A 72,089-nucleotide genomic window follows, 5' to 3' on the forward strand; every position below is an offset into this window, starting at 1 on the left:
ATTGCTCTGTCATTTCAGCTTCTCATTCGGTAACAGCTTTGATGAATTAACATTTTCTTAAGTGCTCCGTTAACTCAGCTGTTTTCAGCATTACCGAATGCGGTAATGCTTGATGAATTGAGGCCAATGACCCTAAACATAAAGCCAGGGCAACAATGGAATGGTTCAAAACAAAACATATCTATGTGTTAGAATGGCCCAGTCAAAGTCCAGATCTAAATCTAATCGAGAATCTGTGGCAAGATCTGAAAACTGCTGTTCACAAACTCTGTCCATCTAATCTGACTGAGCTGGAGCTGTTTTGCAAAGAAGTATTGACTCAGGGGGCCGAATAATTACGCACACCCCACTTAGCAGTTATTTATTCGTAAAAAATGTTTGGAATGATGTATGATTTTCGATCCACTTCTCACATGTACACCACTTTGTATTGGTCTTTCACGTGGAATTCCAATAAAATTGATGCATGTTTGTGGCAGTAATGTGACAAAATGTGGAAAACTTCAAGGGGGCCGAATACCCAGTGTATGTCCAGTTGTCATTAAGGGCCCTTTTCCACTAGCAATCGCTAGCGTTCACGCTGAACGCTAGCGATTGCTGAATCGAAAAAGCTAAAAATTTACCGGCGATTTCCCGACGTTTGCGGCCGCGATTTTGCTATGCTATGCACTGCATAGAAAAATCGCGGCAAAAGTCGCTCCGCGGCGCGATCGCGATCAAGTAAAAAACGAATCGTGGTAGTGGAAATTACCTACCGTGATTCCTATGTTAAAAAGCAAACCGTAGCAATTTTAAAATCACTAGCGGTTTGCGGTTTTGCGATTAAGCAGTCGCAAACGCCCTAGTGGAAAAGGGCCCTAAGTGGTGAATCACAGCCACTTCTTAGGATTCATGATCCTAAGGTAAATGTTTGAAAGAAATAAAAGGTTTGAGGCTGCATTCACAGTAGGACGTTGCTTTGTAATGTGGCGTTAAAGTTGCAACACAGCACAACAACACAATGCAAAAAAAAGGTGGTAACGCACATTAATGCTGTGTTACCATCGCATACAGTAGGTAAAGGAAAGCATACAGGCAATGAAAAGTATGCTTTCCAGTACCTGGCAACGTGTGCATTTAGAGGTAATGCACTGCAAGCACTGCGTTACCATAACGCTACACGTTACAATGTGATGTTAACGTCACATTGTGTACGTTCCATAGGATTACAATTGCAGTGCGGTAAGCTGCAATGTAAGAGTTTATCACAGCTCCCCAATGTCCCACGGTGAATGAGGCCTCAAATACATTAAAAAAATGGAACTAATTAAACTTATGCGACAGTTAGATTACACAACTAGGTTGGCTGCTTAAGCACCGAGCCCAAAATTGTGCTCAATGACAGTACTTAAAGTGTACCCAAGGTGCCAAAAAGTTAAAAAAGTAAATACTTTCTGAAGAAGAGGGAAGCCTCTGGTTCCTATAGAGCAGTGATGGCTAACCTTGGAACTCCAGCTGTGACAACACTACAAATCCCATCATGCCTCTGCTTCACCGAGTTATGCTTAGAGCTGTCAGAGTATTGCAATGCCTCATGGGACTTGTAGTTCCACCACAGCTGGAGTGCCAAGGTTAGCCATCACTGCGATAGAGACTTCCCATGCTGTCTTTCAGTCCCTCGTTATCGAGGGAACCCCCCAAAGATTACTGACAAGGGCTTGTTGGTAGTTGCACCAGGGCCACACTCCTCTCTGCAGGTATGAGCATGGCCGTACAGCACCTGCGCAGGCATGGCCGTACATACGTGGGTGCAGTGCAGCTGAGCTCATGCTGTAAGAGAAGTGCGGCATCAATTTTAACCACTTGAGTGATTCCTACCTCCTGTTCTCCCCGCCAACAGAGCTCTCTGTTGGTGGGGTCAGATGGCCCTGAGCGCATGTTTATTTATTTGTTTATTTTTAAATAAAAATAAATAATTTGCTATTTATTAAAATTTTTATATATAGTCCCCTTCCTCCCCCCGCCAGCCAATCCATGTGATCAGCTGTCATAGGCTTCAGCCTATGACAGCCAATCACCGCCGATAGTCAGGAGGGGACAGCCGTGTCACACGGCTGTCCCCAGTACAGCGCTGCTGCTGATCGCATAGCTGTACTGTGTAAATAGATGGCGATCACGCCGTCTAACAGTCTCCCGAGCAGGAATAGCCACTCTGAGACTGGTGACGGGGCAGAGCTCCGCCGCCCGAGAAGGAGATGGGCGCACAGCCTGCGCGCGATCTCCTTCAGTAGCCGGCTCCAGGACCTGACACCAGTTGGCATTAGGTGGTCCTGGGGCTGCTGCCGCAGCCACGCCCATTGACGTGGAGCGGTCCTGAGGAAGTTAAGGAGGGTTCCGGTGAGTATTTAAAGTGGCACTTAAGTAAAATTTAAAAAAAATGAGTTTTACTCACCTGGGGCTTCCCTCAGCCCCCTGCAGCTGATCGGTGCCCACATAGAGTCGCTCCGATCCTCCTGGACTCGCCGGCGGCCACTTCCGGTTTCACCGTCAGCCGCCGAAAGGCTGGGAACGCGAGTGATTCTTCGCATTCCCAGCAACAATAGCACCCCCTATACTGCTATTGCGGCAAGGAAGGCTGCAATAGCAGTATAGGGGGTGCTATTGTGGCTGGGAACGCGAAGAATCACTCACGCTCCCAGCCTGTCGGCGGCTGACGGTGAAACCGGAAGTGGCCGGCAGCGGGTCCAGGAGGATCGGAGCAACTCTACGTGGGCACCGATCAGCTGCAGGGGGCTGAGGGAAGCCCCAGGTGAGTAAAACTCTTTTTTTTAATTTGACTTAAGGTTCATTTTAAATTTTTAACTATGTGAGTCCTTCTCTTCAAATAGGGTCTCGATCTCATAGATAAATACATGCACCAACAGAAAACAAAAATGCAAATTTATTATCAGAATTATTTATAATCACAGGATATACGGTAGTTAACAGACAATGGAACAACTATTACATTTTTTTTTAATTTAAAAAAAAAATACCCCTTTCTCTTCTGTATTCTGAGGGGATTATAAACAATGCCTTGTTAGTAAGTGTGGGTGGATGATAAGCTAACGAAATATATAAATCACATGCTTACTATAAAAAGTGCATTATAAGCTGGAAGTATTGAGGGCTGGCACCATAGATAGCGGGTTATACACCTTCACCTTGATGTTAGCAAGGTTCATAATAAAGCAGTGGGCTAATTTGCAAAACATCATATAGCCATATTGTTTTACCTGTTTTCTGCTATTATATTTATAATCCAGCCCATGTAGTGTGCTGATCTCTTGCGCATTAGCTTGCTATGTAATTCTTAGTGCCTCTGCCTTATATTACAATGAATTGTTTTATTAATATAATTTTTATTTACATTGCATTATGCTTGCAATAGTCAAAATACTGCCAGCAGTACTACTATTACTACTAATTCTAACACTACAATGACCCCTAATACTATAAATACTAATACTAATAATGCTCTTATAGCCATCAGTTGATGTATACAGCTTCCTTTATGTTCCTGAGATCTTGTTCCTACTTTGTTGCTGATAATAGTCACAGTAAGTTTGTTTTATATCTCTGCTTTTTAGGAAGAAATTAAGCATTTTATTTAATCAATATTACCTTGTACCTTGCAGCTACAATAAATGACAAAACGAGCGTGGGTTAATTTCCTTTTCTTCGGGATGTCACTTTCATTTCTCCACAGTAGCAGTTTCTTAGTGAACCATTGAGTGCAGTGATTCCCTAGAGGGACAGCCATACATTAATGTGTACATCCTTATGTTGGCCATTCTAAATTCAGTAGCATTGCACAGAATTATCTGCTTAACTATTTTCAGCTCAAGCAGTGCTTTAAAATGTATCTTCCACATCTTAAGGGGACCATTGTTTGGAATAATTCTAGAGACTAACCCTCTTTTTAACCACTTAAGGACCGTAGGCTTACACCTCCTCTAGTGAACCTATTTTTTTACCTATTGGTGCTCTTCAACTTTAAGAGCTCGCTGCAGAGCACTACATCTTAGCACACAAATGACTCCCCCCCCCCCTTTTCTGCCCACCAACAGAGCTTTCTGTTGGTGTGCTCTGATTGCTGTTGCAGGCAGTGGTTTTTTTTTATTAATTTTTTTCCTATTTATTTTTGAATAAAAATGTCATTTTTTTTATTTACCAAACGCTCCAGACCATAAAATCTGAAAGATGACATGTTTCCCCCATGAACCTCCAAAAAATGCATGGAAACACTTGACAAACCAGCTATCCGTGTATTGTTCTTGATGCATCTACCTGGACCATTAAAATGTTCTGCAATTCGTTTATGCAAAGAACGGGTGGTAAATCCCGCATACTGGAGGTTGCAAGCTTCACACATGACTGATTAAACGACATTCTTAGATTGACAGTTAATATACAGTTGTATAGGAAAGGATTTATTATAGAATGCCAACGATGCCTTGTATGCACACAACAGTATTTACATGTTCTATATCCACATTTAAAGGAACCCTTTATGGTAAGCCAGGTAGGAACATGTCCAGTGACAGACTGATATAAAGTCAGTGATAATCTAATACCATATGATACCAGTTTCCTGGCAGCCCTGCTGATCTTTTTGGCTGCAGTAATGTCTAAATAACACCAGAACAAGCATGCAGCTAATCTTGTCAGATTTGACATAAATGTTAGAAACTCTTGATCTGCATGCTTGTTTAGAGTATATGGCTTAAAGTATTAGAGGTGAGGATCTGCAGGATAGCCAGGCAACTGGTATTGCTGAAAAGGAAATAAATATGGCAGCCTCCATATACCTCTCACTTCAGTTGTCCTTTAACATCCCCATTGGGGTGGAAACATGTGATGCTATTACCTATTGCTGAAATATATATGGAGAAAGTATTTTTTGGATTTGGCTAGTAGCCATTGATTCACACTTGTCTGTAGGAAAACTTAGAACCAATGGTAATCATGTTAATCAAGGGCTAGTTCACCCTCGAATGCATTTTTCACATGCAGAAAAACAATTGACAGGAATTCAGCACTGTCAGAAAACTCATGCAGATAACTCCCGCAGAAAACTGATAGACCAGTGTGAATCCAGCCTAAGCCTAGTCACTAAAATATAGGCAGAAATAGATAACCTTTGTGTTTCTTAGCTCTGAAGTATCTGAAATACATTGTGGCATTAAAAGAAGAGTGGAACACTCTGTGTAGCCATGTACATTTGGAGGACATCCATGCCTGTTAAGATTTCTGGAATCTAGCTAGCTTTTCTAAAGAAAAACAACAGTTGGAATGGAGTCAACTACTTATTCTGTTGGTATTCTTTTCCTGCTTCACTGTTTGTCTCTGAGCAATCTCTTTGCCAAGCACAGATCTGTAAAAGAGGCTCTGATCCCATCTGAAAGGTGCATTCTCTTCTTGGCTGCTCTTTGATAGACCTAGTCTGAAACCTTTGTCTTCTACAAAAAGGCTTATCAGCAGACAAAGTTACTCTTTAAAAGGGATTTTTTTTATAATAATAGATGATGTGAATAATGGAATAAGACCCATCACTATTGCTCTTTAAAAATAAAAGGTGTGGGGGAAAGAGGGCATACATGGAATTTTAGTCAAAATGTTTTCTTACTTTCTTACTGTCGCATAAAATGAGGAAGACCACCAATCAGATTTTTATTTTTTGTTTCCTTTGAGGACATTCCCCTTCACTTCCTATGTTTTGATCACTAGGAGAGAAAATGAAAAATACCGTAATCGTTTCAATGGCAGTGCAATGTCTTGCATGTCAAAATATTAATAACTCTGTTAAGCTATTCAGTTTATCTGTATACGCTATTATTCATTGTTTGAGCAGTTGAGCAGAATAAGCAGTAGAATATTGTACCGTGTTAGCCATCAGTAGAATAAAGAAGTTTTGAATCAGTTAGCCTATAAATTGTATCATCCTGATTCAAAACTTCTTGCAGTTGAGCGGTACAACTGGCCACAATCCTTTTTTCTAGCTGATTGGACAACAAAGAACTCGGGCACAGTAATGACATGACATTCTGATCTGCACTCCAATAATCAAGCCCCCACTGTTAAAAGCTTCATACATAACAGATCTTGGCAGTTTTCAACCAAGACCACCGTCGGGGCTGTCTTAGCCAAGAATCTAGCGTGTGGAACAGGTGTCCCCTCAGCTCGTTTAAACATATGGCTGTAATGATCCGCTCAGCTGTCTTAAGTCTGAAGGATGCAGGTCTCTGGATAAGAGACCAGTCTTTACTTTGCAAGCTTCAGACCTGCTCTGCTGCTGAGGAATTTGCATATACTAGTTATGCAAATTGCCTAGTTGCCTCCTCTGAAGGCTTGCAGTATAAATACCATGTTCTCCCAGAGTCCTTTGCTGGTCATGAAGGTTTATTCCTGCAAACACTCCCAGAGTGTCAGCCTTGCTGTCATTTGCTAAGATTATCTTAGAGTATTCCTTGGGACTGCACTAGGCATTCTCATTAGTGCAGTCAGGTTGTATTATCTGTATTGCCTGTTCTGTCTTGTCTTGCGATTGCACAGTCGCCAGCGGTCGGCGATGGTGAATGGTTTGGTCCAGAACCTGGATCGCCCTAGCGTTAGTGGCAGTGGATCTCTCTAGTCTATGTCCTGGAGTTTTAGTGTAGCGGCGGTTGCAACTGGTTACTCCTTCTGTCTGTCTTGCCGTATGGATCGCACTCGCTCTGGCGGAAAGAGCATTGGATCCTGCTAGGCCTATTCCTGTACTTGGATCACACTTGCTCTGGTGGAAAAGAGCAGTGGATCCTGCTAGCTCTGTTTCTGTACTTGGATCACACTTGCTCTGGTGGAAAAGAGCAGTGGATCCTACTAGCTCTGTTTCTGTACTTGGATCACACTTGCTCTGGTGGAAAAGAGCAGTGGATCCTGCTAGCTCTGTTTCTGTACTTGGTTCACACTTGCTCTGGCGGAAAGAGCAGTAGATCCTTCCTGTCCTGTCCCTGAACTCAGATCGCACTCGCTCTGGCGGAAGAGCGGTGGATCTTATCTGACCTATTCCTGTTTTCCGTTCGTCTGTCTGGCTGGAGCAAACGCTTGCGGTTGCCTGAGGTAAGGCAGCCGTGTAGCAAGCGTTCCTGTTATTTGTTCATTTGTGTTCATTCGTTAGTCAGGGTTGCGTGCTTGTCTCTGTTGCGCTTATCGTGCGGAGACCGCGCCGTAAACGTGCTTGTCGCTGTTGCGCCTAACGCGTAGTGACCGCGTTTAGGTATTGCGTTTGTTATTTTCGTTGACATTCTCATTGTATGATATGCTGTGCCTTTCTCTCTGCTCCTGTGTTTAACCTTTACTCTGTCACTATTGGCAATTGCCACTCTTGCGATTGGGTTCCTACTTTGTTTCTGCTGTTGTGTGTTCACCGTCACTGGTTGGTGACTAGATTGGTGCTCACACATACATTCTGTCCCTGTGCTCATTCTCATTGGCAATTGCATCTCTTGCGATTGCGTTCTCACTTGGTTTCCACTGTTGTGTGTTCACCGTCGCTGGTTAGCGACTAGATTGGTGGACATACATACATTCCTTCTCTGTGCTTATTCAGTCTCGTGTCGCTGTTAGCAATCGCCATCTCTTGCGATTGCTTTCCCACCTGGTCTTCACGGTTGTGTGTTCATCGTCGCTAGGTGGCGACTAGATTGGTGGACACACATACACCCTGTCTCTGTGCTCTCTCTCTTTAAGGGCTATCTTGCCCTGCATTGCTTCCCCTCGTACAATTCCTATCTGGCATCTGTGGCTGTGCAGAGGATCTGTTCCTCTGCACTCCACAGCTCCATCTGCCGGCCTGAATACCCCTCTACAGGTGCATAGCACCATTGCTGGGTTCTCTCAGATTATACGCTTGTGGAGGATTTCTGCAGTGTCAGCGCGCATCCTGTGCGCCGACCACGGAAAGAATTACACAATCGTTACACTGGCACACAGGGTCTTAAATGACAATGACCACCACAGCACATTGTTTCCTTTTTTTCCTGCCCACTGCAGGCCACTCTAAGTCTTCCCCATAGCAACACAACATGCCGAATGGCTGTAGCTGTGGGACGTCTGTATGTGCTCGTTCCCCCCTACGGTGTCACCTGCAGGACTGAGCTTAATCCTGACAAAGAACATATATTTATAGAGAGTCTGAAGCCTTCTAAAAATGCTCTTTTTATTTGACATTTATGTTGAGCAATATCAGCATAGCTAAAACGCTGCATTCCCGTGGCAGAACGAAGTAACTAAACCCCCACAAGTACCGGGGCAAAATTCCACGACTTTCCAGGTCGTGGATTTTGCTGCCCGGGGAGGCAGAGCTTAGCACTGTAGCTCTGCCTCCATTACCATCAATCTCCGAGCGGATCTCCGCCTCTCCCCGCCCCTCTCAGTGAAAGAAGACTGAAAGGGGCGGGGAGAGGCGGCGATCAGTGGTGATTGACGCGAGTAGAGGCAGAGCTACTGCACAAATCTCTGACTCTACCGGAACCGATCCTTGCATTTTACCCCGGGGATTTGGGGGTTTTAATTACATCGTTGTGCCGCGGGAATGCGGCGTTTTAGCACTGCTGTTATTGCTCAAGATAACGGTCAAATAAAAAGAGCACTTTTAGATGGCTTTAGACCAGGGGTCTCAAACTCAATTTACCTGGGGGCCGCAGGAGGCAAAGTCAGGATGAGGCTGGGCCGCATAAGGAATTACACAATCGCGGCGCATCGCCACCTCTGCCCGCCCCTCTCACTCTACCTTCACAGAGAGGGACGGGGAGAGGCGGCGATCCGATTGACATCAGGAGGGGCAGAGCTGAAACTGAAAGCTCTGCCCCTTCCAGGAAATGCCGGCAGATTGCCACCCGGGCGATTTGGGGGCTCTGCAGCCCTCGTTTAGCGGCGGGGATGCGGAGGATTACTTGGGAGCACTGAAGCAAACTATAAGGAAGCTTTTGCTGGCGAGGGCCACAAAATATTGTATCGAGGGCCGCAAATGGGCCGCGGGCCGCGAGTTTGAGACCCCTGCTTTAGACTCTCTTTAAGGAACAGCACAGAGCAGGGCAGTGAAGCCTGACTGACATACAATTGTGCCTCTTCTTGTTTCAACCTCAGTCCTGTGTGCAAGGGATTACAATATGAAGACAAAATCAGATATTAGTATTACCTGTATCTATATATGCATTTTACTGCTAAAGTGCCTGTAAATACATACCGTATATTCCGGCGTATAAGACGACTGGGTGTATAAGACGACCCCTCAACTTTTTCAGTTGAAATATAGAGTTTGTGATATACTCACCGTATAAGACTACCCCTCTTCCAATGCACACCAAATAAAAAAAAAATCATATACTGGTGCTGTACTGTATGTGGTACCCAGTATATAACAGTATATAGTCAATTGACTGGTTGGATTGGTGAACTCTCCCTCTACCCAAGTGGATTAGTCAGCTCTCCCTGTCTCCCTGTTTATCAGAGCAGTATGGAAGAATAGATCGCACTGTGCCCCTAAAATACGCCTCTTTCACCCCTCTGGCCCACCCTTGTATCCTATTTACCTCCCTCTCTGCCTCTCAGAACTCACACATATGCGCCTGCGCCACTTCACTACAGTCCTCAGCAGCAAGATCTGAGAGACGGTAACAGGATAGGGTGTATCACCCGGCATCAATGATACCTGGCGTATAAGACGACCCCCAACTTTTCAGAAGATTTTCAAGGGTTAAAAAGTAGTCTTATACGCAGGAATATACAGTATCTAAAAACTGGTCCCTACTTATAATGCATTACAATTATATGATGGATTTTGGACCCATTTTAAGATTTCATCATTTCAGCACTACAGTTCAGTTTCTAGCTCACAGCCTGGTGTACCCCATATACACTGATGTCTAGGCTGCTACTTGCGTGTGAAGCTGTATATAAACCACATTAGCCTGATTCAGTTATTTACCAGTAACATGTTCTCAGCTACATATACAGATGTTGATGCAGAAAATATGTTTGGTGACTTCTGTTTTATCTATCTTTTAAGGATTTTGCTGATTTACTTTACCTCAAGGTTCAATAAAGAAAAATATCAACCATAAGAAAAGTATTGTGCTAACTAAGCCCTCAGCTATGGACATGCAAGCATATGTGTAAACTGTACATGTAAATTCGGTTTCGATTCATGAAAGCTATAATGCTGTCTAACATGCAAGTATAAGGATCCCTCCTGTCGGTTGCAGTGGAGCTGCAACCGAGCAGTTTTGATTTCTCTGCCTGCATCTGGTTGCTTAGTTTTGATTGCTCTGCAGTTCAGAGTAGCTCAGGATGTTGTCATGAAACCACCTATGGCTTGCTGCAGTTGAACTGCAGCCAGACAGCTTTGGATTTCTTACATGCATGTAGTTGCATAATCTGGCATGCATTTGTAATGAGAATTCTTTCCATTCACAGGCAGCTTGCAGCTTTCAATCAGTCTAACACAGGATTGCGTGATTACCATTCAGCTGTGTGTGAATTTGCATGTCTGCTCTCATTGGCTGATGTCCATAGAAAAGCCTGCTTCCCCTCTTACACCCCACCCGTTATAGCGTTCAGCTTAGCCAAAGTTGATTGCTGGGTTCCTTGTGTAAAGTTTGAATTGTATATTATTGCATTACCTTGTCTTGCTTGCTTGGACATTCACTGCACCCATGGGGGTACAGTGAAGTCTTTTCCTATCCTGATAGTTTGGAGACTGCCTTCACCACATTGGTGACTTGTAGTATTCCTGCTAGTTCTGTTCCTGTGGACGTGACTGTAGCAGCAGTTGCTATTAGTTATGCTCCTACTTGTTTGTCTTGTCCGTGCCAGTGTGGATGTTTGCTATTGCCGGGGCAGCAATTAGATTGGCAAACAATCCTTCTGTCTGTCTGTTGTCTGTGCTTGTTGAGGGGTCCATACACTTAACGATTTTCCCGCCGATATACAGCAGATTCGATCACTGTGATCGAATCTGCTGTGAAATCGTTGCGCAAACGCTGACCAAACTATTGGTTTCCGTCCGAAATCAATCATTTCCGTCGGTCCGTCCGTGCTGAAGATTTCGCTCGATCGCCGGCGGGTCGGGAAATCTTAGAAAAGGGCTTTTTGATTGGATGCCATGGTTTGAGAACACGGTGAGCCGTTTAGCTAAGAACACCTTATACATATGCATTTATGGCAATGATATAGTTATCTATGTGGTCCACTTGCCTTCTATATAATATGTGTTTTTAACATGTGAAGCTTAGTGTGGGTCTGTGATGGTTTGACAAAGGACCAAGCAGTCCGAAACGCCTGTGCGTCACCTTGTACTTACCTACAGCATATTTTATCATGTTTTAATGGATTTGTAATAAAGATGGATCTTTTAATGGTGCAGATCTTGTGGAGTTACTGGGGGTAACCGAAGTCATGAGACATATTCAGTGTCCTGTTCAAGCGGGGGCTTTTCTATAGGTGAAGACGTGGGCCGAGCTCCTAGCTGCGGCACTAGATTGGAGTATAGTGACTGAAAGAAAGCAGGAGATCTGCCAGCCATTACAGCAATGCTTCTCTCAAATCTTATTATTATTATTTTTATTATTATTATTGATTTAGAAAGTGGCAACATATTCCGTGGCACATTTACTGAGTGATGCCTTCTGCCATAGAATGAGTGCATTGTGTTATTTTGTTCCCTGCACCTGGAAGTCCACTCACTTGTGTGCCACCTGTTATCCCTTTCCCACCCCTCCAGATAACAGTACACACTGCTTGGTTATAGCCTCATTCTCCAAAATATTGCCCAAATGATTGATAAACAATCATTACAAGTGATTTTTATTAAGCATCTGTATGAGACTTAAAAAAAAACAAGGTGGTCCTCTACCCCTAGAGCTACAGTAGCCCAGTTGCTGTGCTTCGGAGCTAGTGAAAGCAGAGAGAAATACTGTAAATGTTCTGGTTTCAGGAAACTTTGTATACTAACTCACTATGGCTTTCAGCAGTGGGTAGCCACCTCTCCGCGCAAGGTGCAGTGCTCAAGGCTGGTGGGCATGGAACCTCTTCACACAACCCCTGACCTAATTGGGTCTCTGGTAATAAGTGTTTTCAGTACGGTGCTATCCAATGGCTTAAAAGTCAGAGGAGTCAGATACCCAAACCCCCCTGAATAATGTGTGCATGGGTCCCCTGGCAGCCATTACAAAGTGTGTGAAAGTTAAGTCAAACACACACACTTTGTAATAGTATTACTGTAAGTAACTTGTTTGAAGTTTCAGGTGTTCTTCTTTTGAACTATTGTTCCACTACTTTATTTGCAGTCTGTCCTGTCCTGTTGATTGCAGGTTTTTCTCTACATAATTTGCAGTCTGGCTCCTCTCCTGTTTATTGCAGGCTTCTGTCCCTGCTGCTTAGTGTCTTTTGTCTTAGTGAGGTTCAGGAGGAGGTCCATCCTCTTTGAGCTTTCCATGTAACTAGCGCTCTGCTGCTGACCCTGCTACTGTTTATAGATGCAGCTACAGCCGTACTCCATTCAACACAGAAAAATACCCATAATCAAAAGGTCAAATACCAGATTGCAATCAAAGCAGACAAAGATTTTACAATACTACTACAAACTGTTTTTTATTGACTCCAACTTTTACACACTTTTATCTAAGATGCAAAAGCTTCAGGGTTTGGATGCTTTTCTGATCACTCCAAGTTCAGAGTAATCAGACAGCACCCTAAAAGCTCACACCTTATTACCGGAATGCTACCAGGGTAGGTGGTATCTGAAGCGCTCCCAAGCCCACCAGCAGTGTGTACTCTTCTGCAGTCTATCTTCCATTGGAATGTACAGCAGCTGTACTCTGTGCAGTTTCTACTGGCTTTATTCTCATTTTTGGTGATGTCAACAGTCGCCTTTTACAATATGCAAACAGGACAGATTACAGCTGCTGCCAATGCCCCAAAAATAAAGATAGTTAGAGAAGACTGCAGCGAGAGGATAATCAAAGCAGCAGAGAGGCACACTATATATTTGGCTGAGGAGTCGTAACATGTTTAATGACAGGCAATTGAGCTGATATAATTTATATAAATAGGGGGACCTTTTGTAGAGTACCTGCACTTCAAGATATATGGAGTCATACTCTACACTGAATGTTTCCAAAATCTATAAGGGCCTGAGCCCACTAACGCAGTTGTATGATTCTGTCCGCTTTTCAGCATCTGTAACATTGATGTGTAACTGAAAAGCAGACACAACTGTGTCAGTGGGCTTAGGCCCTTATGCAAGAATGCTGCATTATTCAGAGCCCAATTTTAAGACTTTTAGGCCTCGTTCACATTACAACCCGCAGATGGCCGTACGATCTCACGCAATGTGCGTTTGTATGCGTTGCGTGGCTGATCCCATTCACTTGTAGTGAATTGGTCAGCTGCGTGTTTTGCTAAACAACGCATGTAATGTGAACATCAGACAGTGCAGTCTATGCACTTCTGATGTTCATGCGTTTCTGCCTCCCGCACTGCAGAAATACGGACGGCAACAGGTGCAATGTGAACGAGGCCTTAGCCATATTCTGTAATAGGAGCATCTACATTTATTTCTATAACCAGTTGAAATTGTGACTTTTTCTTTTTTTATTAGTTTTGACAACAGTCGGTTTAATTAAATTATACCTATGTAGAGGAAGTGCTCTAGTTACCATAGAGCCTTCCTGGTCCTTAGTCTTTTCCATCACTCCTGCACCCTCCCGGTTGAAGTTACTTGTTTTTCTAGGTCTTCGGCACTCCTCGGCTGCCTTTGGAACTAATTGCTTTCCCGCACAGTATGGATGTGCTCGTATTTTGAACTACTTGGTAACGTGAGTAGTTCCAAAGGCCGAAGCAGGTGGTTTGGGTGCCGCTATAGCACTAATGCTATAGTGCACACCCCACTCAAGGGTAATTGGGGTTCTGGCGATCTACGGACATTGAATTACATCCCCCTCCAAGTTGCTGCGACTTAGAGGGGAAATAGTATTTAACGCTGCCAGAAATCTTAAAGGCAGCAGGGTGAGCGGTCATTTGGCTCACCCTGTTGCCCAATTCACCGGTGGTGAAGTAATAGGAGTAATAAGACCAATGGCTGCACGCACGCACCCACGCACGCACACACACTAGCACACACACTAGCACACACACGCACACACGCACACACACACTTCCATGAGCTGACACACCATACTCTGAAGTGAGATACGAGACAGATATGGCAACCAGCAAAGAACACAAATGAGCTGTTTTGCTGTCACAAGCATCCCATTGTATTACTTCTGTTGGACGACTAGTCTCTTTTTACTCTTTAATTGCTGTACTTAGCTTGTATATTTTCAGTCAACAGGTGTCAGCCTTGCAGTGCAAGTTAGGATTTTTCGAGTTGGTAATTATACTTCATTTCATTTTTTCACTCTGCTTGCAAAGATTAATAAAAAAAGCAGATTTAATTAAAAAGTATTCAACCTCTCATATTTCGCTTTTAGACATCTTAAACATATTTGGTAGACTGTGATGAATTAAATTATTATTTTCTATAATCCCAAATGTAGTTCTAACCATGAAAATAAAAGACGAAGAGATGCCTAATAATTAATTAGCAAATTAGTCTTTCTTATGATTTAAACCTCTGAAAGGTCACATTTTACATAGATGCCCTATAATAGATTGTGTACGCAAACTCCCACAGCATCATTTAGACTCCTTTACTGCTTAAAGATACAGAATTTTGAGGACCTGCTATAAGCTTGATTAGGACACACACTTTGTTTCAGGATTTTACCAGATACTGAAAAATCCTATCATAAGATCAAAAGCAGAAGTACAGATACACAACTGGGTGCACACATACATATATTTTCTCAGTGAAGCTTCCTTACTAGGTCAGCCTCCCATTGTAATGCAAATAGTTCATTTTCATGAATTACCAATGTACATTGTACAAAAGATTTTGCATTGATGCTCGCCACGGGAAAGCCAAATATGTAGGTGGGCAGGTTCTTGACCTCGGATCTGTGTCGGGAGCGCTCCCTTTGGCAATAGTTTAGCAGATTACCAGCGACCCTGGAACAGCAGCGATGTATGGCGACACTTTGAAAGCAGCTGATATTGCCTGAAAAGCTGCGCGCTTACCTGTATAGTTACCTGGAATAGTTACTGTATATAGTGGCACCTTGATAACAGCAGATATTGCTTGTGAAGCCGCAAATCTACCTATAAGTTTAAAAATGGTTTATGTTGCCCCAATACATGGATACTGATGACTGCATACTGATGCGAGGTGATATACAGTAGAAAAGGATCGAGGTCCAGTGAGAAACTAAATTTATGATTAAAACTTCCTAATTCCTCATAAGTGATGTGAACCATCCTAGTACCTAACACTAACAGCCCCCTCCTAATATCCAACACTAAACCCAGCGCCCAGACGATTGGCTGTATTTATTATTCCCTATATGGTAGCCAATCAGCTACTATCCACATTGGGGTGCCCATCTCACCACTTTGGCGCCTGATTATTTGTGTTGGCGTCTGTTTGAAGTCTGCAGATCTCCGTGCCCAACTGACCCGATCCGCTATTCTGGTATTAATTTGGTTGTCAAAACTGACCAATGTAATGCACGTTGCTGCCATCATTTATGGTAGCATGGAGCAAATTGATGCAAGTTGTAAATCTAAATTGTGCTAAGTTTACAGCCATGTATTTTTCGAACCACTGCTAATTTTTGTAACAAAACTGAGTGTTATATTTGTATGCAGTTCTATTTTGTAACATTGCAAAATTATCAGCTTTGTTCCTTAAAAACAAAAAACCTGATAAAATCTGAGACTAGAGAGCTGGAGCTGAAGTGCTGGCCACAAAGCATATGGGAGGAAGTGGAAGGTGTCAGTTATTCTGCTCAGTGTTCGCACTGGTCTCCTTCAAGCTCCTCCTTGACTACTTCCTGTGGGCAATGGTGGGATAGGAGAGAGAAGTACAAACAAAGCATGGATGGCTGTTCAACCAAGCAATATAGCATCTCAGGCTGGCACAAGAAGATCATTTTGGAAACCCAACATGCCAGGCAATACCAATAATACAAAAATGGGTAACTAAGAAGTAAACTATAATATCCATGCAATATTCATTGAAAGAACACAAACCTGAACTAGGACTTTAAAAAAGGTCAGTTAAAACTCATTACTGCCACAGGTGATCCTTTTCATAAAGTTACTATTCCAGGGTTATACATAGAATGGGAATTAAAAAGTCCTAAATGAGCTATTGTTGTGCATTACAAATCACTTTGCTTGCTCCTGTGATTTAGCGAGACTCTGAAGTTGGATTACACAAGGCAGTACATTGTAGTGTGTGCCATCATGCCTCTACTTTAATAATAGGTTTGGTGTCATATGCTTCGAAATAGCAAAACTCCTTAGGCTTTCAGTGATGTCACCCCCTCTTCAACTCTCCCCCATTGTAAAAGAAAAGCATGCTTGCAGATGTGCAGTAGCTGGTGATGGAGGAGAGCATGGCACATCAGACACGGCTACACTACAATCACATTAGCCCTAATTTAGTTTTTCTTTCAGCTGTTCTCTCTGTGGTCCAATCTGACCCAAGCAAGGGTTGTAGATTTTACAATTTAAAAGCAAAACAGGAGTGTGTAAGGGGCTGTAAATGACCAAAAAGCTTTTAGTAAGGAGGCTTTTTGGTCCTTTTAGCTCTTACACACTTCTAGGAGTTCTGGTTCACCATGAGCTTGTTGGGCAACCTGTAACTCTGGTTGTTTCAAGTCCTACCACATAGAGCCATATTAATTCATGCCATGCACTGATGAGGATGCGCCAATCTGGAACAGTCTGTATGCATGTTGGATTAGTGTGGAATTAACAAGTTGACGCATCATTGCATTCCAGCAGTTCTGGATGTGTGTTTAGCTTTCAGGGACACCAAAAGGGATAATTTGCATACTCAGCTGTAATGCACTGTGGGACACCTCAGAGCTCATTACATCCTGAAAAATCGCAAACACCTTCTGCTTCAAGAAGGCAAAATTCTATTTTATAATGCATATGAAAGTATTACACTGATATAGCTTTAAAGTTATTTCTATAAAAAGTATAATAACAGCCTGCACTTAGAATGTAAAATGAAAAGATCAGCTTTTTTACTGAAGCCCCTAGGAAGGAATCACCCAAGTGTAACCTCAGTGGGTCCAGCTAATCACCTCTCTTGTGTTTTAGAGCTACAGTATCAGCATTCTCAGTTGGACAAACTGCTGTTCTGTCAAGTCACTTCAATAATTAAACATTCAGAAACTATATCTCAGAATAGCTTTAAACATGTCACTACTGAAATCATCTGCTTGACTTTAATCTGACTGTAATTTAACAGTGATTAAGCTATCATAGTTTAGCCCTAGCCTCAAAATAAGAGAGCAGATACCCTGGAGGTTGCTGTCAGTACACATTTGGCAAGCACTGGTGCTCTTTGATATGTTTTCCGAATGTTCTCTCTCATTTTACTCAACTCAGCAAGCATGTTGCCTGCTTCAAACCAACACAGTTAACAGAAAAAGGAAAATACGCTAATAAAGGAGTAAATAAATAAAAAACCTCTATGCCCAGTTGCTTAAGTACTGCCCAGTTCTGCCCTTAAGTACTGCTCATAATTCAAGATGACTCCATGTAGACTCTGTCAAATTAACTTACTACGCGTCTCCCTTGCTGTGTAATCCTTCATTCTGTTCTATTATACAGAGGCAGCACTCCTATACATCCATGCACACTATACATTTTCCACAAGATGTCACTATGTCTCATAACTGGTATACAGCCGTGTTTTAACCACTTGCCGACCGCACACTCATACCGTGCGGCGGCAAAGTGGTAGCTGGAGGACCAGCGGCCGCACATCTGCGTCGCCAGGTGCCTCCCTAATTAATCAGGAAAGGCTGCTCGCGCGAGCGGCCGTTTCCTGTTGGATCACGGAGTGGGTCTCTGTGAATAGCCTGTGAGCCGCTGATCGCAGCTCGCAGACTAAATGTAAACGCAGGAGACGTTTGTCTCCTTTGTTTACATTGAACGGCGCTGCTACGCAGCAGCGCCGTAAGGCAGATCGGCGATCCAGCGAATACTTTTTTGATTTGTTCTGTATGCAATTAACATAAAATGTGCATTAAGAAGAATAATAATTTATAGTTTATTGTGGACCATTACTACTAGAAAACTATGCAAAATAAAGTTTTGCCCTCTTAACACAAAAGGTATACAGGTTATTTCTTTCACATGTCCAAATATGATCTGCAGGAAAGTGCCCCCACATATACAGTATGTGTATATATATATATATATATATATATATATATATATATATATATATATATATATATATATATATATATATAATCTCTATCTATCTCCTGAAAACATTTCTTTGTGAATGTATCCCTTATTTCCACTTCCACTCAGCTGTTTAAGAAAGTCCTGGACTTCTTTAGTGCAATGTATGGATTTGTTCTTAGTGAGCAGTATTTGCGGGAGTAGTGATAAAGGGCATCCACTTCTGCACAAGATAAGCACAGCAATGGTCACAACTCACCAGTGGACAAAAAAAGGTTGTCTGGAGTAATTATCTCTTTTATGTTGCTGCATATGCATTTGCACACCTGCAACTGTACCATTTCTTTTTGCTATCAAACATCTTTATTGAAAGTGAAGATAAACAGTACATACTTATTAGAGCTTCACTACAGTCATAACAATGGGGAACTGAAGTGAAGAGTGAATATCAATTGAGTAAACAATAGGATGTTGTACCATTTCTAATTCACTTATCTTTCACCAGCTCAAACAATAATCTGCCATGACCCAAGTAAGGATGACAGGTTTTGTCACTTAAAAGCAGGGGTATTTTTTTTTCTACAAATCATGAGCTCCCCACAAAACATTGATGGAATTCCACTTCCCTTGCCCTCACAACCTAGGGCCCATCTAGCCAGTTTCATAGAACAAGTGTGGCCATCATGAGCTTAACACCCATTACCCTGATATGGAGGATAGACCCCTGTATCAGAGGGAGGAAGGTTAGTTGTTGGGGCTCCGCCCACAGCCATTGATTGGTGGTTTCCTATGCAACCAGCTTTGTGATAACTTTTCCTTATTGTTTGCTTTGGTGTATAAGAGTACTAAATGTTTAGCCCCCTGTTCTTCTCTCTTTTGTGTTTTTTGGGTCCCCAGTTGTTTAAAACTAAATTGAAGTTTCATTTTAGGCACAAATGACAAGAAGAACATGATACTAATTTAAAGAGACTCTGAAGTCTCTTTTTTTCCCTGCTTTTGTCATTAATTCCTGTTAAGCATGAATGCCCCCCTTGAATCGCCACATTCCCGTGGCAGATGGGTGATTTATTGCTGTGTAATTGACCTGCAAAGTTCTACCACTTTGCAGGTCGCAGATTGTGCTGCCCTGACATGCAGGGCTTCACTTCCTGGAGAGGCAGAGCTTTGAGCTGTAGCTCAGCCTCTATGCAATCAATCTCCGCGGGTCTCCGCCTCCTCTCTGCCCCAATCAGTGAAAGGAAGACTGAAAGGGGCGGGGAGAGGTGGCGATCCGCAGAGATTGACTGCGGAGGAGGCAGAGCTACAGCCTGAAGCTCTGCCTCATTGAGGAAGTGCAGCCCTGCGAGCTACGGAGCTCTGCAGGGCTATTAAACAGCAATAAATCACCCATCTGCCGCCGGAATCCGGCGATTCAACAGGCGCATTCATGCTGAACATGAATTTATGACAAAAACATGTAAAAAAAAAGAGACTTCAGAGTCTCTTTAAGTTTAGTATCACATTAAAGTGAAATTAAAACTTACTGTCAGCTACAATTTATTTACAATTTGGATTGAGTAGGAAAGGTTGAAACATCTTTCAACTATTTATGAATTTGAGTCTGTTGGGAAAAATTTCTTCTATCAGAGGCATTTAAAAAAATACTTTTTTTAGAGTTTGTTATTTCTTTCCCTTACAACACATGTGCTTTCCATGGACTGAGCCCTTAATCCCTGATTTACTGATATCAACGATCTCTAAAGGTAGCTGTAACGATTGGTGTAACAGAGAGGATCTGATTACCGGCAATCTGCAGTATCACCGAGAATGCAGGTATATACCCGATTATAGATGATCTGCAGTATCACCATTAATCAGATATATCTCTAACCTCTGGACACCTGAGTAATATATGAGTGTTTGGTGCAACAGTAATACTTTGAGGAGAGCACCCTTACAGTGGGTGCGAGGCAGTAGGAGGTACTGCCCTGAGAACAGATTCCTTCCAAAGGCCTGAGGCTCCCCAAGGGGCGGAGCCAGGCTGAGAGTAGGAAGGATCAGAGAGTGAGTGACACCAAAGGAGAAGTGTCACTGACAGGTCTGTGAACTATTTCCCAACAGGAGAAATAGCTCTCGAGGTCGGACAGGCCAGGTCGGCAACAGACTGACAGATCAGGTACAGAGACAGGAGACAGATGCGGAATCCTAAGACTAGCCGAGTTTGGCAACAGAGTATCAGAATGACAAAGGTACAAAATCAGAGATCAGAAGAATGGTCAGGAAAGCAGAAGGTCATAACAAATAATCAACAATTCCTAGACTAAGGTGTGAGTTCCCTGGTCATCAACACCTTGGAAACTGGTCTAGATAATAACACAGATGATAACAGAATTTCCTAGACTAAGGTGTGAGTTCCGTGGTCATCAACACCTTGGAAACTGGTCTAATGTAACACAGATACTGACAGGGTCTGAGTGCTACCACGTAGTGATCGCAACGTCAGACACCAGAGGAATGACCAGCACCCAGTATATATACACCAGCGCTCTCCAGCGCCTCCCCTAAGTGCTGGACCAATGAAAACTGAAAGAATTGTCAGCTGACCGGCCTGGTCAGCTGACACCCCTCTGACTGTTATAAATGCTCTGCCTCTCCACGCGCGCACGCGTCCTTCTGAACCTGTGTGGACTATCAGTCCCAGCCACACCAGACATGTGTTGTAATGCCTCTGCTGGTTTGGATGCGGAATCCGCCGCACCGCTGTCTGAGCGTGCGGCGTTTTCTCCGTGTTCAGCAGTACAGACAGGAGTAGGCCTATGCGTGCAAACCGCCGCGTCGGACGCGGAATCTGCCACCCTGTTCTCTGGGCATGCGGCGGTTTCTCCGCGTTCCGTCAGGCCAGTAAATGCAGGTCCCTGCGCGCAAGCTACCATGTTGAACACGGAATCAGCCGCCTTACTCTGAGTACTTGCGGCGGCTTTTCCGCGTTTTCTCACAGTAGCCATACACTGGTCGATTTGCCATCAGAATGACCAACAGACAGATCCCTCTCTGATCAAATCTGATCAGATAGGGATCGTATGGCTGCCTTTACTGCAAACAGATTGTGAATCGATTTCAGCCTGAAACCGATTCACAATCTGCTGAGCTGCCGCCTGTCCACCCCCCCCCCCCATACATTACCTGAGGCTGGCTCCCAGGCGTGCTGTCCCCGTCATGTGGCACCTCCGGCTCCGGCATCCGCATATAACTTACGCTATCACACCAGTGACAGTGGAAGTTCAAATAGAGCGCCCTCTATTTGTACTTCCGCTGTCGCTGGCGTGGCAGCGGAAGTTATAGGAGGATGCCGGAGGTGCCATGACGGGAGCAGTGACGGACGGGATGCCAGGGAGCCAGCCTCAGGTAATGTATACCTGCGTCGAAAGGCCCCGAATCGTACGCCGCAAGCGACGCGCTCCCTACCCGTGGGCGATCGATGGAAATTTCACGCACGGCGCGATAGACGGACCGATTGATATCAGGAGGAAATCAATCGGTCAGGTGCGTTTTGCGTGAACTATTTGACAGCAGATTCGATCCCGGTGATCGAATCTGCTGTCGATCGGCGGGAAATCGGGCCAGTGTATGGCCAGCTTAAAGATTTCCAGTAATGACATCATGACTGATCTAGTAAACTTGGCCTGGATGTTTTTTAGAAGATTGCAATCCTACCCTGGTTTATACTGGAATATAGTCAGGGTTGCTGAAAGGTATAGATGCTGGCGATAGGCGCTAATAGAATATCAGTAAAATTACTGATATTGTACTACTTAATTATGATAGTAAAATATCAGTAATCTTTACCAATATTTTACTATAACCTAACTTAACCCTACTCTCACACAGAACCCACCCTTTACCGATGCCTGGCCCTTAACCTTAACTCCCCAGGTGATGCCTAACCCTAACCCCCCAGTGATGTTTAACCTTAACCCCTCAGTGGTGCCTAACCTTAATTTAATCCACCACCTGGTGCTAAACCTTAACTCCCCCAGGTGGTGCCCAGCCTTTACTCCTGGTGGTGCTGAACCTTAATTTAATCCACCACCTGGTGCCTAACCTTAACCCCCCCCATTCTCCATGGTGCATAACCTTAACCCCTAAGGCTACTTACACAGTGGGACGCTGCGTTTGATGCGACATTAAAGTCACACAACGTGCCCCTAATGCATGTAAGTTATAAAATTGGACGTTATTTTGCACTACGTTATGTGCCTCTTGGTGCACCGTTTTCATTCACTGATGGAACGAAAACGGCGCATGCGTTACATTTAAAAAAAAACAAAAAACATTACTGAGCATGTGCAACACACATCATGCAGCAAATTTATTGCTAAACGCACAGCTGCAGCACTTTCTAAATATTGCTACACGTTACACACAAACGCAACGTGTGCACTGTGAATGTCGCAGACTTAGTATTACTGTGCGTTAGTCTGCTTTATACATTTTTATAACGTGCGACTTTAACGTCCCACTGTGAAAGAGGCCTAAAGATCCCTCACAGACTCCTACAATTAAAGACCCACACTTCCTAACCCTAACCCCGATATTTTTGCCGCTGCAGGCAGCAATGATAAGAGCTGCAATTAGCAGCTACAAACTGTTAAATAGCAGCTATAATTGGCTATGTGTTAGGATCAATTGATTACCGGTATATGTTTTAGTGACTTCAAGGAAATAATTACCGGTAGCTGCTTTTACATTGAAAATAATTTGTGTGGGGTTTCTGCTATTTGAAGAACCCCCTAAATAAAACCCTTAGATGGTAAGATAGATTTTCCAGAATAATATTATGGGATATGGAGCAATATACTTAGGAAAAATGTATGCCTAATTTAAATATCTAACTTTTAGTGTTCTTGTACTGAAATTGTCTATTTAACTGTTTTTATAATGCATAGTTTGCATGTTACAGATGACATCATTCTCCCACAATGCTTTTGGGTGACAGATCTTGAAGTCTTTGGCTAGACAAATTTCCTGTTCATAGTCCCTGAGAAGCTTTATACAAATTGACAGCTAATTCACAGTGATCTGTTGCATTGCAGAATAATTCTGCATATCAACTCACGGCCCATACAATTCTATGGGCCTGTTCACAGTACTGCATTGTAAATGATTACGTTATTCTAACTCGCTGCATGCAGGCTTTGTATTAAAAGTCTAGGTCCAATCTACTCATTATAACAGAAGTGTTATGCAATGCACCACTGTGAACTAAGCCTAAAGCGGCAATATGCCGGTAATGGTAAAATAATACTGTTATATAACAAGAAATTGGTTTATACAGGTAGATTTGGAATGTAAATGATAGGTTCACATCTACATTTCTCCAATGAGACATTTTCAGAAAACCGTGTTTCCTCAGAAGGGGCTTTACATTTCAAGGTGTTTTAACTAGACATCAGTCATTGTCACTGAAGTGTTAACTTTATGACATTAGATTATGCTTGTCTGTCTAGTTCAAAATTACTTTTTATCCTTAACCTTTTCTTTTAATGAATAAGTCCTTGGGGCCAAGCAGGGAACACTGACTGGCAGCAGACTGTTACTAAATCATTCAAACCAGGAAATAGAGCCAAAGAGGAAAATTAAAGTTTTAATATTAGATCCCTCTAAATAACTTGCACGTTGTTTCTCCAGGCAGTAGATATTGCCTTTCAATAGTTGCCTGATTGTTTTTGCCGGTACTTTGACGGATTAACATCTCTATTAAGTCCTTAGAGAAGTGCATGCTATTGTTTTTAAGTCTGTAAAAAAAGTGTCAGCTTTCAAATTAAATCTATTTTAAGTTGGAAAAAAAAGGCACAACAAAAAAGGCACAACATCATAGCTATCAATGAATCAAAAAATTATTTAAAATCAGGTCATGTTCATTAAAATGGAATTGACAGAAAGGTTAGCAAATGTGCCTGACTTTGCTTTTGTACCGATTACACAGTTTTCACACTTCCTCCTGTCAAATCAAAGCAACGGAAAATGCTATGGAACTGCAACACAAACAGCAATAAAAGCCTGTCAAGAACTAAACAATAAGACAAACTAAAAGTCCACACAATTTGGTATTTCAGACTGTGATGAATAAAATGACAATAAAACGTTTCCTCATCAGAGGGTTGGGTTACCCATATTGGCAACCACTATGACTAGGTACCTTTAAGGATATAGTTGTCTTCATTCAGGTGTGGAGAAACTACTCCACTTACCAGTTACTCTCATAGGGATTGCAAGCTAAAAACATAACAACTCCCCCTTCTCCATCAAGGCTGAAGCAATGATCTACAAACAGGCACCAGGGCAGTTTCTAGGCTAAAATGCACCCAGGGCGAGGGTGAAAAAATTGCCCCCCCCCACGGAGCCAATTATAGGTGCCCGCAGTATAGGTTAGCCAGGAATAGGTACCCCAGTATAGGTAGCCAGCTATAGGTCCCCCCCAGTATAGGTAGCCAGGCATAGGTGCCCCAGTATAGTTGGCCCCAGTATAGGTTAGCCAGGTCGGTGCCTCCAGTATAGGTTGCCAGTACAGTTGCCCCCAGTATAGGTTAGATAGGCAGGTGACCCCGGTATAAGTTAGATAGGTAGGTGCCCTCAGTACAGGTTAGCTAAGTGGGTGCTTCTAATATAGGTAGCCAGAATAATTGCCCCCAGCACAGGTTAGATAGGTAGGTGCCCCCGGTATAGGTTAGTTAGGTAGGTGCCTCCAATATAGGTAGCCAGTATAGTTGCCACCAGTATAGGCTAGCTAGGTAGGTAGGTGCCCCAATACAGGTTAGATAAGTAGGTGCCCCCATATAGGTTAGATAGGCAGGTGCCCCCGGTATAAGTTAGATAGGTAGGTGCCCCCAATACAAGTTAGCTAGGTGGGTGCCTCTAATATAGGTAGCGAGAGTAGTTGCCCCCAGCACAGGTTACAGAGGTAGGTGCCCCAGGTATAGGTTAGTTAGGTAGATGCCTCCAATATAGGTAGCCAGCATAGTTGCCACCAGTATAGGCTAGCTAGGTGGGTAGGTGCCCCCAATACAGGTTAGATAAGTAGGTGGCCCCCAGTATAGGTGAGATAGGTAGCTGCCCCCCAGTATAGGTTAGAAAGGTAGCTGCCCCCAGTATAGGTTAGATTGGTAGCTGCCCCCCAGTATAGGTTAGATAGGTAGATGCACCCCAGGATAGGTTAGATAGTAGCTGCCCCCAGTATAGGTTAGCTTAGGTAGGTGCCCCCCAGTATAGGCTAGATTAGGTAGGTAGCCCCCCATTATAGGTTAGATAGGTAGCTGCCCCCCAGTATAGGTTAAATTAGGTAGCTGCCCCCCCAGTATAGGTGAGGTAGGTAGGTAGGTAGGTGCCCCCCCCCCCCATAATGGAGGGGGGAGACAGCCGCGGGGAGGGCAGCCCGACCTCTCCCTCCATTCCTCTCCCCGGGCTGCCCTCTGTGTTCCCCCCTCAGATTCAGAGTGATTGCAGCAGAAAGCGCTGTATACAACTCACCTCCCTGCGTTTCAATGGTCGCTCACTTGCCGCTGGTCCTCCTCTGCATAAACTCTGATACACACGCTGCTTCCTGCTAAACAGGACCAATTTAAAGGTAAAAAGAGTGGCACTCACTAAAAAGAGGAATGGAGTGCCTAAGCCTCAAAGGTTCCCCGCACTTTGGGATCCAACCCGGAGCAAGCAAAAAAGTAGATGGATACTGGCACTTCCAAAAAGTATCAAGCTCTTTTATTGAATCATGATTAAAAGCATGTGGCTATACGGAGACAGCCCGCTGTTTCAAGATTTAGCCCTTTTTCAAGGCTTGAAAAAGGGCTAAGTCTTGAAACAGCGGGCTGTCGCCGTATAGCCACATGCTTTTAATCATGATTCAATAAAAGAGCTTGATACTTTTTGGAAGTGCCAGCCTCCATCTACTTTTTTGCTTGCTCCTGCTAAACAGGAAGCAGCGTGTGTATACTGGCTATGCAGAGCAGGAGTCCAGCGGCAAGGGAGCGGTGATTGGAACGCAGGGAGGTGAGTTGTATACAGCGCTTCCTGCTGCAATCACTCTGCATTTGAGGGGGGAACATGGAGGGCAGCCAGGGAGAGGAAGGGAGGGAGAGGTCGGGCTGCCCTACCTGCGGCTGTGGCTCCCCCCTCCATTACAGCGCCCCCCCCTCCCTCAGCGCTCAGGGCGGCCGCATGGGCCACACGGCCCTAGAAACGGGCCTGACAGGCACCATGCAAAAATCTAATGTGTTAAAAGCAATAAAAAGGGAAGTAAGGGTGGCCTTTTCTCCAGTTGGACACAAATTGACACAAAACTATTTGTCACGCAGGTAATGGAAACGATTGTTTTGGATATGCCTCAAGTTCCTCTGGTCAGTGGCATGCCTGTAAGTGGCCATGCACACATAAAAGCGCATTTGTTTGAGTGAGTACACCGTTACTCTCTATTTTATTGCATTTAATGATTTTTATTTTTGCCTGGCACCTCTGCTTATATATCAGCTAAAAATACTTGACTAAGGTTCCTAACCAACCTTTCACTTCCTTTCCATCTTGAAAATGCCACAAAAGACAGTAGGCTGCTTTGCAGCAGCTAATTCCCCAATAATCTACTGCTTACGACACAAGCTGTGCTGTACCATAATCTAGATACGCCTCTGCCAAGAACTAATCAAGGGGACAATGAAGACAAATTCTTTTTGTACCTGAAGTTTGCCTTAGGTACACTGTAAAGCTGCCTGGTATTACTACTGACAATAAATCATGCAGTGGAGAATAATGTATGCTGGATTAGTAGGTTAATATATGCATGGGCGTGTGTAGCCAATTTCAGTAGTACTGCATTACTCATAACATTATTGCATGGGAAATTTATGGAATCTATCTTGACATCAGGAACCATATTACTTACTTTAAATAAGGTGACTAAACAATAGGCATGTTACTATCTGCCCTATCCTCAGCTTTGCGATACACATATATGTGATCAGGGCCGGATTTACCATTAGGCACTGTAGGCACGTGCCTAGGGGCGGAGCCGTTTGTGAGGGGCGGGCGGGTCACTGCCAACCCACAGTGCCTCTGTCTCGTCCTCCCTTCCTCCCTCCATTCGTTCAAAGTGGCAGCAGGCAGCACCTTCTGCGCCGGAGAGCGGCGCATGTAAAATTACGTTGTGTGTTTTCCAGACCCAGCGCTGATGTCACTCCTCAGCAGCGCCCCCTGCATCCTCTCCATGTCACGCTGTGTGTAGCCATGGAGAGGACGCAGGGGGCGCTGCTGAGGAGTGACGTTAAGACTGCCTGGAACGCATGGAGGAGCCGTGGGCATCCTTCCTGTCACCGCCGAGGGGGCTGCTTGGGCGGCCGCCGCTCCTCCGGATTCTATTCGGGTCTCCTCTGCCATGGCCTTCTTCTGCCCCCAAGTTCCCCTCAGCCGCTGTCTGTAGCTGCGCGGCATACTTTGGAGAAGAGGGACTTGAAGTTTCCGCAGCTCCGCCCCCTCCGACTCCTTGGAGAGCTGCCTGCCTGGTGCAAAGCACCTGGAATAATCTCCAGCTCAAGAAAAGCCTCACCCAGTCCTCTGGAGCAGAGAATTAAGTGGACCTGAACTCGTGCACAGGACAGAAGGAAAACATGAAGTGCACAGTATGTATTAAAGAGTTTAGCCTGTCTAATCCCCACTAATCTGTCTAATCACAAGTTGTAATTTCTTCCCTGTGTCACCTGATTGCCCCTGTCATCAATTAGGAGTCACCAATCAGATAATGCTACCCTCCAGTACTACTTCCTCCAGCCCCTGGCAGCCGCTATGTCCCTCACCGCAGCTCTGCTCTCCGCCGATGGCCCCCGGTCCCAGACCGACAGGTCGTCCTCTACTGCACCTGTGCGAGCGCCACTGTCAATCACTTCCACGTGGCTCGGGGTGTACTGTGCAGGCTCAGTAGTTCTGCATCGCCGTCGACGCAGTACACTCCGGACCATGTGGAGGTGATTAACAGTGGTGCAGTAGAGGACACTGGCAAGGCACCGCCAGGGACCGCGAGCCAGCGCTGAAGAGCGGAGCTGCGGCAAGGGACATAGCGGATGCCAGGGGCTGGAGAAAGCCCCGGGTAAGCAGTACTGATTGATGACTCTGTTAAGCTTGTTTGAAAGCACAGAATGTTAAGCCTATGTCTGCTTCCACGAACGAAGGAAGTAGACACAATGCAGATTTATTGCAGGATTTGTATCAGCTGTAATGAATCTTTAATTGTTATATGTGTATCTTTCAGAGAAGAGCAGAAGTTCTATGTTCAGGTCCGCATTAACCCTTCCACTGACTGCTCTGTGCATGAGCTCTCTGTACCTACCTACTGTACTCTCCCACCTACCTACCCCCACTGACTCCTCTCTGTGCTCTCTATACCTACCTACCCCCACTGACTCCTCTCTGTGCTCTCTATACCTACCTACCCCCACTGACTCCTCTCTGTGCTCTCTATACCTACCTGCTGTACTCTGCTACCTACCAACCCCCACTGACTCCTCTCTGTGCTCTCTATACCTTCCTGCTGTACTCTGCTACCTACCTACCCCCACTGACTCCTCTCTGTGCTCTCTATACCATCCTGCTGTACTCTGCTACCTACCCTCACTGACTCGTCTCTGTGCTCTCTATACCTTCCTGCTAGACTCTGCTACCTACCTACCCTCACTGACTCTTCTCTGTGCTCTCTATACCTACCTGCTGTACTCTGCTACCTACCTACCTCCAATGACTCCTCTACTAACTCCTCTTTGTGCTCTCCCACCTACCTACCCTCACTGACTCCTCTCTGTGCTCAGTATACCTACCTGCTGTACTCTCCCCCCTACCTATCAACCCCCACTGACTTCTCTCTGTGCTGTCTATACCTACCTCCCACCTACCTATCTGGGTATCTACATTACATTGTGTCGTTTTATTAAATAAGAAAAAGGGGCGTGGTATTAGGGGTGTGGTCTGTTAAGGGGCGGAGTTTAGGGCACCAGAGCTTATGTGCCTATAGGCTCCTGAGCTGTAAATCCGGCCCTGTATGTGATATATGTACATATTATCAAGGACAGGAAGTGAGGAAATTTGACCAGGGATACAGAAAGCAATGAAGAACTCTGTTCTAAAAACAGTTGTTCTAACCATGTCCTAATCTCTCTCAAAAGGAATAAAATTAACAATAATACAATACAACAAAATTGGTCTGGAGCTGGTTTTAAGGTTAAAATGGAGGTTAGATTTATATAAGTGATCTACTGTATTAGAGAGGCTTTTTTAATGAGACTGAATGAGTCACATGTCCGTAACAGAAAAACTTGAGAAATGAATGTCATGTTGTCTTCTCCCTAAATATAATGGACCACATTTATCAAGCATGGTTGCATCAGAATCAGCCATTCAACTAGTGCAGATCCAGCTGTTACTCGTTTATCAAATGAATGATCCGCAGTATCTTTTTTTCTGACTACTGCACCAAAAATCCACTGTGACAGACAAGCAAATATCTGAGACAGAATTTTGACAAATACAAAATAGAAAACAAGTCACCCCTGTAATAAATGACCTGCAAGAGTTGTTGTTTTAAGACAGTGCGCATCTCCTGGGAGTTGTATGACTCAGGCTGTCCTCTTTTAGTATATCTGACTCACTCTGCTCCTGACTGCTTTTCTTGCTGTACAACAGAATGGATAAATGTCTTCAAATGTTATAGCAGCTAGATTCAGAAAATATTAAATGGTACAGGTGAATGATTCTGAGAATGGATTAGATTTCCTCTTATAATCCAGAAATCAACCTTTAAAAGTATTTAAGAAATCCTTATCAGTCTGTGACAAATGTATTGTCATCTTCCGTGATGCTGTGCAAAGCTAACACAGGTACACAAATATACAGACATCAGTTTACCGGCACATAAAAATACAACATAATACAGAAGTTGTAGACAATATAGTAAGTTACAGTAACAATTATATAGTAATTAACAAAGTGTACAGCAACTAACAAAACACAAGCTTACAATATAAAGAATTAGGGAGTAAAAAAAAAGACAAAAATATGACAGATATCCCGATTGAGCAGATATCAGACAAAGCATTGACATCTATGGTATGATTCCCCCATGCTTCTGCGCCGCATAGGCCATGCAAGTCTGTGAAGACTTGCACAGTTCACGTGATGCGGTGTGCTGGAAGTAGCAAATTCACCGCAATCCCGCACCCCACAAAGCCTGCAATTCGTTACCTCATGAACCCTGCCTGCCGCATGGCTTATGCAGCAATGCATGTCAATGGGCAATGCAGCAAGAGTGCATGACGGGAGCGCGGTGTGATGCAGTGTGCATGCGCATACCGACAGGAATCCCAGTGATGCACTTCCTGCCCAGCAGGGACTGTGTCATTAGCCGGGGGGACGGGCCTATGCATAAGAACCTTTCGCCGCAGAGTAGCGCAGGATCATATGAAGCCTAATTACTGTGGCATGATGCTCACAGTGCATCGCAAGCCTCAGGTATGCAACTGGCCTAAAGAGTACCCCACCATAAAATAAGAGTACCTTCTACCCACTATTATGTCAAGCCAATGACATATTTATGATGAAGGTCATGGAGGACATCAATCTATTACAACAAAGGAACATATTTATGGGAGGAATGATGTAATACAAATTGTCTGCAGTTAAAAGATAAGCTTTACAGGAATTGAGATTTGAAAACTCTATTATCAAACCAGTGAAAAAGGGGGATGCAGTGGTAGTTATGGATGGATCCATGTATTTGGAAGAAGTGTTTAGACAGTTAGGGGATACTCTTACTTACAGCAGACTAGTGGGAGATCCACTCTCCATGATTCAACAGCCTATTGGGAATAAAGCAATAAAGAATCATACGACCTTCATCTCACATCAAATGCAATTGTATTGTGGAACAAACATACAAAAAAGACAACGGTAGCAGTCAGGGCAGGGCAGGGTAGGGCACCTAAGCCAACAGGGTGGCCTACACACGGGGTAGAACACGTTAACTCTATGGGAGCTTAAAAGGACATCCTTTTCAATCTTTTTATTAATAAAAGTTTTAAACAATTTAATGCTATGGTGGCTCTGAATATTTATTTTTATTTGAGAAGATATGGTTCAAGAGTGTCTGGCATTAAGAAGAAGTTGACAGTGGAGGATTCCAGATAAGAATGTCGTCCAGATGACTCCACAGGTACTGTAGACCCATCTAGCTAAGGGTCACATATCAAGAGTGAGTGCCCACTGCTTGGGGTGAGGTGGTAGGTTGTCTCACTGAAGTGTCATTGAAAGTCCATTTGCCAGGAAACCTGTGGAGGAATACCTCACATACAGAATATATGTGGAGTTATCGGTCATTTTGGATGTTTTAGAATCAATGTGGGCTCATTATCTTTTCTTGGGTGTTTTTATTTAAAGGCGTACACCACTCTTTAGTCACCTACATCCATATATCAGCGCAGTATTTATAGCATAGATGCCCATTGCCCAATAGGTCGATCACGATCTACCGGTAGATTGCGACCACCTATTTGGTAGATTGCGGCCTCTTGGCCGCGTCCAAACACATTTTGCGGCCGGCAGCTGTCCCATCAAATTCTGCTGCCGGCCGCTGGCCAATAGGAAGCGGGGAGGAGAGAGGAGCACGGCTGAAGAGAGGCAAGGGGCGGTTGTGCCATGACGCGACGTCATGGCTGGGGGCGGCGCCGGGCACAACACATACACGCACGCATGCACGCACGCTTCATTCACCTGCGCTGCCCGCCGGAGTGCTCCATCAGCCACCGACATGTTTCTAATCTGCCCTGCAGCTGAAAGAGGGGAGACCAGACATCGCCGCTGGAGGGAGGTAAGTGATTGAGCACCTATCCCTACCTACCCATGCTAAAGGCACCTATCCTTTCCTACCTATGATAAAGGCACCTATCCCTACCTACCTATGCTAAAAGCACCTGTACCCAGCTACCTATGCTAAAGGCACCTGTACCCAGCTACCTATGCTAAAGGCCCCTCTACCCAGTAGAAGTAGTTGGACAGTTTTGTAGCTACCTGGATCACTTCTACACAAGGTTCAAGGGCCAGCAGCTCATTTTGAAACATGTCTGGGGCTACTTTTGCAACTGTAGGTTAGCTTTTAATACTCTGACAATCCTCTATAATAATCTCTGGGGTTAAGTAGATTGCTCGTGGGTTGGGCTTTTGCGTGCCATGCACATGTCTGATTGTTGGCCGAAGTGTTTGTTACCGGCCACCTCAGCCGACTTAAGTCAGGCAGGTGTACAAGGCTTTATTCTCCCTTATCTGCTAGTAATGAGCCACTGTAATTTGAGCTGTCATCTCTGTCTCAAGGTGTATGGCTCAGACAGGCTATATGTAAACACTGGAGTTTAACCCTGTATGTGCTCCCAGCAAACCAGGAAGTAACTACACTGCAGCATCTCTGAATGAGCTCTATAAGCTGTAATAATGAAATGATTTTCTGTAAAGGTTATTATGCTTTTGCTTATCTTTTAGGGAAGAGAGGAAGTCCTGGGTTTAGCTTAAGTATTGTGGTAACAGAACTATAGCAAAGGAAAAGGCAGTGCTGATCTTCGGGTGCCAGTGATATAAACAGAGGGACCGCTGAGTCAGGAATAGGGTGCAGAATAATTTCAGATAAAATATACCAGGAATAGTTACAAGTGGACTTCCAGGAACACTGTGATGCTGAACAGAAAATCTTTAAATCTTTCATTCTCATTATTAGATGAATGGGTGGATTTTTAATAAAAGCAATGAATAACACTGGATTTAAGCCAACACATCTACAGGAGGAGTTTTGCAACAGATACAATTGCATATTCATAATATGATTCAGGATTTGTTGCTGGTAAAAGCGAAGGTTAAAACAAACAGAAAAAAATACAGAGTACTAGAGGAAGTTTTTTTGACAGCTGCAACAATAAGGGCTACACCAAAAGCACTAATATCTGCTATCTTATAGCCAATGATTGTCAAACTAAACACTCAAACTGAAGCACCAATATTGGATATAGTAGCACCAAGCGTCTATTCTGTAACTGAGTGCCTAAATCTTCTGTGGTGATTTGACTCCTATTCCCTTGATGGGTCAGTTCTTTAATAGTTAATAGTATAAAACACATGCACATGTGTGACCTTTTGTTGCTATTTGACATTATTCATTTTTTTCTTTTGTCAATATACAAATAGAAGTAGCTAGACAGATGTGCCTCCCAATTGTGCCCCCAGTATTAAGTAATGTTAACAAGTGGACAGTTAACAAGAAAGAGAGGTAGCACAAGGTTATACATGCAAACAGGGTATAAGACAAATAATCATGTGATTTTACAGAGACCCGGCAATTTGAGTAAGAGTTCATTCATCGGAAGGGTGTCATTGGTGGGGTTACAAGATCAAGAAGGTCACACTTGAAAGGGGGAGGGGGGGAGAGACTGTGCCAAATGCTTACAATCTAATTCCATGAGGCATGTTCTAATTCTTCCTCTTATTCCCAGTGGCTATTTCAGGGTTAGAAATGCACAATTCAGTTTCATGTCTTTAACTTTTTTTGTATTAATAAATAGGCCAATGAATTTGAAAAATCCATAAACGCCTCTTTAAAACCGTTAGGGTAGTATGTAGCTTTTTTTTATTGGTTTAATTAGCCTTCAAGCTACGGTGGAGCAGTGGTGTGGAGTTTGTATGTTCTTGTGTTTGAATGTGTTAAATCCCGGTTTTCTCCTGCATCTCAAAAACATACAGATAGGCTGATTGGTTCTTTTCCCCCCTCCTTTAAAAATGCTTTATATAATAATAGGAACATAGGTGTAACGATCGGTGTCAGCACACAGAGAGAATCTGATTATTGGTGATCTGCAGTATCACCAAAAATACAGATATATACCTGATTATTGATGATCTGCAGAATCACCAACAATACAAGTATGACTAACCTCTGGACACCTAGTAATGTGTAAGTGTTTTGGTGCAACAGTAGGCTATCTCCCGAGGGGCGGGAGACGCAGAAACTATGAGCATGGACCACCTGAGGAGCAGGTGGCCTTTGGCTGTGTGTGAACTATCTTCTAGGAGAGGGGATAGAGATAACCTGGGAGCCAATGATTCCCTGCTATACTGGGAATCAGACTATACTGCAGCCAGAGGACTCCAAAGGGGTAGAGCCCTTGGCAGTACTGCAGAGAGGACTCTCTGAGGAGCGGAAGTCCTGGTTGCAGCCGACACCTAGTGGAATGGTGTTACTGCTAGTACAGTTAGAATGAGCACTCAGGGAGAGTGACAGCTAGAGTGGTCGGGCAGGCCAGGTCGGCAACACACGAGCAGATCAGGTACAGAGAGAGAGAGACTGATTCAATAACGGGTACAGGCAGGGTCTGGCAACAGGTAGGCAGATATGCAGAGGTACCGAATCAGAAAGCAAGAGAAAGGTCGACAGAGCAAATGGTCATAACATATAAGTATAACAAAGTCCTAGACTGGGGTGTGAGTTCCTTGGTCTCGACACCGTGGAACTAGTCTAGAGTATAACACAGCAATGACACAGCATCCCTAAGCTTGAGCATGTGGTCCTTGGTCACAACACTTTGGAACTGGTCTAAAGTATAACACAGCAAAGTGACATGATATGGCATCTCCTACTACTGTCCACGTAATTAAAACTTAAGTCAAAAACCCCACCTTGTTTAATCAAAAACCAGGACTGCAATTGACGATGGAGAATAAAGGCCAATGCAGCCCAATTTTATTCAAATTTTAAACTTACAACATTTTAATATAAAACATAACTTGTACCAAATAACGGTAAATTCAGTAACATTGGAGCAAGGAAAAACCGGAGGTTATAAACAAGAACCTTGGGAATGCAGCTATAAGAACCGGCCCCCAGCCGCATACTCCGACTCGGGGACAGCTGCATGCCCATAAATACTCTTTGCAGACGATCTCTTTACTGCGAGGAGTTCACACGCGTGAACTCCTCCAAAACCTAACCACCGTCCTCCGGCAACCTTGCCCCGCCAACAGCCAGCAAGGGTGAAACCTTACCCTTGTGCCGCCCACAAAATTAGGCCTCTCTGAATCCCTTCTTCTAAAGCTAGAGCCCAAAGGTCAATGCCTATGTCATTGAGATGCACACCATCCCAACACAAGAACATTTCTGTATCCTCCTCTAACTCTTCGTGCCTTACTGCCACCCCTCCATTCCTTACCACAAAGCGAGACACCTCCCTGTTCAGTTTCTTCCGGGCCCTGTTGACCTTATCAACAGACCGTGCCATTCGCCAACAACTTCTCCCAATGATTTCCGACCATACCACTACTGTGCGGGGAAAAGTAGATCGAATCCTCATAAAGTCACATTTGATATCCTGCATAATCTGCCTCGTTGTTTTTGAAGCCAGATCATTGCCTCCAGCATGGAGAACCAAGATATCCGGAGCTCTATCGAATGCAACGAACCTCTGGACCTCTGACAACACCTTGTTCCACAGCATTCCTGGAATCCCTATCCATCGGACACTTGCTGTCACTCTCGGAATACCCAGTTGACGACCGTTCGGCCGCACCGCGGCTCTCCGAGCACCCCGAGCAACGTATGAGTGTCCCAGAATCCATACTAAACGTGGATGGATGCGGTTATCTGTAACAACAAAAACACCAAAAAAACCCCACTAACCAACATCCCTCCTGAACATACACTATAACTATCTCTTTAGATTAAATGGGGCCTGACGTATGACCGGAATCTAGCTGATTCCCAACGTCCTATCTTCTTTATCTGATCGTTATCTAACCCCCACCTGGCCGCCTCCGTTGCTGCCCCTATCCTAAAGGAGTGTGACGCATATTTCATTGCCGGCATACCTAGCTGTCCTAAGGCCTTCCTAAACACTGCTATGAACTAAAACCTGGTCAGTGGCACTCCGTCCGCATGACATAAGAAAGGACCCACTGTTCCCAAGCGCATTTCCGTGAAACGTTGTACAACCCGGACCGGGCACGCTAGTGACCCCGGTACCGAAAACAATGTAATCGTCCGGCCCTCACCTAACCGATCCGTCTTTGACCTGCGTAAATAAATGTCAACTGCATCCTGTGACTGCTCCACCTCCCCCCACATGACACCCCCTAATTTGGTTTTACTCGGGCTGACCAACTCACTGATCCTAAATGCCCCAAAGAAAGCCAATGCAAATGCTGCCCCGAACAAGCACTCCTCATAATGAGAACTGCATACCGACCGCAAGCAACCCAGTATGGAACCCAGCAAACTAAACGTGACCGGGCGCCTGGAATCCCGTGGATGCTTGCGCTGAGCCCACAGTCTCCTCATGGCCATCCTGACTCTAAAGTCCTTGGTAACATCCGTCAAACCATGCAACTGAAACCAGAAGGATAATGCTGATAAATTCTTTGCTAATACCCCCGGAGAAACTCCTGCTCCTCCCTTTTCCGCCATAAACTGCAACAACAAAAACAAATACTCCTCAACTGAATTGCAACCTCCGACTTGTCATAGCCTTTCGTTCCAAGTTGCCCATACCGCAGAATAGGCACACCAAGTCGAGGTGGACAAAGACTGAGAGATCCAGTTCTCTATGCACCCACGGGTATCTCCCACAAGGCCCGGGGGCAGGAAGCCCCCTGCCGATCTGCTCCTGGAGCCAAGTTCCGAAACCTCTGCCATTGGAACCGAGAAAGAGCATCAGCCACGTCATTCTCAGTGCCCGGCAAATTAACAGCAAAAATCATCAAATTAAACCTCAAACAGCTAAAAACCAATTGTCGTAAAACCCTGACAACCGGAGGGGATGACGCCGTCAGCCGATTGATCGCCAACACCACGCCCATGTTATCGCAGTTGAAACGAATCCTCCTATTCTGCAGCAATGAGCCCCATAACTCAATCGACACCAAAATAGGAAACAACTCCAACAGGAGTAGGTTCCTAGTGAAACCTAGTGCCTCCCACGATTCGGGCCAGGGCTCCGCACACCACTTACCTGAGAAGAATGCCCCAAAGCCACATGATCCTGCCGCATCTGTGAACAGCTCTAAATCATGATTCCCACGCGTCTCGTCCATCCACATGGATTTACCATTAAAGTCCGTCAAGAAGACTAACCACATGCGCAAATCTTCCCTGTGCTCGGCCACCAACCGAACCCGATGATATGGCGCCTTGATTCCAGACGTGGCTCGGGACAATCGCCTGCAGAAAATTCGGCCCATAGGCATAATTCTGCAGGCGAAATTCAATTTCCCCAGAAGCGACTGCATCTCCCGTAGTGGGATTTTCCTATGCTCAAGAACCCCTGCAATAGTTCGACACAAATCGTCCACTTTGTCCTCAGGCAATCTACATTCCATAGCAATGGAATCTATCACTATGCCCAAAAATTTTATGGTGGTCTGTGGGCCTTCTGTCTTGTCTTCCGCTAACGGGATGCCAAAACGGGCGCAAACCTGCCGCATGGTTGCCAGCAAATACCCACATTCAGACGTTCCCTTCCTTCCAATGAACAAGAAGTCGTCCAAATAATGGATAACTGACTGAAGACCAGAAACATCCCTTACCACCCACTCGACAAAGGAGCTGAACCGCTCAAAGTAGGAACTGGATATAGAGCAGCCCATAGGGAGACAGCAATTAACATAGAATCCTTTCTCCCAAAAACATCCTAACAAACAAAAACTGGACGGATGGACGGGCAACAGGCGAAAGGCGGATTCTACTTCGCTCTTTGCCAGCAACGCCCCTTTCCCTGCGCGTTTTACCATCCTGACAGCAGTATCGAATGATGTATATGCGACTGAAGAGGCATCTGGATCAATGCCATCATTCACTGAGGAACCTTTCGGATACGAGAGGTGATGAATAAGCCGAAAAGAGTTAGGTTCCTTTTTTGGGACCAAACCCAGGGGCGAAACGATCAAACCCTCCATAGGAGGATCACTGAAGGGGCCTGCCATCCGACCTAAACTTACCTCCTTTTTTAGCTTGTCTTCAGGACGCAACGCAACAGACTGTAAATTCTTATAAGGGGGTTGAGATCCTGATGCTCCAAAACTGGGAATGATAAATCCTTCCGAAAAACCTCTACGCAAGAAATCCGCCACATCGGAATCAGGATACCTACTTAGATGTCGCTCCATCCTTTCCACCTGCACTGGACTCATCCCTTTTTTCTGCAGAATCTGCGGAACGTCCCTTGTTTTTCTTATAGCACTTTGAGACAGTGTGGTTGCCTCCGCAGAAAGAGCATTCATGCTTGAACCGGCAATAGCTCCCAAACCTGCACGCTCCCTCATTGAATTTCCAACACACTCCTGGTTTTCTAGAGGTCAGCTGCCCGGAACCGCTGCCCCCCCCCCCCCCTTGAAAGGGCTGGTTGCTTTTTGTCCCCGGGATCATCAGCTCCATCCATGTGCCAATGTCCTTTTGATCCCATCTCACTGAAGGGCGAATGGCCTTGCACTGCCTGGAATGCTCGTCATAACGAAGCCACGCTGTGCCCCCGTACATTCTGTAGGCCTCGCCTATGCATTCTTGATAGCAAAACAAGGAAGAACAGCACTCAGGCTGTTTCTCCCCAATTATGCTAGCATAAGTGGAAAATGCCTGCTGCCAATTTTGAAATGTTCGGGGTATTAAACGATACCTTCTGCGCTCCTCCTCCTCTTTCTTACTCTCATCGGGTTTGACCCGATCCAAATTAAACTTACCTAAAGGAAGCAGCGAGAAGATCTCTATGTACTGCCCTTTCCATATTCTCTCCTTCACCTCTTGCTTGACATGCAATCCTAATGGACCCGAAAAACAAAGGTACAACTCGCCTTTTGCAGCGTCAGACAAGCGAACTGAATCCGCGTCCTTGTCCCGGGGTCTGACCTGAGGCTGACGGCCCGGCAATGTCCGTGTTCATTGCCAGGCTACCATTACCCCCTAACGAAGGAGTGGTTGGCACCACTGCAGGGGCCAAGTTGGGCACTGCAGAACCCGTCCATGCCTGCACTGGCGTACCATTGTGCGCCCCCGTAAGCCCTGGAGCAGAACCCTGCAACACATCCCTTATGCCCACTAACAGCGAATTGATAAGAGACAACGCCGGCGAAGTGTTAACCGCCAGCGAACTAGGGGCTGCTGTCTGCACGCCCGCTCCACTCACACCCATCATATTAACCTGATCCCCCCTTCTAGCCTCACTCTCGCCCGACACAGAAAATAATGCATGATTAGTATTGAGTAGCATCTCACCTGGCTGCACCGGACGGTCACCCCGATCAGCCGACACCCTTGGCCTCGCCAGGTTCGCTTGATGACTGTCGCCAGACCTTCCGGAAGTGGCATCCGCAAGGGAGGCGGATCCGCTGCTGTCCCTGTGTCCGGGACTCCTCTGTTGTATCGCCTCATGTCTGTCGATGGTGCGCACGCCATACGCTGGCTGCCCTCTGCTCGACCCTCTGTGTCCCGCACCCTCGCTGGCCCTGGGCGCGTCGCTGTGGCGAGGTGGCGATGTGGATGGGGGCCTGCCGGGGCTGGCAGCCGTACTTCCATCACCATCATCAGAGCTGCTGGACCTGTCTCTGTGACGCCTCGCTGGCGCTGCTGCAGCCTGGCCCTTTTTGCTCGCCCCCTTCTTGGGCTTCTGCTGAGCCCTGGCCTGACTGGAGGTGGATGCACCAGGGTCAGTGCGCTGATCCATGCGTCCTGCTGCGCTCCCATTGCTCTGCCTGTGGCCACTTCGCCCGGATGAAGCTGCCGCGTTCTGCCGCTCTCCCGGCGCCTGTGGTTGCTGCCCCCTCTTAGGCCTCTGCGCTCGTGGGGCCTCTGCTGCCTCAGTCCCACCAAGCTGTTTTGCGCCGGCTCCCTTTTTCTTTTCCGCGCTGCCCTTCTTAGGTGGGGGAGCAGGGGATGCCTGCATGGGGCTGCCGCTCCTTCTCATGCCCCTGGGTGATGCGCTGGGACTCAGCCGCTCCGGCGGCCTGGATATGCGCGCACTCACCCTGCCAGACTGTGTGCCGCTGCCGCCCGCCGCCATTGCCTCGACCTGCTGGGCGACCCACTGTGGTCCCCGCGCTACCGCCTCGCTCCTGACTAGAGCGAGCAGGTGATCCACGTCCTCCATCTCGCCTGCCGGGGAAGCCATCGAGAAGCCAGGAAGAAGAAGCAGCCACACACTTTCACTTTCCTTCTTCCCTGCACGTTACCTAGCTCCTCCCTTTCCTCTCACTACCCACACTCAGCTTCCTTCCCCCGCAGCTCCGCCTGACTCTCCTATTCAGCCCCCTCCCTCCTGAAAACTTAACCCCTGCTTTGCTGGACAGGAGGCTAGCCCTATCATGGGGGGCCCTCCTGAGTCCGCTTCACTCCCTAATCCAGGCCCTGCTTTATTAATTTTCTTGGGCACTGGGAATGGTCCTATAAATCTAGGACCCAGTTTGGGTGACAGTTGCTTTAAGGCCAAATGCCGAGTGGCTACCCACACCAAATCTCCTGGAGAGAACTTCCACTCTACGGACCACCTTTTATCTGCCTGTCTTTTCTGGGTTTGAAAAGCTTCCCCAGGTTCCTCTTAACCATTCCCCAAATCTCCTTTAAAGCCCTCTGCCAATCCACCAGAGCCGGGAATGGTGTAGATGTCACCGGCAATGGAGCAAACTTAGGTGATCTTCCCGAGACTACCTGGAATGGGGAAAATCCTGAAGAGGAGCTTTTCAGGTTGTTGTGCGCAAATTCTGCGAATGGCAAAAATTTTACCCAATCGGATTGCGCATCTGCAACATAACATCTGAGAAACTGTTCTAGGGATTGGTTAACTCTCTCGGTCTGGCCATTGGTCTGTGGGTGGTAGCCTGATGAGAATGCAAGGTCCATATCCAGCTGATGGCAAAAGGCTCTCCAAAACTTAGAAACAAATTGGTCTCCCCAATCTGACATTACATTTTCCGGAATACCATGCAGCCGGAAAATGTGCAAACGTGAAAAGTAGGCACATGGGTGGAGTTTGCCCTGCAAGCCTGATCTCTGAGACAATACAGCTCCCACCCCCACCCCTGAAGCATCAACCTCCATGATAAAGGGGAAGGTGACATCAACATGTCTCAATATAGGTGCAGAACAGAACAGTTTTTTCAATGTAGAAAAGGCAGCATGAGCCTCTGCTGACCAGAGGTGAGTATCAGACCCTTTCTTGGTGAGACTGGTGAGGGGCGAGACTATTGTAGAGTTCCCCTTTATAAACCTCCTGTAGTAGCGTAAGGGATAGCGGACCCGCTGCCAGTATGCATGTGGCAGCGGGCTCCGCTTCCCAGACTCCGCCGCACAGTTGCTTCCTGTGGGGTCCTCTTCGCCGGCCCTCACTCGCTGCATGACGCACACGCGTGCGAGGAGGCAGGATATTTATGCCTCTAGACGGGGAGTCAGCTGACCAGGCCGGTCAGCTGACTCCAGCTGCTCTGCTGATTGGCTGGGGCTCTGGGGCGGTGCTGGGCAGCTCTTTGGCTACATATAGGACTTGCTTGTCAGTGGCAAGTTGTCTGCTGTCGTGAATACATCCGTGTTAGCGCACAGACCTTAGTTCAGTTTCCAAGGTGTTGATACCAAGGACATCACACCTTAGATTAGGATTGTATTTGTATATTTACCTGTGTTTTGACTCTGGCTATCCCTGACTACTCTTTACTCTAATCGCTTTTGTACTTCTGCCTATCTGATTCAAGTTGCCGACCCTGCCTGTTTACCGACTCTGAATCAGCCTTCCGTTTCTGTACTGTTGCCGCCTTCTCTGTTGCCGAACCTCCGCTTGTCTGACCTTTCTCCCTTCAGTGGAACGTCTCCCACTGTAGGGTTATCTCTGAGGCTTGCCTCTCCGAGACGCCTGCCCCAGCAGACGATTACTGCCCGGGGCTGAGATTCCTCTATTTGCTGGATTTGAGGATCTCACACACGGGGTTCCCATTCAGAGGTACCACACCTCTGAGGAATTGCCGTGTGGTGGATATTTCCACGATATTGCGTATTATTGCTATCGTTATTGTTATTTACTGTGTTAGGTGTCCGGAGGTTAGTTTCACTTGTATTATTGGTGATTCTGCAGATCATCAATAATCAGGTGATATCTGTATTATTGGTGATACTGCAGATCACCAATAATCAGATTCTCTCTGTTTGCTGACACCGATCCTGACAGAACAGCAGACCACATTATGGATGCATTACGTAGCCAGGTTGAGGCTTTGACCACCTCGGTAAATAACCTCATCGAGGTGGTTAATACGCAACAGACCCAGATCAATCAACTGACTGGGTCTGTGCAGGTCCTTCAAACGACTGTTACCACAATGCAATCCCCTTCGGTCACAGATCTTCGAATGTCAGTACCTGAGAAGTTTTCAGGGCATAGGTCTGACTTCCAGAATTTCTGCAATCGAGTATTGTCCTATTTTGAATTAAGGCCAAATTTATCAGGTTCTGAGCTTCAAAGGGTGACGTTTATAAAGACCTTATTAACCGGGGACTCACAAACCTGGGCATACGGTCTACCGCCGGAAGATGCGGCATTAACCTCAGTCCAGGAATTTTTTAAAGCAATGGCTATAATATATGATCACTGCCGAGAGGAAGCTTAAAAATCTTAAACAGGGTCGGGATTCTGTTGAAGTCTATGCGGCAGAATTTCGAAAATGGGCTGTGTCGGCTAGGTGGGGGTCATATGCGTTGTTGGACCGCTTCCATTCAGGTCTGTCAGATGCGGTCTCCGAGCTAATGTTGGGTCATCCTGAGCCTAAGTCTATTGATGACGCTATTTCGTTGGCCGTCCGAGTGGACCGCCGGTTACACTATCAGCGTCAGTCAAGAGGGAAAAGTGCACTAAGGTCACTCTCCTATGCTTCCTCGTCACTTACCCTACCCACAGATGAACCGATGCAGATCGGATATTCCCGCTTGACACAAGCGGAGAGGGATCGCCGGAGGTCTGAGAAGCTTTGTCTGTATTGTGCAGAGGAGGGTCACTTTGCAAAAAATTGCCCCAAGAAGTCGGGAAACTCTGCCGCCTAGGAGTAGTTGGAGGTAGCACCCTAGGCGAGTAGACGTTACCTCTGAACAATAATCGTTTACTCATACCTTGTTCTATTTCTTGGGAAGGCCGGGCCGCGTGCACTGAGGCCTTCGTGGACTCTGGCTCAGTGGCCAATTTTATTGACTACGAGTTTGTAAAAAGATTGGGAGTTCTGTTACATTCATTAAACCGTCAACTAGTAGTCACTGCAGTAGATGACTCTCCATTGCAATACAGACAACCCCTCTCTCAGACCCCGCTGTTGTCATGCACGATAGGGGTTTTACACAAAGAGAAATTACAGTTTCTTGTGCTACGCATGACAACTTCCACCATTATCCTTGGTATACCCTGGTTGCAGCTCCACTCCCCGCAGATTGACTGGGTGTCAGGCCAGTTACTCAGTTAGTCACCGTACTGTCATAGTCATTGTTTGGCGAAAATAGCTATTTGTACCACCAAGGTGGAGGTCAAAGGGGTGCCAAAACAATACACTGAATTTGCTGGCGTGTTCTGTCCTAGGTCCGCTGATAAACTACCACCTCATCGGAGTTTCGACTGCCCCATTGACTTGAGATCTGGTTGTATGCCCCCTAGAGGTCATCTCTATAATTTGTCAGGCCCTGAGAAGCTGGCAATGCGGGAATACATTACAGAAAATCTGGCAAACGGTTTCATCCGTCCTTCCCGGTCACCGGCCGGGGCAGGGTTTTTTTTCATGCAAAAAAAAGACGGTGGTCTTAGACCTTGTATTGATTATCGTGGTCTAAACAAGATCACCATAAAGAATCGCTATCCTCTGCCCTTGATAGACGATCTTTTCGCTCAGATAACTAGTGCCAGTATTTTTTCAAAATTGGACTTACGTGGGGCATACAACCTGGTACGCATCAGGGACGGTGACGAGTGGAAGACAGCCTTCAACACGCCCGACGGGCATTAAGAGTACCTAGTTATGCCCTTCGGGCTGTGTAACGCCCCGGCCGTCTTCCAGGAGTTGATCAATGAGGTTTTCAGGGAAGTGCTGGGAAAGTTTGTACTCGTGTATCTAGATGATATATTGATTTTCTCCCCAAATCTTGTTGAACATCGTAAACACTTCAAATTCGTATTAAAGAAATTGAGACAGAATTCGCTGTATGCAAAACTAGAGAAGTGTCTCTTTGAAGTCACTCAGATTCCTTTTCTGGGTTACATTATTTCCACTTCAGGTCTCTCTATGGACCCAGAAAAGGTCTCCGCAGTCTTGGGGTGGCCCCAACCGGTAGGCTTGAAGGCACTACAGAGATTTCTTGGTTTTGCCAACTACTACCGGAAGTTCATCAAGGGGTTTTCCTCAGTAGTTGCCCCCCTTACTAGTCTTACCAAGAAGGGGGCTGATCCATATCATTGGACATCGGAGGCCCAGGCAGCCTTCAATACCCTAAAAAAGTTATTTTGTTCTGCACCCATTCTGAGACTCGTAGATGTTACCCTTCCTTTCATCTTGGAGGTAGATGCATCAGAGATCAGGGTTGGAGCTGTGCTGTCTCAGCGTTCAGGACTTCAGGGTAAACTGCACCCATGTGCCTTCTTTTCCCGTAAATTCTCTCCGGCGGAGAGAAACTACGACATTGGTAATCGGGAACTGTTGGCCATTAAGTTGGCCTTTGAGGAGTGGCGCCATTGGCTAGAGGGGGCAGAACACACGATCACGGTCTTCACAGGCCATAATAACTTGGAGTACATTGAAGGGGCCAAGAGGCTTAGTCCTCGTCAGGCCCGCTGGTCTTTATTTTTCTCGCGTTTCAGATTTGTCATCACATACACCCCAGGTAGTAAGAACGTCAAAATGGATGCTCTCTCCAGATGTTTCGAGCCTGAGACAGCGCAGTCTGCAAATCCCGAGAGCATTCTACCTCGCAAAGTGGTGCTTGCTGCCAATGAGACCTGAGAGGATTGGGCAGTCACATTAGCTGCCTACCAGTTAGGTACTCCGGAAGGGAAACCAGAGGGGGTTTTGTTTGTACCACTTCCCTTCCGATTACAGATCATGTAGTTGTTTCATGCCCATAAAAACGCAGGTCACCCTGGGGTCACTCGCACTCAGGACTTGCTCACGAGGTGTGGTGGCCTTCATTGGCCTCTGATTGCAGAGAGTTTGTCAGGGAATGTGTTGTGTGTGCCAGGAGCAAACCTTCTCGCCAGGCCTCGGTGGGTACCCTGCAAACCCTGCCAGTGCCGAGTTAACCATGGACCCATCTGTCCATGGACTTTGTTGGCGAGCTTCTTCGGTCCGAGGGTATGACAGTCATATGGGTAATCGTAGACAGGTTCAGCAAAATGGCCCATTTTGTCCCTCTGAAAGGATTTCCTTCGGCTCAAGAGTTGGCAGATCTCTTTATACAACACATTTTCCCCCTGCATGGGATTCTGGATGATGTGGTTTCCTATAGAGGAGTCCAATTTGTGTCTAAATTTTGGAGGGCTTTTTGCCGTAGTTTGGGTATGAATTTGTCCTTTTCGTCTGGGTACCACCCACAGACCAACGGACAGACCGAAAGGGTTAATCAGGCACTAGAACAATATCTCAGATGTTATGTGGCTGATGCGCAAACTGAATGGGTTAAGTTTTTGCCCTTCGCGGAATTTGCGCACAACAACCTGAAAAGCTCCTCTACGAGGTTGTCCCCTTTTCAGGTTGTATCAGGAAGGTCTCCTAAATGTTCCCCTTTACCGGTGTGTTCCTCTCCCTTCCCAGCCCTGGAAGAGTGGCAGAAGGTTTTAAAGGAGCTTTGGGCACAGGTGAAAAAGAGTTTAGGGGTAGCCTTTCAAAACTAGAAGAAACAGGCAGACAAGAGGCGATCTGTTGAATGGCACTTTACCCCGGGGGACATGGTGTGGGTGTCGACCAGACATTTGGCACTCAGACAACCGTCCACCAAGTTGGGTCCCAGGTTTATAGGGCCTTATCCGGTGGCCAAAAAGATCAATGACGTTTCTTATGTGATTGACCTCCCAGCCAGCATGAGAAGTGGGAGATCATTTTACGTCTCATTGTTAAAGCCGGCAGTGTATGTGGATTCCTCTCCTCCCCCCCCCCAGTAGTAGTGGAGGGCCAGACAGAATATGAGGTGGAAAAGATTTTGGATTCTCGTTTAGTACAGAATTCTGTGCAGTATCTGGTCCATTGGAAGGGGTATGGTGTGGAGGATAGATCTTGGGTACCAGAGGGTCGCATGCATGCCGAGAGATTGAGGAAGAGGTTTCATCAGTTACATCCTGACAAACCAGGTAACAAGTGTCTGGAGTCCACTCCTCAAGGGGGGGGGGGTACTGTAAGGGATAGCGGACCCGCTGCCAGTATGCATGTGGCAGCGGGCTCCGCTTCCCAGACTCTCACCGCTGGCATGCCGCCGAGCGGGGCAGTGCAGACGGCGGAGTCCGCATGCTCGGCGGACTCCGCCGCGCAGTTGCTTCCTGTGGGGTCCCCTTCGCCGGCCCTCACTCGCCGCATGACGCGCGCGAGGAGGCAGGAACTTTATGCCTCTAGACGGGGAGTCAGCTGACCAGGCCGGTCAGCTGACTCCAGCTGCTCTGCTGATTGGCTGGGGCTCTGGGGCGGCGCTGGGCAGCTCTTTGGCTACATATAGGACTTGCTTGTCAGTGGCAAGTTGTCTGCTGTCGTGAATACATCCGTGTTAGCGCTCAGACCTTAGTTCAGTTTCCTAGGTGTTGATACCAAGGACGTCACACCTTGGATTAGGATTGTATTTGTATATTTACCTGTGTTTTGACTCTGGCTATCCCCGACTACTCTTTACTCTAATCGCTTTTTGTACTTCTGCCTATCTGATTCAAGTTGCCGACCCTTCCTGTATACCGACTCTGAATCAGCCTTCCGTTTCTGTACTGCTGCCGCCTTCTCTGTTGCCGAACCTCCGCTTGTCTGACCTTTCTCCCTTCAGTGGAACGTCTACCACTGTAGGGTTATCTCTGAAGCTTGCCTCTCCGAGACGCCTGCCCCAGCAGACGATTACTGCCCGGGGCTGAGATTCCTCTATTTGCCGGATTTGAGGATCTTACACACGGGGTTCCCATTCAGAGGTACCACACCTCTGAGGAATTGCCGTGTGGTGGATATTTCCACGATATTGCGTATTATTGCTATCGTTATTGTTATTTACTGTGTTAGGTGTCCGGAGGTTAGTTTCACTTGTATTATTGGTGATTCTGCAGATCATAAATAATCAGGTGATATCTGTATTATTGGTGATACTGCAGATCACCAATAATCAGATTCTCTCTGTTTGCTGACACCGATCCTGACAAGTAGTTGGCAAAGCCCAGAAATCACTGGAGTGCCTTCAGTCCTACAGGCTGAGGCCACTCCAGGACAGCAGAAACCTTCCATGGATCCATTAAGAGGCCAGATGTAGAGATAATGTACCCCAAAAAGGCAACCGAGGTCACTTCGAACAGGCATTTCTCCAGTCTGGCATAAAGCAGATTCTGTCTTAGCTTCTCAAGAACAAACTTAACATGCTTGCGGTGTTCCGAGAGATTGGACAAAAAGATCAGTATATCGTCCAGATAGACCAGGACGAACTTCCCCAACACCTCCCTGAATACCTCATTAATCAATTCCTGGAAGACGGCCGGCGCGTTACACAACCCGAAGGGCATCACCAGATACTTGTAATGCCCGTCGGGCGTGTTAAAGGCCGTCTTCCATTCGTCACCATCCCTAATGCGAACTAGGTTGTATGCACCTCTCAGATCTAGCTTCGAGAAAATCTTGGCGTTGGTAACCTGAGTGAACAAATCGTCAATCAAGGGTAAAGGATAACGATTTTTCACTGTGATCTTGTTTAAGCCTCGATAATCAATGCAAGGATGAAGGCCTCCATCCTTTTTTTTTACAAAAAAGAATCCTGCCCCTGCTGGTGAACGGGAGGGACGGATGAACCCCTTAGCCAAGTTTTCCCTGATGTATTCCTGCATAGCTAGTTTCTCAGGCCCAGACAGATTATAGAGGTGACCCCTGGGAGGCATACAACCAGATCTCAAATCGATGGGACAGTCGAAGGTACGGTGAGGGGGAAGTTTATCTGCCGATTTGGGACAGAACACGTCAGCAAATTCTGCGTATTGTTTTGGCACACCTTTAATCTGAATCTTGGTGTTACCCACGGTTACTTTCGCTAAACAATGATGATAACAATGGGTAGACCAGCTTGTTAGCTGACCTGAAACCCAATCTATCTGAGGGGAGTGAAGTTGTAACCAGGGCATGCCAAGAATGACGGTGGACGTTGCCATACGCAGGACCAGAAATTGCAGATTCTCCATATGTAGCACCCAACACTGAACCTCAAATTCGGGGTTCGAGACAGAGGATGTCTACTTTGCAGAGGAGAGTCATCTACAGCAGTGACAAAAACCTGTTGGTCTAATGGGAGTATAGGAATCCCCAAATGATTTACAAACTCGTAATCTATAAAGTTAACCGCTGAACCAGAGTCTACGAAAGCTTCAGTGGTAACAGTCTGGCCCTCCCATGTGACAGAACAGGGAAGGAGCAAACGATTGTGTTTAGAGGTAAAGACTGCGCGCCTAGGGTATTACCTCTGACTACACCTAGGCGGCAGCATTTCCCGACTTTTTGGGACAATTCTGCACTCTATGACCCTCCTCTGCACAGTATAAACAGAGCTGTTCTGTTTTCCTGTGATTCCTCTCCACCCGTGTCAATTTGGACTGTCCAATTTGCATTGGCTCTGGTGGAGGTGAGACGGGTGGAGCAGAGGCGTAGGAGACATATCTTATAGTATTCTTACCGCAGGTTTGTTTCTGCTACCGTAAACGGCGATCAACCCGTACTGCTAAAGCGATTGCCTCATTGATAGTTTTTGGTTCAGGGTGTCCCAACATCAAATCCGAGACTGCGTTTGAAAACCCTGATAAAAAACAGTCTAACAGTGCAAATGACCCCCACCTAGCTGACACAGACCACTTCCTGAATTCAGCTGCATAGACTTCGACCGGATCCTTGCCTTGACGCAAGGTCTTAAGCTTCCGCTCAGCAGTGGAGGCAATGTCCGGATCATCATAAATTATGGCCATGGCCTTTAACCTCTTGAGGACTGCAGGGCTAAACCCCCCTAGTGACCAGGCATTTTTTAGCTAAAATGGCCACTGCAGCTTTAAGGCCAAGCTGCAGGGCCGCATAACTCAGCACACAAGTGATTCCCCCCCCCTTTTCTCCCCACCAACAGAGCTCTCTGTTGGTGGGGTCTGATCGCTCCCCCCATGTTTATTTTTTTTTTAATAAATATTATTGTTTGTTTTTTTTAAAAAAAAAACCCTGTTTCTTTAACTCCCTTCCCTCCCTCCCTCCCTCCCTCCCCACAGCCGGCCAAATATGGCGATCGGCTGTCATAGGCTTCTGCCTATGAGAGCCGATCGCTCTCTTGTCCCCCATGGGGACAGCCGTGTCACACGGCTGTCCCCAGTGCAGCGCTGCTGCTGATCGCAGCGCTGCACAAAGTAAATAGACGGCGATCACGCCGTCTACCGGTCTCCCGAGCGGCAATAGCCGCTCGGAGACTGAAGGCGGGGCGGAGCTCCGCCCCCCAAGCAGGAGATGCGCGCGCAGCCTGCGCGCGATCTCCTGCAAAACAGAGCCCCAGGACTTTACGCCAATTGGCGTTAGGCGGTCCTGGGGCTGCCGCCGCGGCCACGCCTACTGGCGTGACGCGGTCGGCAAGAAGTTAAAAATTCCTCGACTGACCTCAAAGCCTCATGCCCTACCTGAAGGCTATATGCCCATGTTTGAGAATCCCCTGACAGCAGGGTCTTAATAAATGTAATTCTCTGTGCCTGACAAGTTGGGTCTCACCTCAAAATACGACATTACTCGATTTTTAAAATTCTGAAAGTCAGATCTATGACCAGAAAACCTTTCGGGTACAGACATACGTAAGTCTGTAACTGGAGGGGATCGCACTGAATTCACAGGCGCCTGAAGGACCTGTATGGACCCAGACAAGGCAGTGATCTGGGTCTGATGACCGTCCAGCACTCTGATGAAATTCTCCACCGAGGTGGTGAGTGCATCAAGACGGCTGTGGAGTGCGTCCATTTTGTTTTTCAGGTCTGCCGTTCTGTAATGATCGGTGTCAGCACACAGAGAGAATTTGATTATTGGTGATCTGCAGTATCATCAACAATACAGATGTATACCTGATTATTGATGATCTGCAGAATCACCAACAATACAAGTATGACTAACCTCTGGACACCTAGTAATGTGTAAGTGTTTTGGTGCAACAGTAGGCTATCTCCCGAGGGGCGGGAGACGCAGAAACTATGAGCATGGACCACCTGAGGAGCAGGTGGCCTTTGGCTGTGTGTGAACTATCTCCTAGGAGAGGGGATAGAGATAACCTGGGAGCCAATGATTCCCTGCTATACTGGGAATCAGACTATACTGCAGCCAGAGGACTCCTAAGGGGTAGAGCCCTTGGCAGTACTGTAGAGAGAGGACTCTCTGAGGAGCGGAAGTCCTGGTTGCAGCCGACACCTGGTGGAATGGTGTTACTATTCGCACCGGCAGACAACCAGCAACTGACAGGCAAGAAGTATATTTAGTGCAGCGCTCCTCAGCGCCGCCCAGTCCCACTCAGCCAATCACCCACTGCGCTGGGATCAGCTGATCGTCCTGATCAGCTGATCCCTCTCCTATTGACATAAAGGTCCTGACTCCTAGCGCGCGCGCGCGCAGCTCTCCATCTGTGTGCACTACTAGGCTCAGGCAAACCAGACGCATGCTGCTGTGCGGAAACCGCCGGTCTGAACGCGGAGACAGCCGCCCGCTGCCAGACCGCGCGGCGGTGTCTCCGCAATCCATTACAATAAGATAGTAACTGACTATGGTAGAACAACAAAATATTTGTAAAGTGCTTTTCTCCCATAGGACCCATTGGACTCTTCTGAGGGACAGTTAGTGGCCTGACAATACACACTGTGGCAGATGTCAGCACTACAGAAATGCTAAATAACAATAGCAATAACCCCTAAGTCGTTATGTTAGGCAACTTCAGCTGCTTATTTGATCTAAGTTAGTCTGGGATTCTTTCCTGTAAATTATACAAGTGATGTGAAAAACTATTTGCCCCTTCCTGATTTCTTATTCTTTTGCATGTTTGTCACACTTAAATGTTTCTGCTCATCAAAAAACGTTAACTATTAGTCAAAGGTAACATAATTGAACACAAAATGCAGTTTTAAATGATGGTTTTTTATTATTTAGTGAGAAAAAAAAACTCAAAACCTCCATGGCCCTGTGTGAAAAAGAAATTGCCCCCTGAACCTAATACAGTAACTGGTTGGGCCACCCTTAGCAGCAATAACTGCAATCAAGCGTTTGCGATAACTTGCAACAAGTCTTTTACAGCGCTCTGGAGGAATTTTGGCCCACTCATCTTTGCAAAATTGTTGTAATTCAGCTTTATTTGAGGGTTTTCTAGCATGAACTGCCTTTTTAAGGTCATGCCACAACATCTCAATAGGATTCAGGTAAGGACTTTGACTAGGCCACTCCAAAGTCTTCATTTTGTTTTTCTTCAGCCATTCAGAGGTGGATTTGCTGGTGTGATTTGGGTCATTGTCCTGCTGCAGCACCCAAGATCGCTTCAGCTTGAGTTGACGAACAGATGGCTGGACATTTTCCTTCAGGATTTTTTAGTAGACAGTAGAATTCATGGTTCCATCTATCACAGCAAGCCTTCCAGGTCCTGAAGCAGCAAAACAACCCCAGACCATCACACTTCCATCAATATATTTTACTGTTGGTATGATGTTCTTTTGCTGAAATGCTGTGTTACTTCTACGCCAAATGTAACAGGACACGCACCTTCCAAAAAGTTCAACTTTTGTCTCCTCGGTCCACAAGGTATTTTCCCAAAAGTCTCGGCAATTATTGAGATGTTTTTTAGCAAAATTGAGACGAGCCTTAAAGAGAACCTGAGGTGGGATTTTATTATGCTAGTGGGGCACAGAGGCTGGTTGTGCACACTAACACCAGCCTCTGTTGCCCCATGGTGTGCCTCCAAGACCCCCCTGCGCGCCGCTATACCCCCCGCAGTGCTGGCGACACGCAGCGTGTCGCCAGCACAATGTTTACCTAAGCCTGTCTGTTAGCGCCGCTCCCCCGCCTCCTCCGTATCGTCGCTACCCGCCCGCGTCCCTTCCCTCCAATTAGCGGGAGGGAAGCATAATTAAATCCCACCTCGGGTTCTCTTTAATGTTCTTTTTGCTTAAAAGTGGATTGCGCCTTGGATATCTTCCATGCAGACCGTTTTTGCCCAGTCTCTTTCTTATGGTGGAGTCGTGAACACTGACCTTAATTGGGGCAAGTGAGGCCTGTAGTTCTTTAGATGTTGTCCTGGGGTCTTTTATGGCCTCTCAGATGAGTTTTCTCTGTGCTCTTGGGGTAATTTTGGTCGGCCGGCCACTCCTGGGAAGGTTCATCACTATTCCATGTTTTTGCCATTTGTGGATAATGGCTCTCACTGTGGTTCGCTGGAGTCCCAAAGCTTTTGAAATGGCTTTATAACCTTTACCAGACTGATAGATCTCAATTATTTTTGTTCTCATTTGTTCCTGAATTTCTTTGGATCTTGGCATGATGTCTAGCTTTTGAGGTGTTTTTGGTCTACTTCTCTGTGTCAGATAGCTCCTATTTAAGTGATTTCTTGATTGAAACAGGTGTGGCAGTAATCAGGCCTGGGGGTGACTACAGAAATTGAACTGAGGTGTGATAAACCACAGTTAAGTTATTTTTTAACAAGGGGGGGGGGGGGGCAATCACTTTTTCACACAGGGCCATGTAGATTTGGAGTTTTTTTGCCTCACTAAATAATAAAAACCATCACTTAAAACTGCATTTTGTCTTCAATTATGTTATCTTTGACTAATAGTTAATGGTTTTTGATAAGCAGAAACATTTAAGTGTGACAAACATGCAAAAGAATAAGAAATCAGGAAGGGGCACATAGTTTTTCACATCACTGTATTTGACCTGTGATGAAAGTCTATTTCATAAAAAGTTATGTTTGTAAAGATGCCATAACCTGCATGTTTAGAAGATATTTTACACTGAATTGCAGATTTTACACATACTCAGACAACACTATTGGCTGTCATTATATCATATGTTGGTAATCAGCACTTTCTTTGGCAGCAGAAGTAATTCTATCTATACATTGTTGAAGCATAGCTAATTGCTAACAATGGACCAAACGGGGTTCACATATAAAGAAACCTTATTACCGGTGTAGCTAATGTGGCCAATGTCACTTCAGCTAACTTTTCTAAAGTCTTCTAGAATTGGAACTATTTCCTCTTGGCCAAAGTTCAGACCTAATTTGCATTCATATATGTATGTATTGTTGGAACCTGCGCAAACATTTTACACAAATCACTTAGGAAACAAAACTTGTTAAAGAAAAAAGCCCTTTGAAGACGCAAGGCAAGCTGTTCTGGTGCACTAGAAGCATCTAATAATAACCATTCACAACTAAAAGTATGCCACATTATGAATAACAGAAAATCCTTAGGAAAACCATTGTGAGAATGAAAGCCTGAAATGCTTTAGTTGGTTTTCTGGGTTAAATGATCATCCACACTATGTCATTCTAGAACCACCAATATCCTGCAAAGGAGCCAGAGAACACAGAAAATATCCCTTTTATTAAGTAACATTTAGTGTGTCTACTTCTTAGATGCATTTGGCACAGTTTGTGGGGACGGTGGAAGGGTCAAACATTGTGTGCTGGTGGGGTGGGTGAGAGAGACACTGGAAGCTAGTGGGGTGGGTGGGAGAGACACTGAATGGGAATGAGGCTGATAGGAGTGACAATGGTTGTTAGTGGGGTGGGTGGGACAATGGATGCTGGTGGGTTGGGCGGGATTTTCACTTGGTGCGGAAGGAGGGAGTGACACGTTGACACGCTGGGTGCTATTGGGTGAATCTGGGTGCGGAGGAAGGCTGTTGCTAGTGAGGTGGGGAGCTGGTTGCACTGGTTGTTCTCACGCTAGGTGGAGTTGCTTACCTTTTCACTCTTTTAAAACTCCCGCAGTCACAGAGGGAGAGAGTACTCACCTCTCAAACCTCTGCTTTGTCTGTCAGGGATGGAACATGTGTTGAGCAGCTGTCTGGCACTTCTCCATCTTCTCCCATCTTCATGCTGTGCTGGCCAGTATTTTAGAGGGGCAGGAGAGAGAGTCAAGTTGCTCACAGGAACAGTTCTGTTGGTGGCGAAGCTACATGATTAGGGGGCAAGCTACGCAGTTTGTGATCAGGGGGCGAAGCCATTGGAGCCTTGATCACTTCTTCCCTGGTTTCACCCCTACCATGGTGACACCAGGAACAGCCTGCCCCCCTCCACCAAGTATTCCACTAGCTATTTTTAATGTCAAGAAAATAATGGCCATAATTTCTAGGCATCTGAAATAAATGTCACTGATGAAAAAAGAGCTTAAAGTATCCCAGAAGTGAGAAAATGAAATAAAAATAGATATTTACCTCAGTAGTAAGACGCATCTGGAATGCCTAGAGGCTTCCCAGATCCACCTACAGCCCACAGTTCCAGCAAAGGCTCCCTGTAAACCTATTTTTAATGAACTTATCCTACTCCCTCAACTAATATAATACAGTTTATAAATTGGCAGTGTTGCAAAAGGCACACGTTTACAGTATGTGCACCTTTAATAAATGAAGTTTCAAAGCTATTGAAATAGAAACAACATTGTCAGATTCAAATCCCATGGGACATATGGAGTTTCCGCTGTTTCATTTTTTAATATGGTGCAGTTGTAGCGTGGGTGAGTAATATAGGATACTATGCATGATAATGTAAATAGAACTTGATAAAGGACCACGACACAGGCCCCGTTCACACTTGCGGTTTTGCTAAAACCGCACCGGATGTCCGGACCGCACCGGAGCCGGATCGGACCTGACCCGTACGGTTCCAGTCCGGATCCGGTCCGGATCCGGTCCGGTTGCATACGGTTTCCGTGCGGTATGAACACGGTTGCGGTCCGGATCCGGATTCTTAAAGAGATAACAACCTGTATAAATACCTGGGGTTCTGGGAGGTCAGCAGAAGCTCTGGGGTCATTGTTGGAGACAGCTGGACGTGTGGAGACCATCCTTGGATACAGAGACAGCAGTTGGGACCATGGATCCAGTCATTTTTTACACTTATTACCTGGGAATTCTCTCCTTCCTGTTGTTTACCTACTACTATGTGGGGAGAAGGCGTGCTCCTCGCAGGAGATGGTGGGTGCACCCTCTACTAGCCAGGAGGCAGAGGAAGGGAGAGTTCCAGGCCCTCTACCGGGACCTCAGACGACACCCACAGAAGTTCTACAGCTACACTCGGATGTCTATTCCCCTGTAAGTATCTAGGCCTAAATACACCAACCCCCACCATCCCTAAACACCCCACCCTCACCCCCACAACACCTCATCCCTGTATACCTAGCTAAACACACCACCCTGACCCCCACACCCCTGTATACCTAGTAATACACTACACCCCCACCCTCCACAACACTCCCAAACCTCTGTAAACACACCTCCCCCATCCTCCACCCAACACCGTGTCCCACAACATACTTTACAGCTTCTTCCTTTCCATCTCCTGACAGGTTTGATACCCTTTTGGAGATGGTGAAGGATGACCTTAGGAAGAAGGATACCACGTTCAGGAGAGCAGTCACACCACAAGAACAACTACTCATCACACTGAGGTATGTAAAAACAAATTTTTTTATTGCAAAAACAACCACTTTCCAACATGGAAACATTCTTCCTACATGGAAGACAAAAAATAACATATCTATGGTATAGCCCGGTCAGTTTTAAGGAACACCAACCACCAACTTTGTGCTGGAAGAGTTGCAGGGCATAGCTGCCCAAGTGTCTTTCGGGGACACCAGTCCCTAAAATTGAAGTGCTTTAAAAACCTAACCACTGGCACAGGACCCTCTGAGCCATGGATGAAGGACACAGGTCAGTGAGAAGGCTAGGCCTCTCACCGACCAGTGAAGGTGTCCTTCATCCATGGTTCCAAGGGTCTTGTGCAAGTGATTAGGAACAAGAACAAAGTGAGGAGCAAGAGGAACCGATGGCAGAGGTGCAGGACTACAGGTAGTGTCTTTAGGGGACACCAGGCCCTAAATTGAAGTGCTTCTAAAACCTAACCACTGGCACAGGACCCTCTGAGCCATGGATGAAGGACACAGGTCAGTGAAAAGGCTAGGCCTCTCACCGACCAGTCAAGGTGTCCTTCATCCATGGTTCAAAGGGTCTTGTGCAAGTGGTTAGGAACAAGAACAAAGTGAGGAGCAAGAGGGACCGATGGCAGAGGAGCATGACTACAGGTGCAGTGCAACAGGCACAAGGTTGTGACCCAGGTAGTGTCTTTTGGGGACACCAGGCCCTAAAATTGAAGTGCTTTAAAAACCTAACCACTGGCACAGGACCCTCTGAGCCATGGATGAAGGACACAGGTCAGTGAAAAGGCTAGGCCTCTCACCGACCAGTGAAGGTGTCCTTCATCCATGGTTCCAAGGGTCTTGTGCAAGTGATTAGGAACAAGAACAAAGTGAGGAGCAAGAGGAACCGATGGCATAGGTGCAGGACTACAGGTAGTGTCTTTAGGGGACACCAGGCCCTAAATTTTTAGTGCTTCTAAAACCTAACCACTGGCACAGGACCCTCTGAGCCATGGATGAAGGACACAGGTCAGTGAAAAGGCTAGGCCTCTCACCGACCAGTGAAGGTGTCCTTCATCCATGGTTCAAAGGGTCTTGTGCAAGTGGTTAGGAACAAGAACAAAGTGAGGAGCAAGAGGGACCGATGGCAGAGGAGCATGACTACAGGTGCAGTGCAACAGGCACAAGGTTGTGACCCAGGTAGTGTCTTTTGGGGACACCAGGCCCTAAAATTGAAGTGCTTTAAAAACCTAACCACTGGCACAGGACCCTCTGAGCCATGGATGAAGGACACAGGTCAGTGAAAAGGCTAGGCCTCTCACCGACCAGTGAAGGTGTCCTTCATCCATGGTTCCAAGGGTCTTGTGCAAGTGATTAGGAACAAGAACAAAGTGAGGAGCAAGAGGAACCGATGGCAGAGGTGCAGGACTACAGGTAGTGTCTTTAGGGGACACCAGGCCCTAAATTTTTAGTGCTTCTAAAACCTAACCACTGGCACAGGACCCTCTGAGCCATGGATGAAGGACACAGGTCAGTGAAAAGGCTAGGCCTCTCACCGACCAGTCAAGGTGTCCTTCATCCATGGTTCAAAGGGTCTTGTGCAAGTGGTTAGGAACAAGAACAAAGTGAGGAGCAAGAGGGACCGATGGCAGAGGAGCATGACTACAGGTGCAGTGCAACAGGCACAAGGTTGTGACCCAGGTAGTGTCTTTTGGGGACACCAGGCCCTAAAATTGAAGTGCTTTAAAAACCTAACCACTGGCACAGGACCCTCTGAGCCATGGATGAAGGACACAGGTCAGTGAAAAGGCTAGGCCTCTCACCGACCAGTGAAGGTGTCCTTCATCCATGGTTCCAAGGGTCTTGTGCAAGTGATTAGGAACAAGAACAAAGTGAGGAGCAAGAGGAACCGATGGCAGAGGAGCATGACTACAGGTGCAGTGCAACAGGCACAAGGTTGTGACCCAGGTAGTGTCTTTCGGGGACACCAGGCCCTAAAATTGAAGTGCTTTAAAAACCTAACCACTGGCACATGACCCTCTGAGCCATGGATGAAGGACACAGGTCAGTGAAAAGGCTAGGCCTCTCACCGACCAGTCAAGGTGTCCTTCATCCATGGTTCAAAGGGTCTTGTGCAAGTGGTTAGGAACAAGAACAAAGTGAGGAGCAAGAGGGACCGATGGCAGAGGTGCATGACTACAGGTGCAGTGCAACAGGCACAAGGTTGTGACCCAGGTAGTGTCTTCCGGGGACACCAGGCCCTAAAATTGAAGTGCTTTAAAAACCTAACCACTGGCACATGACCCTCTGAGCCATGGATGAAGGACACAGGTCAGTGAAAAGGCTAGGCCTCTCACCGACCAGTCAAGGTGTCCTTCATCCATGGTTCAAAGGGTCTTGTGCAAGTGGTCAGGAACAAGAACAAAGTGAGGAGCAAGAGGAACCGATGGCAGAGGTGCAGGACTACAGGTAGTGTCTTTAGGGGACACCAGGCCCTAAATTAGTGCTTCTAAAACCTAACCACTGGCACAGGACCCACTGAGCCATGGATGAAGGACACAGGTCAGTGAGAAGGCTAGGCCTCTCACCGACCAGTGAAGGTGTCCTTCATCCATGGTTCCAAGGGTCTTGTGCAAGTGATTAGGAACAAGAACAAAGTGAGGAGCAAGAGGAACCGATGGCAGAGGTGCAGGACTACAGGTGCAGTGCAACAGGCACAAGGTTGTGACCCAGGTAGTGTCTTTCGGGGACACCAGGCCCTAAAATTGAAGTGCTTTAAAAACCTAACCACTGGCACATGACCCTCTGAGCCATGGATGAAGGACACAGGTCAGTGAAAAGGCTAGGCCTCTCACCGACCAGTGAAGGTGTCCTTCATCCATGGCTCCAAGGGTCTTGTGCAAGTGATTAGGAACAACAAAGTAAGGAACAAGAGGAATCAAAGGCACAGGTGCAGGACTACAGGTGCAGTGCAACAGGCACAAGGTTGTGACCCAGGTAGTGTCTTTCGGGGACACCAGGCCCTAAAGTTCAAGTCCATCAAAAACAAAAGTTCCCTGACATGGTCATCTGAACACCTCTGAACCTTGGTTGAAGGAGATGGGGCAGGGAAAAGGTTGGGCTAAAAAGCCCTGGGATGGTATCCTTCCTCCGAGGATCGGAGGTATTCAGAGGAGCATGTCCAGGAACAATTTGACTTTTTTTTTCAAATTGGATCGGCACCACTACTAGAAAAGGTGGGAGTTGCTGCCTGGAAATCTGGACTCTCTTGGGTGCTGGTCGTGGATGAGCTGGACCCTGACAGCGGTGGCCCATATTGACTGCCTCTGTAGCCGGTGTACATCTGTGATGATTGCCAGGTGGGCACCGCTGTTGGTTGTGGGGGTCTAAAAATTGGTGGTTGCAATAATGGCGTGTCCATGTGCTGTTTGATCACCTCCAGCAAAGTGGAATGGCACGCCATCATGTTTTGGGAAGGCACCTTTTCCAAATATGGTATTAGAGACATCACAGTGTGAAAACACGGGTGTGCCTGCAATTTCAGTAGTTCCTTGCTTTGTTGATGCATTTGCTGCATCATGTTCTGCAGCTGGCTCACCGACTGATGATGCTGCGCACGCAGTTGGTCGATTTCTCCTCTGTGCATCTCATGCATCATTTTAAGCTCGTCCCTGTAGTGCCCATGTACAGCGTCGAGCTCACATTGCAGTGAAGTGATGTGGGACTTGTACTGCTCCATGATATGGCCCCTGTCCTCATCTTGCAACTGCCGGGTTATGAGAGTTTGGTGGCTCTGAAGAATCCCGAGAAGTCCGGAGACAGCCCCGGACATCTCGGACTCTGTCTCTCTCCTTGTTGGGGGGAGGGTACCTCGACGCCTCACTGGTGTGGTGGTCCTCACTGGTGGTGTGGCAGCATCTTCCCGTCCTCTGGCCTGTGTCGGGGTTGCCCTGCGCGCTGGTTGTGCTGCAGTCTCTCGGTGCTCCTCACTTTGTTCTTGTTCCCCTGGAGCTTCCATAGCGGTCGATTGTGGAGGTGCAGCTTCTTCCACACTCGGTCCTGCAACCTCAACATCCAAGCTCTCTTCTCCCAAGTCATCATCAAAGGAGAGAGCTGGGATAGCTAAGGACTCCCTCCTCCTACTCCTCTCCTCGGGGCAATAGGTTACATCGGCGACGTCATCATCCACCAAGCTCTCCTCACTGCTGAACCGTGCCTCCTGGGTCGGTTCCTCTTGCTCCAAATTGTCTTCAGTCCTGTAGATAAAAACAATATTTATTGGTGTGCCAAACAGCATGTGGCGTCAATTCACAGAGCTAGCAAACACTAGCAAACACTTTATCAACCGTTTCTACCAAACATTTGATAAAGCTTGTGAGAAAAGTTCGCTAGCCATGGGAATTGAGGACAGTTTATAGCAATACATGGCCGAAGTCATGGTAGTTGTCTGCTAAAATGAGCTCTCAGTTCCTGCCCACAGTAGTGGTACTTACAGTCTAGGTTCCAGGCTTGCATTGATGAAAGACAATTGCTTGGCAAATTGGTAGTCTTTTTGTCGCTTTCCCCCGCCACTGCCACTTCGTTCGGCAAGTTTTTTCTTCCGTAGCCATTTCACGTATGCATCACGTATATTGCGCCACCTTGTCTTGAACCTTTCTCCTGTAACGACATGAAAAATTGATTTCGATTATTTCTCTTGTAGGTACATCGCAACTGGACAAACATATACATCGCTACATGTCACATTTCGTATTGGGAAGAGCACGGTGGCAGGCATCGTCGTGAGGACTTCGAGGATCCTTTGGACGCGACTGAGGGCCAGATACATGCCTGTGCCGGACACCACGAAATGGGAGGAGATCGCCCAGGGCTTCTGGACCGAGTGCAAGTTTCCTAATTGTGTTGGCGCACTGGATGGGAAACACATCCGGATTCAAAAACCCGTGGGGAGTGGCAGCCATTATTTCAACTATAAAAAATACTTCAGCATTGTTCTAATGGCAGTGGCAGATGCGGACTACAAGTTTGTGTACGTGGACGTGGGGTCGTACGGTAGTTCCAATGACTCTGGAATTTTCCAGCGTACGACCCTTTGCCGGCTGTTGGAGGAAGGCAGACTGCGTCTCCCCCGTGACAGACCCTGGCCTGGGACAAGGGCACCGGCCTACCCCTATGTGTTTGTGGGGGACGAGGCCTTCGCCCTGTCCGACCATGTAATGCGTCCGTACCCAGACAGGGGACTTGATGCCAGCCAGCTACACTTCAATGCTCGGTTGAGCCGTGCAAGGAGAATGGTGGAGTGCACATTTGGGATCCTGGTGTCAAAGTGGAGGGTGTTCCACACGCCCATGCTGCTGAAACCGGGCAACGCAGTTGTCGTGGTGAAGGCAGCATGCATCCTCCACAACTTTGTGCGGCAGGAGGAAAGAGAGACTCCGGAACCCCCGAATGTGCTTCCACTAATGCCCCTGCGGAGGTATGCAACCAGGCCAAGGGTAGTGTCACTGCGGAACAGGGACCAACTGAGACTTTATTTTACCACACCACCAGGACGAGGGTGAATGTTTGGTTTTTAATATGTTTTGTTGAAATCTGTTTATTTTGGAGTTTCAAGTTTTTAAGTGATTTTAAATGTCTTAATTTTTTACAATAAATTGATGTTTAATAATTGGTCATTGTGTATGTTTTATGTGCACAGGTGGGGTACATCGCAGGTAGGTGGGAGACATCACAGGTGGGTGGGAGACATCACAGGTGGGTGGGATACATCACAGGTGGGTGGGATACATCACAGGTGGGTTACAGGTGGGTGGGATACATCACAGGTGGGTGGGATACATCACAGGTGGGTTACAGGTGGGTGGGATACATCACAGGTGGGTGGGATACATCACAGGTGGGTGGGATACATCACAGGTGGGTGGGATACATCACAGGTTGGTGGGATACATCACAGGTGGGTGGGATACATCACAGGTGGGTGGGATACATCACAGGTGGGTGGGATACATCACAGGTGGGTTACAGGTGGGTGGGATACATCACAGGTGGGTGGGATACATCACAGGTGGGTGGGATACATCACAGGTGGGTTACAGGTGGGTGGGATACATCACAGGTGGGTGGGATACATCACAGGTGGGTGGGATACATCACAGGTGGGTGGGATACATCACAGGTGGGGTACAGGTGGGTGGGATACATCACAGGTGGGTGGGATACATCACAGGTGGGTGGGATACATCACAGGTGGGTGGGATACATCACAGGTGGGTTACAGGTGGGTGGGATACATCACAGGTGGGTGGGATACATCACAGGTGGGTGGGATACATCACAGGTGGGTGGGATACATCACAGGTGGGGTACAGGTGGGTGGGATACATCACAGGTGGGTGGGATACATCACAGGTGGGTGGGATACATCACAGGTGGGGTACAGGTGGGTGGGATACATCACAGGTGGGGTACAGGTGGGTGGGATACATCACAGGTGGGTGGGATACATCGCAGGTGGGTGGGATACATCACAGGTGGGGTACAGGTGGGTGGGATACATCACAGGTGGGTGGGATACATCACAGGTGGGGTACAGGTGGGTGGGGAACAGGTGGGTGGGCCACGGGTGGGTGGGCAACACGTGGGTGACACAAATCCATAGCAAAAGTGGAATACATCACAAGCTAACCACAAGCCCCCCCAAAAACTTCTAGTCAACATACCCTCTGTGATTGAAAAGGGAAAGTGCGCTCCTCAGGTATAATGTGAACGATGTAAGTGTCCTAAATTGATAAGTTTGTTACACCTGGTGCGCTGTAATCAGCAGGGAGTGTAAGCCCTAATTGCAACTTAAGTTAAAAAAGATACTAGCGCTCAACAGGACCTGTAATAAAATATAAGATTATAAAACCTCCTAATAGTTTAAAATCTAATGTATCTCCAACAACACACAAATTATGGCACTGAGGTATTAAATGGTCTCGCGTGCAGGGCCCATAGTTTAGGCCTCTCTCCCCATCCTCACGCTGATATATAAAGCGTTATAACACACACACTGGTACATATTATGAAAACGGCAAAAGTCCAAGTTCAAGAGTCCCAAAATCTGCAGAGCCCAGAATTCAGCGGAAAGTCCCAGAGAACTGACTCCTAGTACTTAATACACCAACAGATGATATCCTTTTTCAGAAAACCAAACATGCTCACCAGATAATTGTGCCAAGCATAACATTTGGCATACAGCGCAGGCGGCCCAGCCAGTGTCTCACCGGATCCTCCTGCGTATCTTCAGCCTTGTCCAACCATGTGTGAATAAAGGACAAAGAAAGCCTCTATGGCGTAGTAAATTAAGTCACCTCACCACAAAGTGCTCATCAACCACATTTACATGCGCTGTGATGCTCCTGATGAGTCATCATTGACGAAACTAGTCGGGCGGAGTTAGCCACAGAGGAAGACGCTGAACCATGTGGATGTTTCTTTGATATGCGCATTTTTATCCGAATCTTGTAAGTGCACTTTTAATCTTTTTAAATTGGAATAAAGACGGTATTACGCTATGTCAGTCTCTGTTTAAAGTTGAAGGGGCTGAGTAGAGTCTATGAAAGCTACAGAACAGATACCAAGTGATTCCACCAAAGCGCTTATGCTGGTCTTGTCGGGTCAGCCACGCTATCTGGTAAGAGGCTTAGTGTGGTAGTGCCTGTGTGAAGAGGATATAAGAGGTGTTGGGTCACAGCGCATGTAAATGTGGTTGATGAGCACTTTGTGGTGAGGTGACTTAATTTACTACGCCATAGAGGCTTTCTTTGTCCTTTATTCACACATGGTTGGACAAGGCTGAAGATACGCAGGAGGATCCGGTGAGACACTGGCTGGGCCGCCTGCGCTGTATGCCAAATGTTATGCTTGGCACAATTATCTGGTGAGCATGTTTGGGTTTTCTGAAAAAGGATATCATCTGTTGGTGTATTAAGTACTAGGAGTCAGTTCTCTGGGACTTTCCGCTGAATTCTGGGCTCTGCAGATTTTGGGACTCTTGAACTTGGACTTTTGCCGTTTTCATAATATGTACCAGTGTGTGTGTTATAACGCTTTATATATCAGCGTGAGGATGGGGAGAGAGGCCTAAACTATGGGCCCTGCACGCGAGACCATTTAATACCTCAGTGCTATAATTTGTGTGTTGTTGGAGATACATTAGATTTTAAACTATTAGGAGGTTTTATAATCTTATATTTTATTACAGGTCCTGTTGAGCGCTAGTATCTTTTTTAACTTAAGTAACATACCCTCTGTGCCTTGCTGTCTCTTGCTCAAGTGCTCAAAGTCCTCCACATACAGCTTGGCAATTTTTTTCCACAGGCCTCTGCATTTTTTGATGTTGCTGTGGTCCGCATCCCCCTTGTCCCACAGGGCTGGTACCTGCTGCACCTGTAGGATGAGGTCTTCTGATGTGTAGGGCCTCACCCCCTCGTTATCAGACATATCGTCAGACATGTTGCTGCCAAACAGCTCCAGCATGAAGACACTGCTGCTCCACTCTGTGAACGCTGGTGCCATGTGGTCCCCATCCAAAATGGCCACCATACCATAGAGTCAGCATAGGAAGTGTGGTATAACATCCGGTTTTTATAGCCAGTGTGTTGTGCGCTCTCCGGTTCTCATTGGTTTCCATTGGCCGGATGCAACATTCCGGCTCCGGTCCGGATACGTCAGCCGGACCAAAAAATAGCGCATGTTGGAACGGACGCCGGAGTCCGGATCCGGTCCGGCTCCGGTCCGGACGAAACGGACGCATGTGAACGGTCGCATAGACTTTCATTGCTATGCCGTGCGTCCGTTTCGTCCGGTCCGCATGCGGTCCGGCTCCGGCACGGCTCCGGCACGGCGATTCCGGATAGCAACCGCTAATGTGAACCGGGCCTAAGAATTTAACAATGTGTGAATAAATGCATAAATTTAAAAAGTACAGTTTAGCATTTATACAGATTGTATTTATTATGTAAGACTGTTCAAACTTGCTAACATGAAAATCCACAGTATTTCCAAAAATAAAAAATATTATTAGAATCATAAGACTGGGATCCTTCAGTGTTTGTAATTTGCAACAAAAATGTCTCCCCTAGGAAGACAGAAGCAAAGCAAGCTTTTAATAGCTCTGCTCTTCTTCGGTGGTTGACCATCGATTTTCTCACAGCATCTTTTAAGAGTCGTATGCAGTCAACTTTGGATTTGGTTTGATATACTTACCGGGTTGATTTTCAGCATTGTTCTTTGCCAACTTTTCTTTTTTACATTTTCATTGCACTCCTAATGATTGCTTAATGCAGCCCCCCCCCCCCTCCCCCCGGCTTTAAGGCTTTAGAAGCATTCCTTTTTAGCTCTAACCTTTCTATTCATCCACAGAGGCCATTTTTATTCTGAGAAGTTTTGTTTACGTATGAGATACATTTACTACAATATTCATTGAGAATTTCTATTAACGATTTCCATTTCCCTTTAGTGTCCTACCCTTATAGAATACTATCCTAGTCCACTGAATGTAATTTTGCCTTCTTAAAGCAGAAGGTATTTAGGATAATTTAGCAACAGTGGTTTCCCATGGTGCATCACTCTCGAATATGCAAATCCTCTCTTTATGCCCCTAATCTTTGTGTATCCCTGAGTTAAATAAACTTTGCTTCTCTAGAATTCATAGTTTTAGTTATAGTGCTGCTCCATGACCTGTTAATCACCAGATCAAATGTTATCATGTTGTGATCACTATTCCCAAAATGTTCTTGAGCCCGCACATGTCATGCATTATCTGGTCTATTTGAAATGACCAAATACAGAAGCGCATTCCCTTTAGTTGGCTCCAACTAAGTCAAGTTTCTACCTGTAGTGTCACTAGAAATCTGTCAATTTTACTAGAATGAGTAGCTTTAATATTCAAACTGATTTCTGGATAGTTGAAGTCACCCATAACTATGACCTCACTTTTACTTGCAGCTTTTCCAGCCTGCTGTAGTAGTTGCAGTTCTGTAGTATCATTGATATGTGGTGGCCTACAGCACATTCCAATCAGCAATTGCCAACTGTTATTTCAACCATGAATATTTACCCAAACAGACTCCATATCTTTACAATCTTCATTCAAAATTCTCATCATGCTATGCTTGCTTGCTTTTGACCAGAACGAACTCTCCCGAAGCACAGAGTCTATGTAGCCACTGGTCTTCACTAAAGCATTCCACAAGGGTCAGTGGGTCGTTATACTTAATGGGCAGTGCTCTACTTTGTAGCAAGTGGCTGCCAGGTTGGGGCCCCTGTGATTTTCCAACTAGTGTCAGGGAGAACAGATGCCACTATAATGTGGAGGAAAAGCAAAGTACTTTTATGAAAGGCTGGAGCAGTAGTGGGCAGCAGAACATTGGATGGGGTGGCAGAAGCAAAGTAGAGTTGACAGGCTGAGGTTGGAGCAGGCAGAATACAAGTGGAGTGGCGCTCACAAGCTGAAAGTTAGGGCTGGTTTAGAGCTGAGCAAAGTCGAGGACAGGAAGAAAGCAGAGCAGAGTTAGAGTCACCAGCTGGGTCATAACATCCATTAGGAACAATCTGTATCACAAGTCTCAGTATAGAAGCTGAAGCAAACTATCAGCACTGGCTGCTATCAGAGGGAGGCATATATAGCCCAGATAAAATGTATTTGATATACAATCTCCCATGGATGTGCATTCGCTGTGCAAGTTCACGGATATGGAAGACTTGAGTGATGAATGCTACAAAAGAGCCAACTAAAGATGTATAGAGTATTTGAACTTTTATTGCTTTCCATGTCCAATGCTGTCTGAGCACTGGTAAAAATATGCCAGCATTAGAAATGTGGTGACTTCCTGTGCAAAACAGCTGAACACAACTGTTTGGTGTTTATGTATAAACATGTTTATTTTCATCTTGAGCTGTTTTTTTAGCCTTCTAATTCAAATCATAGAAGAAAGGGTAAAAGTGGGCTCAGGTCAGATTGAGGGTCTAAACAATTGCTGAACGGGTCTGGGTAAAAGACCCATAAGCAAAGTGGGTGGCAGCTTGGGTTCAGTTAATGGGCTTGTGGGTGTGGATTGGGTGTCAATCTGAGAGATTATGCAATGCTCTTTGTTGAGAAACATCTGATTAGTACTTGCATAACCTCTGGTACTGAGTCTGAGACACACAGATTTACTGAGCTGACTGGGTCAATGGGAAATGATAGGCAGAGTGTAGTAACTCACAGTACCCGAATTCATTCTGGTCAGTGAAAATGAATCCCTGCCTGGTTTGCCATGGATGTGATAGCTTTCACAGTGTTGAAATTCCATTATATTCATTTCATAATGTACCAGGACTTAAGCCTCATACACACGGGCTACAACTGTCGCCACAACCACGTGGCACGCCCGTACGTTGCGGCGACAGGTCGCCCGTGTGATAGAGGCGCGCGCCACGAACCATCGCTTGTCAGAGTTGTCGCCAGGCGATTGACTTGGCCAATTGCCAATAACAGCTGTCGCCGCGACTTAAACGCAACTGTCGCTAGTTCGCCGTGTGTATGCGGACTAGCGATAGCAACTCCATACACAATGTATGGAGCCTCCGGCGAGGGGGAGAAACCTTCAGCGACAGCTTCCGCCGAATCTGTGTCTTTATGTGCGCTGTGTGTACGGCTGTTGCACAGAGGGACCTGGCGACAAGCTGTCGCTGCTTTTTATTTTTTTTTATGGCTCTTGCCACAGCGGTGGTTCGTGTGTATAAGCCATAAGTCACACGAACTGTACATTAGCCCAAGAAGTCAAAAGTAATATGAACACATTTATATACATCTAACTGTGCTTTTACATGAACTATTACATTATAAGGCAATAAAGATGCCTTTTCCAGTAAAGTTTTATGCACATACGTTTCTGTATAACCTTGAAGTTAATGTCACACAGCTAACCACAAGCTAGCATCACTGCTGCGTTATCATCACAGTGAACACAAGCGTAGAAAAAAAAAGATAAGATTTTTGTCATTTGCCCTCTTTGGCCTGTCTTTATTGGCAATGTGGCACTACAATTCTACAATATAAAAATATAAAAACAACCACTGTTAGGACACTAGATTCTTTGTTTCATAAGTTCTTCTTTTAAGCTTTTTAACTCTTTAATAAGGATGCTTTTTCATATTTCACAGAATTGAAATTTCGGCATTTCCGATCGTAACTTGGAAAAGGGAAATTGGATTTTTACGAGGAAATACTGCATTACTGCAACTCAGTAATTTTAGCCCAATCACAGAATCCGAAAGCATTGGACCAATCAGAGAATGCAGCGCCAACTCAGAAGTATTTGGCAAAATCTGAGAATGAAAAAAATGACCAAAAAAAGACTACTCAGAAATTGAAAAACAGAAAACAGAAATCAGAAATCCACAAACCGATATTGGCAGAAATCATAATTTCCACGATATTGAAAATCTTCATTTTTGACCATCCCTACTATTTAGCTTGGCCCACATTGTTGCTGGTTACAGTGGTTCCCAAAAACAGGGGCGTAGCAATAGGGGGTGCAGAGGTAGCGACCGCATCGGGGCCCTTGGGCCAGAGGGGCCCCGAAGGGCTCTCACTCAACTACATTATTAGCTCTCTATTGGTCCTATGCTCATAATAATCACTTCTATAGATGCTGTGAATAGTAGTAATCACTAACAAACTGTTCCCCATCCCGTTCTTGCACCTCTGACACTGTAGTTGCCATTGGCAGGTTTTGGTGCGCCGTATCAATTGTTATGTATAGAGTGCTTGGGGGGGGGGGCCCAATGTAAAACTTGCATCGGGGTCCACAGCTCCTTAGCTACGCCACTGCCCAAAAATAACACTGACTGCTTTATAAAAGGCCTACATGGCTCTGCAATAGAAACACAGCACTGTAATAAGCAGCACTTCCTCATTTGGCTGCCTGCTGCCTATTGGCTGTTTCAGGCTACATGATGTTGGAAATGCCATGTAACCTAGTTAATAAATAACTTCTCAAGCTCCAATTACAGAAATTACAGTAATTGCTGTCCAGGTTTAGCCTCCTAAGTGGAAATGCATCTTCTATCTTTGTGCATACAAGCCCTTAGTTTGGCCATGGATATAACTGTGAAAAAGTCTTGCAAGCAGTGGCCTAGATCAGTGGTCCTCTAAGCATGACACTTGTCAGTTTTAGAGAATGGAAAAAAATAAGAGGAAAGGTCAGGCAGCTTTAACAGTATGTCAAAGGTACAACAATAACTGAACAAGGGTTTAAAGAGAAACTCAGACCAAGAATTTAACTTCATCCCAATCAGTAGCTGATATCCCTTTTGCATGAGAAATCTATTCCTTTTCACAAACAGACCATCAGGGGGTGCTGTATGGCTGATATTGAAACCCCTCCAACAAAGAAATTCTGAGTACGTACTCTTGGCAGTTTCCTGTCTGTGAACCCTGTTGCATTGTGGGAAATAGCTGTTTACAACTGTTTCCAACTGCCAAAACAGCAAGCAGCAGCTATATCACTTGCCAGCAGTAAAAATGTCACTATGTGATAAATGTCAGATTATAAATCAGGGATTTAAAAGATTTTTCAATGGGCAAACACTGACTAAATCATTTATACATAATTATTGTAAAAATGAAGCCCTTTTTTTATTACATTATTTTCACTGGAGTTCCTCTTTAATACTAGCCCAACAGAGCTCTCCCATGGTATGAAAGCATATGGAATTCAGCCAATAGGCAGTTGTGATAGTATAAGCCTCCACCACACCCTTTGGAATTAGGTAACTGGATGCAGTAACCCCCAAGTTACAGAGGGTCAAAGTGCCCTACTGGGGATATCATGGCCTCCCTGGCCCATTACCAGGCACTCTTTTACGGCATACATGCAAAACGGGCATGCAGACATTTTGGCGCCGGATAATACTGATAGTAGAATATCAATAACATTACTGATATTCTTCTATTGTACATTATGGATAGTAGAATATTGGTAATTTTACCAGTGTTCTACTATTGCATTCCATATCCTTACTGTCACACTATATTTGCCTTATACAAATCCCCCCACCTACTAACACTAATCTCTCCTTCCTACATCTAGCAATAACCTTCCCTACCTATGCCTAAAGGTGCGTACACACCTGTAATGTGTATCGCCCATTGGGGGTCGGGACCCGATTCCTTTGGGTGACATTGCTGGGGCAGCCTGTACAGATACGTGTCAGCTATGTAGCTGAAGATGCGTACCGTTGCTATGCGAGGGGGGGGGGGCAGAGGGACGACAGAGTGGCCAGTGCATGACATCACACGGCAGGCAGGGCAGCGGCATCCTCAAAGTAGTTGGTTGCTGGTGAGGTGGGACAATCGGCGGGGGGGGAACGCTCGCGGGTTGGGGGTCTGGAGCTGTGTATGTGCTTGATTATCAGCTGAGGCGGATGTTGTAAGCTGCGTCAGCCGAATTTAATCAAGCGTGTGTACGAGCCTTATCACTAACCTTTCCTATCTAAGCCTAACACTAAACCCAAATACTTACCCCTGCTTTCCCTCTACCAATGTTTAGAAGCACTATCTCCACTTCTTTTGGAGTTGTAGACAAATTTTGCCTTCTGCAGCTATTTAAAAGCACTGCCGCTATATTGGCTGCTATTTGAAGTTTGAGTAATTTGTATCCAAACTCTGTGCGCCACCACTAGCTCTCCTCCAATGATAGACAGAGTTCATCTATATGACAGCTGAGCTTCAACACCTAAATTGTCCACTCTGTTCCACCATAGCTGCAATTTACATTGTGGGCTATTGCGGGACCCAAGTTTCCAGGCACACTATGCGCCCAAAGTGGCTGCTTCACCTTTAGGGCACGCTTCTCCTCACCATGTAGCTTGAGGTGTTACCTGACAAAGGAAAAATTACAATCAGCACCAACTTAAAATTTTGTTAATAAAACCAGTTGTGCTCTCACATTTCCAGGGTAGAAAAAGCATTTTTCCATGGGCTCCCCTTTTTTGTGGACCCTTAGTTGGCTAACACTTCCACTGCCTGAAAGCCCCACTTAATTGCTGGGTTCTCTAGTTTCCTCCACTGGACAAATGATGTGTATGTAATTGGTAACCGTCTCTTATAAGTCAGAACCGCAAAAAAAGAGACAAATTTATTTCTAATCGAATCTAATTGGAGATACATTTGTCTGTTCATCGAAGCTGCCCTTATACTGCAGGCCTATTCCCATCCGATTTCGGCATGAAATCTTAAGAGAATCGGCTGTGCCTGCCGTGTCTGCCCCGCCGCTGCTCCCAATGTATAAATGTGCCCCCCCCCCCCAGTGTGTGCATTTATACATTACCTATCCTGTGTCAGCCTTTAACGTGGTGTCCGTAACATCCGATGCGGCACTCCGTACACGCCACTGGCGCATAGCATATGACGTTATGCGCCAACGTTAGATGCTATGTGCAAGTGGCGTGTTTGGAGGCCGCCCAGAGGTTACCGACACCGCACGGCAGCTGACACGGGACAGACAATGTATAATGCGCACATTTATACATTACGGCGGCAGTGGCAGGGGTTTCATCATTTCGTCGCTCGTTCTGAAATCTACCACCATACCGCCGTACATCTGAACAACCAACTTCGGCCCGATTGACTAACCACACCAATTTTGGCGTGAAATTGGTTGTATCGTTGACCGGGCCTGCACTTGGCGGCACTGATTTTCAACCAATTTGAAAATAATAATCAAATTGGTTGGTTGATTGGCTGCCAAAGTCGCTTAATGTATGGGCACTTTAAGTTGATGTCAGACACATGAGATGGCCACCCAACCCTGC

This window comes from Hyperolius riggenbachi, chromosome 3 (genome assembly GCF_040937935.1).
Source record: "Hyperolius riggenbachi isolate aHypRig1 chromosome 3, aHypRig1.pri, whole genome shotgun sequence".
NCBI lineage: Eukaryota > Metazoa > Chordata > Amphibia > Anura > Hyperoliidae > Hyperolius > Hyperolius riggenbachi.